The sequence below is a fragment of the Pteropus medius genome, unplaced genomic scaffold (genome assembly GCF_902729225.1).
Source record: "Pteropus medius unplaced genomic scaffold, Ma_sr-lr_union100, whole genome shotgun sequence".
Classification (NCBI taxonomy): domain Eukaryota; kingdom Metazoa; phylum Chordata; class Mammalia; order Chiroptera; family Pteropodidae; genus Pteropus; species Pteropus medius.
The window spans coordinates 20,996,741-21,068,829 of record NW_024342467.1 but is presented as its reverse complement, the minus strand read 5'-3'; the positions used below and the strand labels follow the sequence as shown (position 1 = coordinate 21,068,829).

Sequence of the window (72,089 nt, the reverse complement as noted above, 5' to 3'; positions counted from 1 at the left end):
AGTTTTTTGAGAGCATCATAGGGAAGGTTTCATCCCTGTTAACAGCCATCAGGATGAAGCCAACACAGAGATCAGATAGCTGCCTGACCTCTGCAGTCCTTGTTAGAGAAAAAGCTTTTTATTTTTCGAGTTTGTTTAACTCAGGGGTTTTCTGTTAGTTACAGATACTCTAACTGATACACCAGGTTGTTTGTTTTTTTCTTTAAAAATATACTAAAGAACAAAAAAAATATATTCACCGAGAGAAATTCAGACATTAGAGGTTGATGCAAAATGTGGTCTTCCCTGGCCTCCCGGTCTCACTCCTCAGAAATTACGTTATCGGCGTCTGTTAGCAGATGATGGTTGTCACTAAAATAGAAAATAATACATTTAAAATCTCTGGTCTTTATCAGCCTGAGACAGAATAAAGCAATTGCCTACCGTGAACGATAGAATACATTAACCTTTTCTTCCATCTTGCCTCCAACTCTTTTGTCTTTCCATTTCTAATGGGAGGTCCATTTCTCATAATAATCTTATAAATATAATTCTTTTATGAGTTGTGTATAGATTGGTCAAAAACATTTACAATGCAATTATATGAACAACTTCCTTATAAATTGAGTAATCAGATCCATGAAACAAAATCCATTTCCAAATGAGAAATTTCCAAGTGTCAAATTCTAACGTATGCTCTCAATTTCTTTCTAGCTTTCTTCATTCTTTCACGAGGGTGTATACTGAGCTGCTATCGTCTCATTTCCTATATTGTATCCTTTCTTGTACATTTTTATTTTAGACTAAAAAAAAAAAATCAGTATTTTTTTCATAAAGAACATGTAGGTGGTAATCATTGAGTTATTATGTTTTGTACACCTGAAACTTACTGGATTTCGTTAACCAATGTCAACATAATAATTTTTTTTTTTTAATTAAAAGTACATACTAAGAAAAAGAAAAAAAATGCCTTTGTTTTGGTCTCACCTTCTATTAATAAATAATTTATCTGGTTACAAAGTTCTAAGTTCAAAGGCATTTTTTCCCAGATCTTTGAAGACATTGCTCCATTCAACACCTGGTATTATTTTTCAGGTCTGTTAAACTAATTTTCGCTACTTTGTAGGAAAACTTCTTTTGACCCCACTTCCATCACCAATACCGCTCATTTCTCTGCAACTTTTCCCAACAAAACTCTATAAAGTTCAGCAGTCACCAACCTTTCCGGCACCAGGGACCAGTGCTGTGAGAATCTAATGCCTGATGATCTGAGGTGGAGCTGAGGCAGTGATGCTAGCGCTGGGGAGTGGCTGCAGACACAGATGTAGCTTCACTGGCTTGCCTGCCGCTCACGTCCTCCTGTGCAGCCCCGTTCCTAACAAGCCACTGGACAGGTGCTGGTCCACAGCCCAGGGGTTGGAGACCTCTGCTCTACATTGCTTTTCTAGTGTCCTCTATTCCTCCTCCGTTCCCTTCCTCCTTTTGGAATTTTTTTTTTTTTTGTGGTCGAGAGAAAAGAATCCTTGCTTTCTCCCACGAGAAGAGACCATCTTATCAGCGCTTCCCAGAAACTTCATTATAAACGTTTACATTAGGAATTATGACTATGCACAGAGTAAAAATAATTCTTGAGACTGTGATCAAGTATTTACTTATATTAGTATTTTGATGTTTCCATTTAACTCATCATTTTGCACATTTCACCAAGAAAAATGTTTATTCTATTCCTCACCGACTAAAAATACTTCAATTCACTACTCAACTGTGAGAACTGTTGATATCACCAGCTACTACTACTGGTCCAATTGGTAAAAGGATGAAACTGTAAAAATGATTTGCTCTATATCCTAATAGTCACATTCTGATTCTTCTGTCCTCAAATACTTTTAAAAATACAATTTAGTAACAATGATCAGTAATTTTTATTTTCTTGGAAGAATAAAGTTTCTCATTGTACTGTCGAAATTTCCTTGATGATGGCTTTTACAGGTATAAAAATCCTGAAAAAAACCCAGTACCATTTAAATAACTAGAGTAGTGATCAAAAGAAAAGCGTGTTGATGAAATGTGGGCTAGGCTAAATAAAATCATAATGGGTCTGGTCCCTCAGGAGAATCATTTTCAGGTGTTTATTGAAACAGATGATGGGAGGAGGACGCACAGAGGTGATAGCAACATTTTGTGTCCATGCTCATGTTCTAATGATTCACTGTGATTTTTTACTGTTTTATTTAGGCTAATATTTACCAAACTTTTACTTTTGCACACTTGGATATGGTTAAGGGTACTCAGTAAAAATGGTTCCATGGTCCAATAAATTTGGCAAACAATACATGGTATCTTCACTAGAGATTCATAATGTATTAGCTTACTGGAAGTTCAAAGCAGCCCACTAAGAGTATTCTGGGACCCAAATTTCCAATGTGTGTTGAGCGGGGCATTTCCTCCCTTCCCCGCCCCCCCCATCACTAAGTGATGTTTCAGATACCAGCTGTGTGACCTACAACTCAACTAAATTCTGACACTATCTACAGAGACAGAATCAGACCTCACAGGCTAAGGGCTCAGTCCTACAAGACGGCCCTTTGCTTCAGACGCCAACTGCAAGCCCAGGTTGTTACCTGTGTCCTGACCCACTGGCTACAGATTGGAGGTGCCCACAACCACCTCTTTAAAGAGCCAAAAGGGAATTTGTTTTTTAAAGTAGGGGTTCAAATTCATATTTGGAATGGGAAAACAAGGAAGATAAACAGGCCCTGGAGAAAAAGGGGTCAGATGCTAACAATATAAAAATAATCCTTAAAATTAATCCTGATTTTTTTGCCTCATTTGTTTTGAGAGGCTGCAGATAATCCTCAGATCAAAATTCCAGGTATGGTTATTTTCCTGTTTTCAAACAAAAGTAGTAGGTATAACTTTCAGGAAGTTAAGGTATGTAAATAGAAGAATTTTCTTCAGTTTTAAAATAAAGAGGATTATTAATAAATATAGCTTTATGCAAAGTCTCCGCTTTTTCCCAACCAGGTTAAGAGGAAAGAACCAATGGTAAAAATAATTGCTCTTAGCAAATACATCAAAATTATAATTATCAAAAATCTTCAAGCTACCAAAATTTGTGAGGGGAGGAGGAGAGAGCATAGAAATTAGCAAATGGCAATCCAACCAGGTCACATCAGGGTTTCCTGGTTAGTCAAAGTAACTTCTGGAACAGGGCTATGGTCAGCGTAAGCAGCCCCATTGCTTACAGTGACAAGCACACTTCTGGACTTGCGGAATAAACTTTTCACAATAAAATGACAACAGAGAACATCATGTTGTAAATATTATATTTCTCTCACTCACAATGTTGTATGAGACATTAACTACTTTAATAGGTATCCATAGGATTAATACTCGTATGGAGTATAACGTGGAAAAATGCGGAACTAAAGAAATAGGTCTATCTGAAAACAAAAGCACGTATTTCTTAGGATTTAAAAATATTGCACATAATAAGGTTGCGCAGAAATTACTGGCTGTTCTTACAAACAGAATGAGGTATTAGTCAATCTGTAGATAATGAGTGCAAAAAAGAGGAACCACACACACACAAAAGACATAAATCCATATTAAGCCCGAGAGAGCCAACAATTAAGAAAGAAAGAAATGTGAAGATATAGAAAGTAGCTATGATTCCAACATTACAAAATCATTAGCCAGGATCCAAACATGTAACAATCTCTTGACAATATTTCATAAATTTTCAACTTTCAGCTTAAATGACTATGAGCAATCACTTCCTTTACTGCAGAAAAGCATGGTTCTGTGGTAAATATCAAACCATGCCTTTCTGAAGCTTTCGGTGGAAATTAACCAAGGTACTGCTGCCATCCTTTACTGAATGACTCATTATTCAGTTTCACGTATACTTAGCAACCCAAGTCAGAGATGCTACAGAGCATGCAATTTTAATCAGAAAGGTTTCGTGGCAAAAATCGGTCAAGATCACACAATTTAAATCTACAATGACTTTTAAAGTTTAACCTTTAAATATGTATCAGGCAAATTTGATCTTTTCTTGGTAATAAAACTGTCCACATTAATAAGCTCAAGGGCAGATAGAGAAAAAAAAAACCAGGCAGGTTTTTTTTTTAAAGAACCTTTCTTAATCAGGGAAATTAATAATTAACTATTTCTCTACTAACTGAATGTTGCTTCGTTTGTCAAAAACAATTTAAATATATTTAATAGCTATATCAAGTTAAGTGAAATCATGCATTTGTCAAAAGAGTTCACAGAAAATTGTTTTGCATCAAAGATACTGAAGAACAGTCAACTAGCTGGGTTTAGTGAGAACAGAACGTGAACTACTGCCCCGAACAGTCGGTGTACGTAGTCACCATATTTCCTCTTCTCTGGGTGACAGTCCTGCAGTGCTTGCTAGATCCATGGAACCTATTTTCAGTCTGTACTGTGTGCCGACTGGTCGTGTCAAAACCACTAAAAGAAAACATTTTCTCCATATCTTCGAACATGTCATCAAACAGTCCACCTCCAAAAGAAAACTCTTGGAAATGATGCCTTTGTCTACTAGAGCCATCCTGGTGTGTCTGGAAGTGATTTTCAAAATGCTTCTTGGACCGAGTGTTTTGGTTTTGACCAAAGAAACCAAAGTCTTTGAATAAGTCATCAAAATTGAAGTTAAATGACTGCTCGAAAGAACTTCCACTGCCTCTTTGTCCTTTACCATTAGTGAAAGCACTGTGTCCAAGCGTGTCATACTCTTTTCGCCTATTAGCATCTGAGAGTGTTTCATATGCTGCAAGAAATAAAAATACTTCAGTAACTTAAGGTAATCAAAATCATATACATCCAAATCTCTTCAAATAAGTAAATTCGACTCTCTATTTAAGAGAAGGATTTCATATTATAAGTAAAACCCGAACGCTATACACATAAGAATAAAGTTAAAATAGAAGTTACAAAAGGCAGGGACTCTGTCTTGTTCACTACATAGTATCAGCAGTGAGCACAATGCCTGCCCCCTGTAAATATCCAATAAGTATTTGTGAAATGAATGCTACCATTACTACAAATAAACCTGTGGAAAATGATTAGTTATCCTTCGTATTATTTGTGTGAAACCATTACTTGTATTAAAGAATCTGATGTCAAATATAACTAATTAAGAGGAATTTAGATCTTTCATTTCCTTGCTAGTTGAAGTAAATGTTTAACTCCGACCCCCTACTCATTTAACTCCACCCACCAGTAATTACTGAAATGTCCAGGAGGTGCAACTTGTTTTAGAACTAGTCTTATGTCAAAATTTCTTTCATATTTTTCATTTTAAAGACACATGTGGCTTTGAATTGTAAATCAAGTGAAATAATAAACCAAGGTATTTCAGTCTGTTTAAAAATTTTACGCTTAGTATTTTTTATAATCTCCATACTTAGTTAAAACTATGTTTCATAAGTTAGTTTATAAGTTTTGAGTACTGAATATTCCTTCTGACATAGAAACAATAAGCAATTTTTATAATAATGAAAAAAATGAAATAATCAATTTTCAACATTTCTGGAACTGTATGCCAATAAAAAAATACTACCATTCATCCATCCAGGAATCAAAGTATCTATTAGAAAACAGTCTCAAGAATCTCACTATGTTAACAGGTAGATCCCACTCCCCCTCCCAGCTCCACAAAATCTTCAAATACACATACACTTCTTAGCTATCATTCTCCTTTACCAGTTAATACCTGTGCGACCTCAGAGATAGTCATCGACTTACCTTCTGCAATCTCTCTGAATTTTGTTTCAGCATCGGGGCTTTTATTTTTGTCAGGATGGTACTTCATGGCCAACTTGTGAAAGGCCTTCTTGATCTGGCGCTCTGATGCCGATTTTGGCACACCTAAGATATCATAGTAACTTTTGGAGGCCAAAATTAATTCTGTTATCATTAAAATGCAGATTGCAAAGATGAAAACTGACTGGGGAGTAGCCATTTCTAATAACCTAAAAGAGAAAAGAAAAAAAATTTATACATGGAACTAATCTTAAGACTTTTTAAAGAAATCCAATGAACTTTTAGGAGATATACTTAATATAGTATTAAAATGTTAAACATATAGTAGCTTGTATCTGTTCCCATGTTATTTCACTTACATAGGCTTTATTACCTCTAAATTGGTTATAACCTTCTTGAAAGCAAATATAATTCAACCAAATTGAGAAATATCTTTCTTGTCTTTGACTTTCCACTGATACTCTGGACATACAGAGTAGGCACAAAAACATTCAATAACTTTTTTTTTTTTACTAGTTAATGTTAAAGACTCATCCTATGTGAGCATTGTAAAAAGGGCAAAAAATCTAAATAATATTTTAAAGGGTCTCAATCGTCAAGAATTCATATTCAAAGGAGGCTAAAAATCTAAATAATATTTTAAAGGGTCTCAATCGTCAAGAATTCATATTCAAAGGGGGCTAAAAAAGTATTTTTTCACAGGAAAAAAAAAAGTACATTACCAAGGTGAAGAGCTCAGTAAGCTTAAATTAGGAATGATCTTCTCTCCCTAAAAAAGTACCAGCTTCGCTTTTATTTCCCCAAGGTGAAGCAAGGATTGTAAATATACACTCAGTATCACAATATTAACAATGCAGTAATAGAATGTAATCGTTTTTCACTGTAAGATCTCAAATATTTAACAAAAAGCATGTGTAAGTCTTCTTAAAACCTCATAATTAATCGAATAAGATTTCTGCTAAGGTTGGTAAAAAATGAACTTTCTATAGTTCGTACTTTCGACACGTTCTTATTTTCAAACCGAGAAGTAGCCATTAAAACATTTCTCTAACCTTTGATAAAATTAACTTCAAATTCTTGACGGCACAGATTTAACGATTTAGGATTCAAAAGAAATACTCTTGTTTTTTGAACGGTGTCACGGCAGTCCTCAATAACCTATGATGACATAACGAGGCTGACGAAAGACACTATGGTTTGTGGAAACTGCATGCCTCCCTCTCCTGTGGCCTTTTCTGAGCATAATTAGCAGGTAGGTTACTTCTTTCCAGAGAGTTACTCAGAGTCATGGGGACCAGGGATCAAATACAAACTCCTTGTGGAAAGAACACAAGCCCAGGGCACACTGTGGACGCCGCGGCCCCTGCAGGTCGCTCCCCAGTCGAAGGGCGAGTCTGCACCCGGAGGGGTTTAATAAACGTTATTCCAGTCTCGAGCTGAATATCTGATGCTTTTGAAGTGGACTGCCGTTTGCATTACACCGACTTCTCATTCCCAAGAGGGGCCCGCCGGACAGCAGCGCGGGCCCTACGCCCCACGCCGCGGGCCGCCTGGGCTGGACGGTCCCGCGGTCACCCAGAGGTGACCGACACACGCCCCGTCCGTCCCGGCGCCGCCTGGGGAGGAAGGGGGGTGCAGGGGGGCGGGCTGACCGCGGCCCCGCGACCCCCGCTCCGCCTTTCCCGGAGGCGCTGTCCGGCGCCTGAGAAGGCCAGCGGCTCAGCTCCGAACGCGAAACGCACGACTCGGGTTCGGCCATCGCCATCTCCTTCTCCCTACTCCCTTCCGCAAGAACGCCAGGCAGCCCCCAAGCTCTTACGGCGACCACGGGGAACAAGGAGGCCAAGTCAGCCCACGAAGGCCGACCGAGGCCCCAGGGTCGCTCTGAACCCCCCAGCCCGTAACCCCGGCCTAGTCCGCCACCCGCACCCTCCGGCCGCTGCTGACGCCCGGTCCTCACCCCGGCCCCCGCGGCCTCCAGGAGCCCGCGCTCGCCCCACTGCGGCTGGTACACGGACCTCACCCCACTCCTGCCGCCGCGGCCGCCGCGTCCCCGCTCAGCCGGCTCCCCACTGCCGAGCGGCCGCTGCAGGCGCCTCCGCCTCTGGAGACGACCTACACGAAACGCTCCCCTATTGGCTCTCGTCGCCCCACCTGACCCTGGCGCCCTACGCGCACGTGGAAAACTGTTGTGGCCGCTCAGCCAATGCGTCACTTCCGGTTCCACCTCCCGAAAGGGCGGTGCCGAAGCCCGCGGAAGCGGAAGTGAGTCGATGACGGCGGCGTCTTTCCGCGCGGCCCGTCCCGGCGCAGGCGCGGTGGCTCGGGCGGCCCGGAGTCGCGGCCCCGCTGCAGCGAGCATCCCTCTCCTGCGCCGTGAGTCGGCCGGGGCTTCCCCGGCCGAACCGGAGTGATGCCTCGCTACTGCGCAGCGATTTGCTGTAAGAACCGCCGAGGTCGGAACAATAAAGACCGAAAGCTGAGTTTTTACCCGTAAGTTGTAATGGGAGCAGAAGCGTCAGCTTTGCTTTTGGGCCCCGGTCCTATGCCCTTTAGGATCGGTTCTGCTTTAGAAATTCGTCCTCAGCAATCCGGGTCTGGTCTGTCACATCTCAGGACGGGGGCGTGAAGGTTCGAGTTCTGTTTACCTAGCAATGTCCTAACTATGCAAAGGACGCTGGGCCGGTCGCGAGACTTAGGGGTTTGTTTACTTAAAACAGTGAAGCTTGCGCGGCGCCCTGTGGTTTGCAGAGCGTTTCCCCACCTCACCTGACCTCATTTCATAGAATGAACACCACCGCTTAAGGCGCACATCAAACCTGCCAGGTGGAAAGCTGCACTCAAGTCAGTTTACGCCCATTGTGAGTTAGGTCGCACAGTTAACTCGATTCCATTTTTCTCATAAGGAAACCGAGACTTGAAGGTTTGGTGGCAGAGCCAGAATTAGAACCTGTCTCCCGCTCAGGGCTCAATATTTTCTCTTCGTTTGTACAGAGAACAGGATGTTATTCCGAACACTAATGCCACGAAATAGTTCCATGAAACCACAGAAGTACATACTCATATTTATTCAGAAGTTCAAAACGAGCAAGCAGTAGGGTGTAATAATTTAATAGAGTCCAGGCTCCAAAACCAGACTTAATAAGTTCACATCCTGGCTCCGCTACTTCGTAGCTGAATGACTTGAAAATTATTTAACTCTGTGCCTGTGATCTCTCATTTGTAAAGATATTGGAGATATTCATAGAACCTAATTCACATGTAGTCTGTAAGGACGTAGTTCCTTTTTTCTTGTATTTAAAAATAATTAATTTAGCTTTAACGTGTTAGTTTTTTACTTTCTTCGATTTTTCACCAGTTATTTTATGAACCCTATTCTACTCTAGACCTGAAGCTTTCTGTTCACTAAAGATTCTGCAGCTTTCCATTATCTTAACTAATGTGGGAGAGAACCCCTGCTAACTCCACTTAATTCACACATGGCAGTATTTTCAGGGTTCTTTCTCACCTGAAATCCTTCCACAAAATGCAGAGATACTTTTTTTAGGGAAAAAAATCCAGTCCAAGGGCATCTGATGGGAAAATGGCTCTGGCTCTAAGGTTTGTAGCAAAGGATTATGTTGAGCTTGATTTAGCCTGATGTTTCTCAGATATATTTGGCCTTGGACTTGGGGGGCATGACTCCATACTCACAATTCTTTAAATTAAACCTGTGTCCGCATAGTTACTGTTTTTAGGGAGGGAAAAAATAATGTCGAAAGAAGTTGATTATAAAGTTTTTTTCCCCTCAAAATGTGAATTTACTGAAAGCGGACTTTTTAAATGATTTTTTAAAATCATTTAACCGTTGAGAAAGCATGGTAGTCCAGTTACGAATAAGTATTCAAAAAATATTTTTTTCTTGTATTTGATAACAGCATGAAATTACATTAAAAAACACCACAAAAGGTATGAACTTTTCTGTGGCTAGAAGAATTCAGGTCCTCTGAAAAGAAAATTCTTTTTGCCTTAAAATTTGGGGGGTGGGGGGAGGAGGTAATGCCTATCATCCTTATAAGCTGGTATTGATATGTGCAAGGTTAAAAATTTTTCAAACCGTGTATGAATGTTATATTTATAGTAAGAACATCCAAAGGTAGATCATCTGATTTTTCGATGTTAGGAAATCAGGATTAGAAGTTATTTTCTTCAAAGTACCCAGACTCTTTTTTCCCTTAGCATCTTCAAAAGTTATCAATATTTAGGAAGGAAAAAGCATGGTAATACAAAGCATAAACTAAATGGTCGAGGTTGGGATGAATGTATAACTGCTGCTTTTTGTATGAGAAACCTTATGTTACTATTTTGCAAAAATAAGATTATGTAATATGTCTTCTACTGTAAAATCATTTTTTAAAAGAGTTACTATTAACTTGTTTAATGCAGTTTAACCCAAACCTGTTTAGACTAGTAGAAAAAAGTTAAATCTGTCGAATTTCTGCCATTGTCTAGCTTTGCCTATAAAATAGATTGCAGTGTGTTAGAGCCAACTCAAAAATCAAGGTTATTGTAAGTAGACAGATAAAAGAGCTGTCTTGACCTCCTCTGTCTTTTTGATTTGTTTCATATTATAAAATGTCTGAGTCTGTCTTTTTAAAGATGTTTGGCTCTTGTGTCAGTTTCTCTTTTCAAAACTTGAATTTATAGTTCGCAGCTCATTGATTTTAGATGTCTAGAAATACTGGATTAAGTTAACATATGGGTACAACTGAGGCCAATTCTGATAAAGAGAATGGAATCTTAGTAGTTTTATAAGATTTCATATTCATTTTATTGTCAGCTAAACCATTTGTTTGAATTAACTTCTTATTTTAAAAACGCTAACATAAATAAGAGCCTAAAAATACTCCTTTGAATTATAGACAAGAAATTGTTTGACTTGTACTATTAGAATGAATTATATTTCAATAAGACTTTGTAGTTTATACAGAGCTCTTTCGTAATCCTAGGCAAACTGCATCACAAAATAAAAGTAGAACACGATCCACAGAAAACATGAATAGATTTTTTTGTTGTCTTGGGACACATATATTTTACTTGAAGGGACTGAGTTCTGTTTTACCGGCCATTCTTCTCAGAGCTTTGGCCACATACTGTACATCTCAGTCCTCTTTACTGCAGAGGTGACACGGTGGTAGTTGTCATAAGATGCTCTTGCATGGCAGGATGGCCGCCTTTCTTTGACACATAGGTTACTTATATATGCAGTGCTGAAATTGTAAAAATATAGCAAATTTTTTTTTTTTTTAATTTCAGGTTTCCTCTACATGACAAAGAAAGACTTCAAAAATGGTTAAAGAATATGAAACGAGATTCATGGGTTCCCAGTAAATACCAGTTCTTGTGTAGTGACCATTTCACTCCTGACTCTCTTGACGTCAGATGGGGTATCCGATATTTGAAACAAACTGCGATTCCAACAATATTTTCTTTGCCTGAAGATGATCAGGTATTGGAGGCAGGGTGTAGGGGAGGGGGGATAATGCAGAGCAGGACGGTAGATTGCAGGGTGGCAGGTAATCAGGTGGAGGGGGTGAGAGGGAAAGACAGTTGCTGGGAAAATATACTTGAGAAAAAGGAAAACTAAATTATGCTTTTACTAAAAGTGTGATGATTTTTTAAAACTTGAAACCATTGTGAAGCATAGCTTAAGAGGAGCAAACAGTAACACATACGTAAATCATCATTATTATAAGTTAATGATCTAATATTTTTTTACTGCTCTTTTGATTGATCTGTAATGTTTCCATCATATATTGACTATACTCGATGCATTTTAAAAAACACTTTAAAGTCTATTTGAGTTATAATGTTCTTAGAACATTTTTTTTTAACTGAACAAATTGCTTGGCCAACATACTGCTCAAAGTTGTAATTAAGTATTCAGCACTGGCTAAGGGAATAAACCTAATAAGGCCATCTTTTTAGAATTTGAAAATATTATTTTCTAGGAAAAAAACCCTTCCAAAAAAAAATGGCAGAAGAAAAAATTAGACGATGAGAAAGAAATGCGCCTAAAAGCCAAGTCAGAAGAATCATTTGCATCAAATGAGCCAAAGAAAAATACAGTTAACACAGATGTCCTCCCTGAGCATGCAGAAGTACTTGGTTCATCTGCCTCGGTGACACCACCAGCTCCAAAAACAGGAAGTGTACACAGTAACGTATTAACTCTTAATCTAGTTAAACAAAATACTGGACAACCAGCATCTACCTTAGAAACATCAATTAACCAAGACATAAGTATAGGTGGTTTTCACACGACTTTTGAGAATCTAAATTCTACTACTATTACTTTGACAACTTCAAATTCAGAAGGTGTCCAGCAGTCTTTGGAAACCCAAGAAGTGCTTGAAATAACTACCAGTCATCTTGCTAATCCGAACATTACAAATACTTCCATGGAAATTAAGTCAGCACAGGAAAGTCCATTCTTATTCAGCACCATTTCTCAAACAGTTGAAGAATTAAACACAAATAAAGAATCGGTTATTGCCATTTTTGTACCCGCAGAAAATTTCAAACCTACAGTTAATTCTTTTATGCCTCCCCAAAAAGAAACTCTGGAAATGGAGGGCATTGACACTGAAGACTCCTTGTATAAGGATGTGGACTATGAGACAGAGGTTTTGCAAATCGAACATTCGTACTGTAGAAAAGATATAAATAAGGAACATCTTTGGCAGAAAGTCTCTAAACTCCACTCAAAGATAACGCTTCTTGAGCTGCAAGAGCAGCAAACTCTAGGAAGATTGAAGTCTTTAGAAGCTCTCATAAGGCAGCTAAAACAGGAGAACTGGCTATCTGAAGAGAATGTAAAGGTTATAGAAAACCATTTCACAACATACGAAGTCACTCTGATTTAAAGAGGTCTTAAAGCTGTGACTTTTATATAAGCACTTTGCAGCCAAATGTAATTATACATAAATTGAACTTTTTCCTGTATAACGTTCTTGTCTTAAGCCAAGGAAGTTCTCTAACACTTATGAACTGCATCCTGTTCCTGTAATGCTCATTTTTGGGAAAAACTAGAATGTTGTTGGGCTTAGAGGAAAAGTTTCTTTACTCGATAATTTTCCAAATTAAAGTTAAAACATAGTAAATAAATAACCTGATTAAGTCATAAAATGAGAGAACACAGATAATGGTAAGAAGAGCCCGGAGTGGAAATCAGGCTCAGGAACAGGCCTGGTTCCACCGCTGGCCTGTGCCTTGGGCAAGTTATTTACCAAGATTGAGCCTCAGTCTCTGATCTGTAAAATAAGGACGTGTTCTAGATCTCTAATGTCTGTTTCCTTATTCCTTCCCTTTCTAGTCAGATAATTTTAACAGAACAACTCATAATCGATGCTTGAATAATACTAGATGTTGGCTAGAAATTGGTATTTTTGACTATTGGATTATCCTCAGTATTGAATTCGGTGTTGTTGAACAGCAATATATTTTGGCTGTAGTTATGCCTAATGACAAGAAAATACTGCTATTATAATTTTATTCCAGTTGAACTAAATAAGGAACCACGTATTAGCCCAGTTCTTAGAAGAGGTACTTTAAACTTAAAAGAATATGTATTTCAGTATCTCATGTGTGGACAACCATCATGATACATAGTCATTTAAACTTCTTAACATCCTGTATTTAAGATTAGAAACCAGAAATTTGATGAGGTTAATTTTTTAAATATATATTATATTTTAGAAATCATAGTTTATTATGTGTAGCTTTTTAAAATGTGTACTTGTCATTTTTAAATTCCAGAATGATAGAGTAATAATACTATACATTCCCACTTAACATTTTATTAAAATTTATAAGCAGGAAATTAGAGATATGTGGTGACGACCTTAGGGAGATAAGTAGGAAAGAGAAGTGATGGTGATGTAAATATAAAATACTGCTTATGTTCGTACAAATTTAAGAATAATACACAAGCAAAAACTTAGTGGTAACAACAGAAATATAAATGTGGTGATTCCTAAAAATTGGCAGTTAATATAATTAAATATTACGGTTTATGGTGTGGAGCAAGTTCCTATCAATCTGATTCTAGAAAGTAACAAACATGTTTTTGGGCCTGGAAAATAAGGAGGTCAATAAATATTAGTTGCCCGAACAGCAAGTAGTATACTAATTGTTTCGTAAAGGCATGGCGATGATTTAGGGGCATAATTTACTTTTTATTACATTTTTTCAAGCTAATAAAATTAATTGCCATATGAATATATATCAGCTAATTACAAAAAAGTTGATTAAAAGTGTCTGTTGGGTGATCATGGGGGAAAAAACATTTTGATACATTAGGTGTATATAATTAGTAGAGTTAACATGTTGGATATGCTGTTGTTGTGTTTGCTAATACTTCTTTAAGATACACAATATAGGTGAAGATGGCCTTTATAAGTCATTATGAAATGTTACAATTCAGTTTTTAACTTTATACCTTGTTATTTTCTGTTTGTCTAAAGTTATTTAACTGGCTTTATTTAAACTTAATAATAAATTATAAACATTTAAGGTTTTTTCCTGGCTTGTCTGTATTGCTTAGGATGTTCTCAACCTGTTAACCTCTAAGTATATTTGGGGTTTTCAGCCAGCGTTATTTTTTACGTGGATTATTATAGGAGCCTCTTGGCTGATCTTGTCTGTATTTCGGTCCTTTTTGTATCATCCAGGACTCTGCTGTCCGCTTTTACCTAAACTGTAGATCTAGCTGTGTCACACTCCCAGCATGTAACTTTCCTAGCTCGGAAGCTATGACGACTCTCTGATACTTACAGAATAAAGCCAGACTTGTTGCTACCATATATATATGATCCTCCGTGATTCTCTTCCTCCTGTGTTCTAAACCCACTGGGCTTCTTAGCATTTCCCAAACACGTCAGACAGATGTCTTATCTCCTCTGCTTATTTTATTGCCTATATTCAACCAGTCTGTCAAAATTATATTTTGACTCTGGTGCAGTTTCATTCGTTTCAGACAAAATTGTTTTCTCTCTGCTCCTGCAGGCCTTTGTTTTATAATGCTGTAACATCATTTAGCTTGTACTTGTTTATATCGTGACATCTATGGCTGTCTCTTTGACTAGACTGTAAGCTTTTTGAAAGCAGAATTTTTATTATTCCTATTTCTCTGACAATGTAATATTTACTCAATATTTAGATGCATGTTTTAAGTTTGCCTACTTAGACTTCTTGGTTTTAATAACTTAAAATCAAGAACTTTCTTAACAGAGTTGGTCCTTGATGCCATGAGAATGATCAGGAAATTACTTGGGTCTTACAATCTTTTAAGATCTATGTTTCCAGTGGACAGTACAATTTGCCGGTTAGCTGCGTTGCCATCTATTAATTGAATTTTTGTTGTAGAAGGCTGTGCCCACCCCAGACTATTCCTTACTTTCTTCCCTTGATAATTAGAAAAGAAAATAAGTCCAAGAAAACTGCATATCATTATTTTGCCTGTGTGTCGGAGAGGTAGGTAAGTCAGATTTAGAAAGGTGTGATCAATACGTGGCATTGATCTAAACATCAAACAGAACTTTTCTGCATGTTTTTCGCTCTAAAATAAAAATCAGCCATGTATTAAATTGGAATATTGAGATGCAGATGACTTTTTCTATTTCTAAATTGAGCAGTTCTGCCAACTAATTACACTTTTGCTTTTTAGATTATGCTCTTATGTAATATTTTTGTGTGGGGGGGTGGCTGGGTAAAAACCCTCATTCACAATTTTTTGGGGGAAAAGCTATAGAGAAAAAGAGGAGGGGGAAATGTATGTAGATAAAGAGAAATTCCTTCAAGGAAGTGTCTTTGTTTCATTTTTCACCTTGACCTCCCATTTAACCCTCTGGCGGTCAATGCGTAGACCTTTGTCCTTATCAGCGATTGCATCTCCTTGAAAATGTCAACTCCGAGCACCTCATCTTCAGCAGTGAGTGGAACAGCTCACACTGCAACCAACAACCACGTTTTCACAGTCTCATCTCTGCAGTAGGTTATATTGTCCAAACATGGCTACAAAATGCACCTCAGCCCATATTCTCTGCTGTAGTGTGACCTTATCATTCCCTTGGCAAGAGGTGGAGTTCCTTTCTACGTTTTTGAATCTGGCGGGTTATGTGCCTGTTCTGAATGCAGCGAAAGTGGCTCTGCCCGTTCCAGACTCGGCCCGTAACTGGCCTGGCAGTTTCCACTTCCTCTTTGGAACAGTCGGTCCCTCTTAAGATGTCAGATGCCGTCTGAGATGTGATTATGCTGTGACCATGCTGGAGAAGAGACATCAGACATATGCATGAAGGAGCCAAGCCAACTAGCAGCCCCATCATCACAGAACCCCAAAAGATGCCATAATTGAAGTCCACAGATACCTCTGGAATTGGAGCAGGGGATCTGAAGACATACTAAAAAAAGGAATTGATTTAAGTTTATTAAGAATCAGTAGCCATCCCATACAACTTGGCAAGTGTCCCTTTCCTAACCTGGCAAAAGATTGGATATTCATTCTCTAGAGAGGACAGAGTGTCTCTAGAGAAGATTAAAAAAATGAACACGAACACCACACTAAAAAGCGGTATTAAGTGAAAGTTTAAAAACTGAGTAGTGACTCCAAGCCCCAACCCACCCCAGCATGTATCACATACTCAGTTCCCAGAACTCCGGCAGCCAACCTTAGACCCTCCAGTATTGTCTTGGAATATGACAAGATCAGGAAAAAAGAATAGGAAGATCTCACACTGGGAGTTCCAACTGGGCTCGGCTAAGACACTGCAGCAGTGATTCTCAACCCTCACTGTGTGTCGAAATCACCTGGGAAGCTTTAAAATTTTTCATTACCTTAATTTTCCAGATTCTCACAGAGAGCAAAAATAGAAAAGTATCGCTCCATGATGAAGCTTATGGACAAGGCTCGTCCCTGAGTACAGAGCTTCTCATCAACTTTTAAATGTCCTGCTGACTGACAGTCAATAGACAATTGAGGAGAGCACTTAATATTAAAGATAGTGACCAAGATACATAGTGGAAAACAGCAATTTGGAGAAAACAGATTAGGTAGAAGAAAAGTTAGAGGAAAGAACCCAACTATAATTAATGTTCTTACTTAGGCGAGACTTACATTCCTGAAAACAAAAACAATACCTTTTTAGAAGTTAAGGAAACAGCTCTAGTAATTTAAAGTGCGATATTAGAAATAAGTTGAGAAGATTAAATCTCCCAAAAAGTAGAGCCAAAAGACCAAGGGATAAGAAGAGATGAAAATAAAACGAGTCCAGTGTTAGGTGCTAAATTGTGTCTTCCAAACCCACATCCACGTGTTGGAGCTCTGACCTCGTACTAGGACTGTGTTTGGAGACAGAGCCTTAGAAAAGGTGATTAAGTTGAGATGAGGCTATTAGGATGGGCCCTCGTTCAGTCTGACTGGTGTCATTAGAAGAAATTTCAACACGCAGAGATGTCAGGGATGCCAGGGCATGGAGGAAAGACTGAGGACACAGTGAAGAAGGCGGCCTTCTGCAAACCCGGAGGAGAGGCCTCGGGAGAATCCAAACCTGCCAGCATCTTGACCGTGGACTTCGAGCCTCTAGAACGGTGAGAAAATAAATTTCTGTCGTTGAAGCCACCAGAAGCCTGTGGTTTTTCATTATGTCAGTCCTAGCAAACTAATATATCCAGGAGGTTCAGTAGGCAAGTAGACATTTTAGAGACTTGGAACAGGGAAAAAAAATGGGGGGTGGGGGCAAACAAAGGAAATAAAAGAAACAGTGCAAGAAAATTTTCTAGAATTGAATATATATTTCCAGATAGAAAGACCTATTGTGTGCTGAAAACAATGGATGAAAAAGGGTACATGCCAAGGCACATTATTTTTAAAAATCAGAACTTCAGACAGAAACAGAGGATATCTTACAGACTTTTAGTAAGAAAAAAATGGTCAAGGATAGAACAGCTTCAGCCTTCTGAATGGCTACACTGGAAGCAAGATGATGAGAGCAATGACCTGAAAATTCTGAGGGAAAAAGATTTCCAAGGCAGAATTCTACATCCAAAGTCTCAGAATCTTGTCTCCTCTCCATCCTCTCTGAGGATGCTATTGGAAATGTAACCTAGGGAAATAAGGCCATAAAAGAAAATCAAGAAAATGGTTTATCTCCTAGAATTATTCCAAGATGATGATTTATCATTTAATTGACCTAGAGATTAGAAACAGAAAGAAGAAAATCCAAACCAAGAAAGAGGCAGTAAGAATCCCCAGTTGGTGATTAAGGGAGATCCTAACTCAGCAGCTGGACCACAGGCCCAGAGAGCCACCAGCCAGAACTGGGGCAGGTCGGAGGGCTCAGGGATGGTGTTCAAGAAGATGGAAATAGAGTAACCAATATGTTCAACACCTTCAGAGGAAACATACATGGAGTAGAATTCAGGGTCGAATTAATAAATACAGAGAAAACTAGAAACAAATTGGGCAAATATTGACACAAGATGTGTAAGGAAAGGTCAAGCTGTCATGTACATAATCGCATTTACATGGTCAAAGTAATTTAAATAAAAGATAAACACGTGTTGGAGAGATTGGGGGTTGTGAGAGGGGGATGTGTGTGTCCCGATGCAGGTGCGTGTGTGTCCCGATGCACGTGCGCATGTGTCTGTGCTGAGGCCAGGAGCAAGGGGTGGGATTATGAGGTGATTAAATCCTCATTGACCATAGCGAGATATCAGAAGATAATGCCTAAATGCGAAAACTTTAAAAATAGCTCATCAAGCATGGTCTTTTGAGATATATAGGATACACATAAAAAAAATCTGTGTAGCCATCGAGAGAGGTTGACGGGGGGCAGGAAATGGAGGAGGACTGCGTGGTGCGACCAGGCCTACAGGTTGCCAACTTCTTGAGGATGTGTGGGGACTATGGGCTCGTTCCCACTCGTCCTTCAGGACTGGCCTGTTGGGTATTTTCTCTCGAAGGATTTCACTTCCCCTCCCGTATGCCCTCATTTAGCCTATCAGCTGCTTTACCCCTACAGTAATCCCCGCCATCCAGTATCATTGCTGCTGCCTTTCATGCCCCCAGTGTAAGTTTTCATACCTCAAAGTGTAAGCTTTTCACCAGCTCTTCAGCTTCACCGCCCAGCACGATCCCTCGTGCAGAGGGCTAGCCCCACGAATATTCGTCAGGTGAACCGCTGGACACCTGCTAAACCCCCTATCAGGAACTGTTTTGTTGTGTCTCATGCCGGTTCCACAGTGAGACAGCAGGTGAATTACCTATTTGCAGCTCCATGAGTGCATTCTTGTCCTGTAACTCAGGTAGGCCCTGTGAAATGATGAACTTGACTCGTAGTGTAAATAATGCTACTTTAAATCTCATGGCATGCTATAAAGGGTACCTAGTGCAAGTGAAGTGCATCCTTCTAGATTAGGGATTGCAACTTGGAATCTGGACTTCGAGAGGCCTTCAGGGGGGGTCCCTGGAGCGCCTAAAACTTAATGTGAAATTTCGTGTGTATAGGCATTTTTTTTAATGGAAAGTCAACTCATACTTTCTATTAGAATAGAGTTAAATGACTTCAGAAAATTTCAACGCAACTGCTAAGGCAATAATATTTTACATTTTACGTTGTGCCATTCTTTTGAGAATCATAAATCTCTTTATTTTATTCTCTAAAAACCCTGAAACATAGAGATGGGAAAGCTACTGTTCTAGATTCAAATACACACAAAAAAGCCACTAATTCAGCCATGTGCTTTTGATTAATTGGGAGTAGAACGCTAGGATTAAAAGAAAAATTGTACCATATCCAAAAGTGTGTTGAGTAAATTCTCCAGAATTCTTACAAGTTTTAGACTACTGTTATTTCATATTTTCTGGGAAATAAATTTTAATGTCAACCTGTAAATTACTATTTAGAGTATTAAATAAGTAAATTCAGAGTTTAAATAAGTATTGTTTTTTATTATTGGAAAAATGCTATTTAAGATCAGTTCACTTGTTTCTTGGTTACTGAAATATGATCTAAAATGCAAAGTAATACAGCAGGACCCAATTTCAGAGTGAGCCTATTGTTTTTGTGCATGGTTCAGGTTTTCCATTCATAAAAATGCATAGTGTTTAAATTTGCACAATGGACTATAATATCAATAAATGTGAAGTGAGGTTACTTTTATTGAGCTTGCAAACTTGCTTAGTCTAAATGAGGATGGATTCATTGGCATGGGACTAGAATGTGTGTGAGCCACGGATGTAAAAAGTTAATCAGTTCGACGTTGTGTCATTACAATATGAGAAGGTGTTTCTGAGGGAGCGAGGAGGGAATGGCAAAGGACATCATTCAGATTTTTCGAACAATCCCCAGAAAGTCATTAAATAAGAAAGCATTCATCTCTTCTCTTTGGAACATTAAGTAATATGTTTAAAGAGATATTTGTTTTGCCGTATTGAAATTTGGTGCTTTGATGGTCTGACACATCCTTTAGGATATCAACTTTCAGTCCGCCTGTTTCATGTCATTAATCTGTGAAATGATAAAATGCAAAGGGAAAGACCACAGGAGGGGCACAGAGGTAGGACTTAGAAGACTGGAAAATCCGGCTCGCCGTAGGAAGATAATCTAGTCTCCTTTCTCAGTAGACAGAAGCACATTTCTGGGTACCATCACAGAAGTACATTTCAGAAGAGCCTTTTAATGAGAAAAAAGGCCCAGAAAGCAGTCCAAGCCACACCAAGGTAAGCTGCTCCTCCCCTGGCAACAGCAAAACACTGAGGGTGAAGAGACACCACTATTAAGAATGGAGTGGAGCATCTGGCTGTAACAAATGATGTTTGCCTCGGCAGAGATGGCTTCCGGGTTTAGATAAAACGCTCCCACAAACCTCTCCTCTTTCTGTCAATCTGGACAGAAATAAAATTAGAACTTCATAGGTTGGGGGCGTAGGTCCTGAAGAACCAGTTCAAATGTCACCTTTTCTAAGTGATCACACGCACGCGCGCGCACACACACACACACACACACACATTGTTTACTCCTCTGTCTTCACAAACTCTACTCATCATTATAACTAGATCATTCCTTGTTGTAATTACCTCATTCTATATCAGTCTCTGATTAGACTGCAAGTTCCTAAGATACAGAAATCAAAACTTATTCATCTTTGACACTGTGTTGGGGGGTCGAAAATTCCTCTGCTCCCTTAGATTCAGTGTCTGGGTCTATGTAACAAATTGACAAAAGACAGATTAGTGGGAAAACCACTTTATTAACCCATTAACACGTGCCTGGCACATACATGTAGGAACTCGGTGGTCAGAACTTGGGGCTTGTATGTCATCTTCACGAAGAAAAGTGATGACACAGAGGAAAGGGGTTTAGGTCCCTAAGCGTGGCAAACTGGGGGAGAGTAAATAGATGGGTAAACGAAGGGGTGCTGTTTCCCAGGTGCTGTTCTAGTAGGGCTTCTCGTGGAGGTCACCCCGAGCTGACAGTGTAGGGTCATCTCTGGTCCTTAAGTGTCTTCCTGCCCTTCCTGGTAGCGGAGGGAGGCAGGGCAGAGAGGTTGTTCATGTCTGCTTCCTCTCAGTTGTTTCTGGCTCAAAACAATCCCGTGTCAAAGTGGCGTGTTTTGGCATGGCATACTCTGAACCTCTTAGCACCTAGTAGGCTCTCAATTACTTGTGGAAAAACATGGTAATACTATGCTGTCTTGTAGTTGTATTTGAATGACGGGTGGTTGGTAAAGCACACTGCATATGCTTAGATCTAGTTACTTTTAAGTACCAAGAACACTAAGTTAATAGGAATTTTAAATCGTTCGGTTTCTAAGCTTATTGCTCACTCTGCGTGGGCTCTTTCACCCTAATGTATGTGTCAAATTTACCTGCTAACAGCAAATAGAGAAGAGGCCATAGAAATTAGAATGTCAGAGATGAGAATTTTGGAAAGGAAAAGATTTAAACAAGCATATAAAAAGATAGTTAAAAATATGGATATCGTCACTCTTTTCAATTTGAGGCCCCCCTCAGAAGGTCAGAGATTTTCACTCCAAGACTTCTATTTTCAATTGCAATATGTAGAATGATTAAATAAATAAAACTCAAAAATCTAAAAATCCAGTAGTACTAAAGGGCGACTTATTGGACATTCCTAAATCTTCTCTGTGTTCGATTTATCTAAATTCTAAATTGAAATTTTTTAGGTCGAGCTTTTGATTCTTTTCTAGATAATTATCTTCTTGCATGATTTGTCTTGAATTTTATTTTATGAAATGTAAACTCTTATCTACATTATTCTATAACTTCACAGATATATTATTCTTAGAAGTGTTTGTAACTATTTCAGTTAGTCATGGTTTTCACGATTGAACTGAGAGCAAATTAAATATACTTTGTTATTGATGAAGAACCTGCCATTCAAGCTTATTGCCGTGGAATGTTTGCTGCTAACTCCCTCAACACATATTTGCATTTTATGATTGTTTTGGGAACTCTACTGATAGATTGGGACGGGAAAAGTCACCTTCACTCCCCTTTAACACAATATGGATTTTCTTAGTGTTACATCTTAACGTGAATAATGCCATGCTTTCTTTACTGATCTTGCCAAATGTCATATCAGTTCATTTTTTTAAGTCAACTGTTTTGTCGTTCTTTGCAGTGTGTCTCTTTTTTTTTTTTAAATGTAGCATCAAATTCCACACAAACTATGGAAATTTGTATTTCTCTAAGTAAAACAAAATGAAACAAAATATAATTTGGAATTCTTTTCCCCATACACGTGTCCGGCAAGCTCGTTTGGATTCTCTCTTCCTCCTACACTTGTTTTACTGCATTTCCAAGTGGGACTTAAAAGAGAACCTATGAAAAATTGGTTTCACATCCCTTTTGGGTTTTGTTTCTTTTGGTTTTGGTTTTACATATTCTATGTCAGCATCTTTCTTTGTTTAGAAAATCGTTGATAGTTTTGACCGTGGATAATCTCTTTTTATTCCTTAAGCGTTTGGTAGACTTCAGCAGAATCACATGGCCTGGCGTTTTCTTAGTGCAGAAGTTTCTGAGAAGAACTTCAGTTTTTTAAACAAGAAGGCTATTCAGATTTTCTTTTTGATCTCATGTTAGTTTTGGTAAGTTGTGTTTTTTCAAAGGCTTTGTTTCATCCGAGTTGTCAAATTTATTGACGTACAGTTGTACACCAATAGGTTTTTATTATTTTCGATGTCTGTAGGATCTGTAATGGGATCGGTCCCCTATTTTATGCCCATTATTGATCCACCCTCGAGTTAAGATCCATCCTTAACCTCCTTGACATGTGGGAAAATAAGGCCCCAGTGGTGACTTGTGTAACTTTCTGGCTCACGACAAGTTATAACTTGCTGTTAACCTCTGATTTACAGTGCACTGTGTTTCCCACATGTATGTTTACCTGAAATATCTCACAAAATTTTATTTGACAAATGAGCAAAACTAACACTGGGATGAAAAATAGTACCGAGGGTGATCCACGTCACATAGGACTGGATACCCTTGGCTGGAACAATTCAGTACAGCTGTCAAAAATATTTGATGATATTTCAGACATAGAATTGAAAAATTAAAGATCACAACTGCTACAAATTCCAGTAATTTAAATACTTCTTTTCACTAAGTAATCATCTGGTGATGGACTGCTTGGCACAGGTCCACAGTCGTCATCGTTTGAGTACCATCACGACGGTAAATGGCTGCCATCAGTTTCTTCCCTCCCTGTACAAGCATTCTATCAAGAAATAATAGGTAGAGCCTATCTCTTTCCTCCCTTTGAATCTGGGCTGGCTTTAGTAACTTGCTTAATGAATAAAATGTGATAAAAATGATGTTCTGGGACTTCCAGAGCTATATCGTAAAAAGTTTTGCAGCTTCTGCCTGGATCTCTGGCAATACTCAGTCTCAGGGAAGCAAGTGGCCCTGTGGAATGTCATACCACCCTGTCCTCACCATGACTACAGGTCATGGGAGGGTGCTCCGGGCAGTAGTTGGAGCTGAGCACTCTAGTCACACCCACCAAGGCACAGGACCTGAAATGAAAGCGTCTGGGACCCTCTAGATCAGCTGAATGCCACTACGTGACTTCAGTCAGTACCAGATGGAACAGAAAGAGCCAAACCATGCCCAAATACCTGACCAATGAAACTGAAATATAATGAAATGCTTACTGTTTTAAACCACTACGTTTGGGGATTGTACACAGAAGACCACCATAACAAAGACTGTTAGGTAAACGGAGTCAACAGCCCTCCCATCTGGCCTGTGAGGACGGCTGTGATGTTCCAGGCTAGCTGAGAGAGACCCTGGAAAAATACCACACCAGATCTGCCATGCAAGGTAGTAGATCCTAGGCAGCCTTGTCCTCCACAATGCGAGGATGGGAACACAATTTCTAAAAATTTTAAGGTTCTTGCCAACACAGCTATTTCAGTGAAAGATTATTGACTATTCTGGCCTTCGGCCAATGAAAACTTGTACTCATGTTCATGATACTATAATGAACGGGACTTTCTGATTGGGTGTCATCCTGAAGGGTAAAGAAAAACATCATCCTGTGTAAGTAAGTATCGGAGTTGTGATGTGAGTGAGGGTTGAGCTGTGAGGTTTGGGCTGGTTAACATACTGCGCTCAGCTTTCAGAATGCTCTGAAGTAAACCTCTGTGATCAAAGGAATCTGTGGGAGGGGCTTTGCTTCCTGAGAGAACTGTCTCTTACTGGAGTGTTAAAAGGCTTTATGTTGGGAGCACATGAAGCCTCCTGCAACGTAAAAGTTACTCTGTGCTCTGCAGCTGCTTTAGCTAAGGTGATCATAAGTATTACAACGAGAAGGTATAACTAAAGATGACTGCTAAATTTAATCAAATCTCTAGTGCTTATAAAACAACATCCTGGATCATAAATTACTTGTAGTAAAACCCTAATACCTAATTTGGCATGGGGAGAACTTAATTGAAAAGTGCATATAAAGTAGTTGAAAAAAGTCTATTGCGAGTTTTTAATCTTCTTTTTTATGCTTTAATGAAGAATAATTGTATAGCCACAGAAAACACAGTCAATATCTAAAGTCATCGATTCCTTCTCCGCTCCAGTAAGAATCATTCTCATTAAGGAAGAACAACAGAAATGCGGAGAAATAGTTGCTGTTAAAAAATCATCTCCTTGAGGCATATTTAAACCATTATAAGCCTCAAATGAATGCCATGCTTCTATAAAGCTAGCTCATTTTATTTCGTTTTAAACTGGTACTATCAAAACTGTTCAGGTCACCGAAGAAAATAAAGGAGTTGAGCTGCACACGTGCCCAGTAGAAGGAAACTTACTCGAATGACTTAATCATTCAGCCTTGTTTTTAGCTCAGAAAAGCACTTTTTAAAGTATCTTTCCATTGCCTTAACAAAGTCATTAACTTCAGGACCAACTTTTTAAATAAAATGCCTTGTAAACACCAACTCATATCCATCCTAAGCTCAATGACTACATAAGTTCATAATAATCACCACTGTAGAAGGTATTCATTTCTCAGGACACCCAGAAGCCTATGTCAGTAGTAGAGTGGCTTGTATTTGGCAAACATTGTTGGGAAATGAGTAGAAAAGCCATCATATCATTTGAGGCTAGTAAAATATAGAGAGATTTTACTCACAGAGCAGACCAAATTGTTTCATGGCTTATGATTACATTGTAAATGCAGTAAAACCACTGTAAAATAAAGTCTGTTGTTTCTGGTTATTTTGTATGTATCAAAAGATACATTGTGGGTTATTCTTATGCATTGTGGAAGCTCTTGCTCCTTCCTACACCCTGGGGGATTCATTCATTCATTCATTCTTTTATCAACAGATATTTAGTGAGCATGTATTGCTAAGAACTGTTCTTTCTATATTCTGGGTATGGAACATTAAACAAACCAGGAAAACAAATTCTGCCCTCTTGAGGCTTATATTTAATTTAAAGAGAAAAATTTGACTTTAAAATTTCTAATAAATATATTATATAATGGCAGAGCATAAGAAATAGTGTGAAGAAAATTAAGCAAGGCATGGAGTGGCGTGTAATAGGAGTACGTTTTTGATGGGATGCTCTGCGAAGGTCCCTCTGAGGAGGTGACATGTTGGTAGAGATGAATTGTAAATGAAGCGGGTGTGGGGTGGGGGGAACCATGGGGATATCTGGGGAGAGAAGTTCTAGGCAGGAGCAGCAAGTGTAAAATCCTGAGGCTGGAATTCGATGGGTAGGTTTAGGGAAAACTAAGAAGGCCTGCGAGGTTAGAGAAAGTGACCTAGAGAAGAATGGTCACAGTGGCATTCGAGAGATGGCCAGCGGCTTTGGATTTTATCGTGTGGTAACAAACCATTAAAGAGTTTTGAGCAGACAAATAAGGGTCCTTTTAGCTGCTGCACAAATGACAGTGGGGTGGAGGGCAGGTGAGAAAGCCTTGACAGCAACCAGGAACAGCCAGGCTGTGGCAGGTGGAGAGAGTGTCTTGGATTAGGCGGAGTGCTGGACCTTTCCTTCTCCACTGTTTTGTGCCCAGGAGGCTGTTTTCAGTCAGCCATGGGGGACCCTGGCAGAACTAGAGGGCAGGAGGGGTGTGAGTCGGTCACTGGAATTGGTGCGTTCCTCTCCTGGAGCTCCTCCCAGGTGGCCCTCTCCAAGCACCTGTTTTCTGAAGGTTCTGGAACATCTCCCACCAATCATCCCTTCAACCTGTGATGATAAAGGAGCTCATTGTTTCTAATGTTAAGATTTGACATGATTCCTTGCTGAGTTTCCTAAACTCTGCTCACACCTTTAAACATTCCCTTCAATGCACCCCCCTCGGATCACCTAGTTCTAATGAGCCACCTGTTTCTTGCTGGGTCTCGAATGGCACAGGATGGTAATGGAATGCAAGAAGCAGTTGGATGTATTTTGACAAGACCTGCTGAAAGCCTAGGCGTGTACATACAGCATGAGATACCGAGAAGGGATGCAACTTGCTTTTTTCCCTCAGTAATATGGAGGACTTCTTCCAAGTCAAAACATATACCTCTTTATTTTCAGTGAATTCATAGAACTACAAAAGACGGATATACCATAGCTTATTCATTAATCATCCCACTCAAAGACATTTAGGTTTTTTTCTGACTTTTTACTAATATAATGAGGCAGTGTACACCCTTGAATATATATCTTCATGCATGCGTAGATTTCTTCAGGACAGATACATAGAAGTGAATTACTATACCAAGGTGTAAGTACCTGTAATATTTCCAGATTGCTCTCCAAGATGCAGTGCTAATATACCCTTCCAACGATAGTGCCTTTCACCATAACCATCAAGAGACATCATCAAGCTTTTAAAAAATATAATAGACAATTAGTTGCTTATATTTACATGTTACAATGCAATGAGTATTTTTTTCAATTATAGTTGGCATACGATAATATACCAGTTTCAGTTGTATAGCACGGTGATCTGAGACCCACACACCTCGCAGAGTGATCACCCCACTACATCTAGTCCCCCTCTTGCCACTTACATACTTATTACAACATCATCAACCATCTTCCCCAGGATACACTCTACATCTCCATGTCTATTCTGTAACTGTCCATTCGTAAGTCTTAATCCCTTTGTCTTTTTTCCCCACAACTCCCCTCCCATCTAGTATCTCTCAAAATACTTTCTGTATTTGAGTTTATTTCCACATTTGTTGTCGTTGCTGATTTTGTCCTTTATTTGCTTTTTCTTGAATGCTGCTGATATTGAGCATCTTTCCATGATACTTGGTAAATGTTTGATGAGGAATAGGATTACACGTGTATACAAAATAGTTCCCCACAAAATAATTACAAAGAGAAAAAAAAGAATTTTAAAGTGGTGAAATCTGTCAGTGACCAAAGTGCATGTCATCAGTAATGGGACAAGTCAAACTTATGGACCACCTCATGGCAATGAAGTGTAATGAGATATTAGTACCAGAGGCACATCATCCGAATCTGAATCATGAGGCAAACCCAAACCAAGGGATGAACTGCAGGAAACAAGTCTGTGTCAAGTTCATGGGAGACAAGGAGGGATCAAAGAATCGTTTCAGAATGAAGGACACAGCAGAAACACGGCAGCGAAACGAGGCCCGTGGTTTAGAGGGTCGTTGTGAGTCAATGTTAACTCCCTGATGTGGAAGGCCGTATAGTGATTTGTGGCAGAAATGGTGCCCGTTTGTAGAGAATTCACACTAAAATATTAGGACATCATGGGGCGTAAGGTCAACCACTTACCCTGAAATGATTCAGGGAAAACAAGTTATTTGCATGCTACTTGTAATTTTTATGAAAACTTGAGATTATTAAAACAACAACGACCATCGTTTTTCACATTAGTGAACCCAATGCATAATCCCCAAGAACACGTCTTTCTCCTTGGCACCCAGTAGGCACCGCATACTTATCCTTGGGGCAGAGAGGGTAAATCTTAACTTGCTTTCCCGTCCCTCATTTTTTTGCTGATATAGATTTCAACAGTCATAAATTAGATACCATTACACTATCTACAAGTCAGAAGGATGAAGGTGAGGGCTAATCAAGGCTGTCACTGAAGGGGGAAGACTGTAAGGTACCGGTCTGCTAGTTACACACTCCGGGCTTTTCAGGATTTTGAATGTGGGAAAGTTCCTGAAACTCTGTCTTAAAGGCGTTCAAAAGTTTGCTAATTAGCAGCATTAAAAAAAAAATCGTCTAATATCAATTTGCAAGAAGCTGTTTAATTTGGGCTCAAAAATTAATTGGCAGCAAAATATTACTGAAATAAAGCACAGAAATCTCTAAATATGAGCTAAGCCAAAAAGCACTTGCTCTCAGAATTATTTTTGCTCACATAGCTAAAGAGATGTATTTTAATATCTTTTCTGTTGACTTGCACAGGAAAACAGAGTTGCTATGAAATTTTTCTTTTAAGAAAGAAACAATTTAGTGCAGAGTTCTGAAAACCGTAAAAGATTATTATTCTTATTGCATCCTTTTTTTTTTTTTTTAAATAAGCTTAAAACTTAAGTTTGGAAAAGCAGATACAATTTGTTACTTTGAGCTGCCATCTAGTGTTAAAATAAAGAACACATTTGCTTTTTTCTTTTTGTAAACTTGCATCGATAGTATTTTCAGTATGACAGAATTTAGAGGTTTACACTACAGTTAAAGGATTTTTTAAATAAAACAAATCTATTAAATATATGTATATATTTATATAGTGAAATAGTTACTACTATGAAACTAAGCAACATTATCCCCTCACATAGCCACCATTTTTTGCGTGTACCTGAAGTCTACTTCCTTAGCCTATTTCCAGTGTTTGGTACAGTAATAAGTATAGTCATCGTGCCTGTAAATTAGATCTCTAAACTTATTCATCCGACACAGCTACAACTTTGTGCCCTGTGGCCAACATCTCCCCTCTTCCCGCACCAGCCCAGCTCTTGGTAACCACTGTTCTAGTCTCTGCTTCTCTAACTTTGATTTAAGATTCCACGTAGCATTTTTTCACTGCGAGGTAATATCTCATGGTGGTTTCGGTTTGTATTTCCCTGGTTATTAGTGGTGTTGAGTATCTTTTCATATACCTGTTGGCTATTCATTTGTCTTCGTTGGAAAAATGTCTACTCAGTTCCTACCCAGTATTATTGAATTAGATTGGTGTGAGGTTTTGTTTTGTTTTGTTTTGTTTTGGGTGGTTTTGTTTGCTTTTGCTGTTGAGTGAGTTCTTTATATATTTTGGATATTAACCGTTTATCAGATATATGATTTGCAAATATTTTCTCCCATCTGGTAGGATGCCCTTTCAGTTTGGTGGTGGCTTCCATTGCTGTACAGACGCTTTTTAGTCTCACTTATTTTTGCTTATGTTGCCTCTGCTTTTGTTATCAGATCCCAAAAATCATCGCTAAGACCAGTATCAAGGACTTTACTCCATATTTTTCTTCCAGGAGTTTTGTAGTTTCGGTCTTAAATTTAAGTCTAATTCGTTTTTAGTTGATTGTGCATATGGTATAAGATGCGGCTCCCGTTCCGTTTTTTTGCTTATGGCTGTCCAGTTTTCCCAACACCATTACAGAGGAAACTATCCTTTCTCCATTATATATTCCTAGCTCCTTTGTCATAAAATAATTGACCTCATTATGCATTAATTTATTTCTGGATTCTCTGCTCTGTTCCATTGATCTATGTGTCTGTTTTATACCGATATTATTGTTGTTTTATTACTACAGCATTGTAAAATATTTTGAAATTAGGAAGTGTGGTGCTTCTAACTTGGTTCTTCTATCTCAAGATTGCTTTGGGGTCTTTTTAGTTTTATACAAATTTGAGGGATAATTTTTCTATTTCTGTGAAAAATGCCTTTGGAATTTTGATAGGGCTATCACTGAATCACTAGATTACTTTTGATAATATGGATATTTTAATTAATATTAATTCTTCCAATCCATTAGCATGGGATATCTTTTCATTTATTTGTATCTTCTTCAGTTTCTTTCATCAGTGTCTTATAGTTCTTATTGAACAGATCTTTCACCTCTTGGTTAAATGTAAGTATTTTATTCTTTTTGATGCAATTATAAATGGGTCGTTTTCTTAATTTCTCTTTCTGATAGTTCATTGCTAGCATATAGAAATGCAACTGATTTTGTATATTGATTTTGTAACTTATAGTTTTATTTACTTCACTTATTCTAACAGGTTTTTGGCGGAGTCTTCGGGGTTTTCTATAATACTATGTCATCTACAAATAGAAACGATTTTACTTCTTTCCGTATTGGATGCTTTTTATTTCTTTTCCTTGCCTAATCGCTCTGACCAGAACTTCCAATACTATGTTAAATAAAATTGGCAAGAGTGGGCATACTTGTCTTGTTCTCGATCTTTGACGAAAAGCTGTTAGCTTTTCAATAAACCATTCATTGTTAATGACATAAAATACTAGGACAAACTTCAAATAAAACAGACAATGGTCTGCAGCATCTTTTCGTCTGCTGTTCAAAACTGTTTTCCTTGTATGCTGCCTTCATTGCCCTGTCCGCTTTCCGAGAGCTCAGCATCTTCCTGCTGTCCCCTGCTTGCCCTGAGCTGCTGACCAAAGCTATCCCAAGACTGTCCTGTTCTCAGCTAGTGGTCCTCAGACCTAGTCTTGTCTTCTATCCCTAACAGCTCTTGCTGATTCTCCAGATTCCTCTCAACCTGAAGGCTCAGATCTGGTTCCCAAGTCCATCCTCCCTGAACCATAAAGCTATTAGGAATTTCAGCGTCTGTCCCTACCTTCCCACCATCCTAACCATCACCACTAATCCCACCCAAAACGTGATGGCTGGCGGCACCATAGGGCATTTACAGCATGTCCCATGTTGCAGGCTCCGCCAGGTGCATTTTGAGATTGGGCCCAGCTCCTAGCTGCTGGATGTTCCAGATGACCCGTGTACCCCTTCAGGTAATAGAACTTGCTCGTTTTTCTGAGCTCTGTTTTGGCAAATGCCTCGTATGCTGGTTCTGTCACAGAAATGGGGCTCAGCCACGCCAGGAACAAAGTTCTTCTCAAGGTCCCTGGCTGATGCCTGGTTTCTAATATCTGTGGATGCCTTCTGCATCCTGAGCTTTCTCAACATTAGCCAAGCAAATCCACCATCACTGTGCCCCTTACTGTAGAATTTTCATTGCCAGCTACTTCTAAGGTACTAGTCAGTCCCTATCACAAGGAGAATTTCCCTGTTCCTACCAGAACCAGTAAGTATGAGAGTCCTTGGTCTATGTCTCATCTTATTAGAAGTTAATTGGGCAAAATCTATCCAATCTAAGAAATGGCAGCTTCACACAAGTTCACCTCACCGACCTCACACTGAAGAGCTGATGACTTGAGAATGGGTTGGCCTCCTGCCCGCCTTCGGAAGAACTGCCGGCATAACCTAGGAATGCAGTTTCAATGGCAGCGTCATTGAGGAGGATTTGGGGATTTTCACACAACGCTCATCTCAGTTACAAGTGAAATAATCCCTTTCTCCCTAATTTATATAAGGTCAAGGAGGAAAGCTGGGACACTCAATGGCCCTTCCGCAGGAAAACTGAGAAATGAACAAAAGCTGAGCACAGTTCCCTTTAACAAGTGCCGGAAACAATCTTTCTGCCGGACCTCAAAAATTGCCATTATCCTTGGGTTCCAAAGCTGGTAGATATTGACCATCAGACAATCTGAGAGTCATGTAACTCAGGGAAATACCTTTGTCTTATCAGAAAGGAAGTACACATATATATTTTCTTTGCGTTTTCCGAAAAGTTGCATTTTCTTTTTAATAATGACAGAAACAAAATAAGGCATTTAGAATTGAATCAAGCTGAGGTTAAGTACTCCCGAAATATAGAAATGGTTTTTTTTTGTTTGTAACTGGAAATTTCCCTTTTAAACTGACCCTGCCTGTAGTAGCTCAGTGTTCTCCACCCTTGTGGCTCCAATGCCTTACTTTTTATTGTAAATACTTGGTAATACTTCTACCAATCTAAAATAAGTTACACAGATAATATAATCCTCCTAAACTATTATATATATAATGCTCCAAGTGTAAATGCATGAGTAATGAAAGGGAAAGTTATCTATAATAAAATTATATGTTTTCAATGTGTAAATACACAGACATTATCAAAGGAGACAATATGAGGCAGTCTGACTTTGGTGTCTATATCTAATATCTTCCTGAATACGACAACTACAAATATTATTTACAGGTGTATTATGTTATATTTTAATGTCACAGACACTGTTGCTATCGATAATGTGATTTTTTTTAAAGGAATGAACAACTCCTGGTAAAGTTCTGAAGAAAACAGTAAAATCTTTTCTCACTATCCGTGGTAGCTATATTTCTGGAAAAAAAATCAGACAATTAAAAACATACCAAGAAAATACTATGGGTTTATGAAAACTGAAGAAAACCTAACTGCTCTGATCATTATGAGCATATGTTTTACTTTGTCTGTCGTGCAGACATTTGTGGGCAGGGCAAGTTGTCCAGTCTTTGGCCCCAACCACCGAATGCTGGTGATGCTCTCTTACTATGGTGGTACCCAAAATGGCCTGTGCGGCCAGTATCGCCCCAGCTCCTGCATGAGATTCATCTTCGTAGCAATATGAGAGACAAAGTACAGGCAGATTGAAAATTTTAGTTTATTCTGTAAATATTGATGAACAAGGTATTTTATGTTATGGGATATTGCATTTCTCTGTTTTTGGTAATAGTTCTTACAGGTCCACAGAAATAGGCTTTTCATTATGATACATAATAATATAGAGAAAGTATAATTACCTGACATCAACATACTTAAAATCTGGAAGACATTATAATATAATCTACAAGCTAACATATTATGATGGTAAGACATAGATATATAAGAAGAGATTGATGCGGTTATAAATTTTAAGATTTTAAAATATTTTACTGTTATTATTGTCTTACAAATTTTATGGGTGTTACAAATTTTCTTAAAGTACTTATGGATCTTAGAGATTTTCTTACCAATGTTATAGGTCGAAGTGGGGGGAAAAACTAAGAAAAATGGGAAAAGAAAACAAATAAGAAATAAAAAAAAATATAGCTTAAAAAAGAAGAAAGGACACATAAAAGAAAATGTAAAACAGGAAAGCATTTGGGAACATGTTTGTTCCTAGTTATACAGTATGTTGCTGCTTTTGCTTCCTCAAAATTAATTTCTATGACTCAGTAATTCTAGTGATCATGGAAACTCACAGGGATATTTCTTACTAATTTGATGAATTTGTGGATCCATATGGTATATAAACAAATTAAGAAAAATTTGAAAATCCTGAACATTTACCTTTCTGGAAAAAAAAGTTAATTTATTCAATTCTTCTATTCCTATCATGAATTTCTTCAAGTTTTCTGAAGCATGAGATATGAAACTGGATCAGTTCCTCAGAAAGTTTTGAGATTATGAAACTTTGAGGGAAATAAAAATACGGGCAGAAGGGGAAAAACACACACACAAGCCTATTTATCCATTTAGCAGCCTAATCTCATAATTTAATGATTTTTCTACATATTTCTCAAAAGTTCTGTTTTAAAGATACCATTTTCATTTATTTAAAGACACATAACTTTAAGAGTTGAAGGGAACTTTAAGGATTACAGTATCACTTTATGTCTTTAAGGAACATCTCAATTAACTGTGAACCTGAACCTCTAGAAATTCTTCAGAAATAGAAAAGGAAAAAAATTTTAATCACTCCCCTTGGGAACTTACTTGAATGCCTAGAAGCGTATTGGTCAGGAATAGTCTCTCTTACACCCTAACCATTATTTAGATAATGTTCAGTAAATTTTAAAGTGATTTTGGAGATATTGAGGGAGTTGATCCAAGTCCTTAAACTTGACCTTTCAAAGGATAAATCTAGATAACCTCATTGTAACGGAAGGCCAGGAGGAGTTCCGTTTCTCCTGGTTCTAGATAAGTGACTTCCTATCGAAGTTATGATCACCTAGAAAAGCTTCTTACTGCCTTCCCCCTTACTGTTTTTTGTCAGAGTGTGAGTTGCAATGGCATCCTATCTGGTTAGCAAAATAGAGTTTGTGGCTTTGGAATTGGGGCCAGAATTAATTTTACCTAAGGTTTTACGTGGAATGAAAAGAGCTACGGGGCTGAGCACGGTTGAAAGCCTAAGAAAAGACCATATTTTCAAACTGAGGAAACTAAAATAAGCTCGTAAAATTCAGAAACCATGAGACCCATGGTACTTGGATGGGCCAAGCAGACATTTTGTATCGGAAGATAATGTAGTATTGCAACTCCAGGTGGATTGAGCATCACCAGTTTTTGTGTGGGTGCTCTTTAGACATAGTAGGGATTAAATAAGGACTGGAATGCTCTGGCATTTTGTAGTCCTTTTGTTTGGCTGCATCAGGGTGTGGTTTTAATCCAGTAACGAAGTAGCATTCCTACCTCCCTGGACCCATTTTCACTCCCAGTATAAAAGAAGTAAGTCTGAAGACTCTATTTTGTGACTAACGGCACAGAAGACAAGTCCATAGGTCAATTATCTTTTGTTTAAACCAATGGCTCCCCCCAAGAACAAAGAGCAGCAAATCAAAGCAGCTAATCGCTGTTACACTCAAGAAGATTTCATTATAAAATGCAACGTTACAGTCACTTGAGTGTGCCACGGTGTACAAGTAGTAGATCCTAAAGCACTGATAGGGAAGGAAGCAGATAACAATGACCCCTATAAAAAACAGGTTTTTCAGCTGGGCCCAGAACTCTTGGTGGGACAGCAAGGAGTGGCGTAGCTTCCTCACCATCTTCATGATGATGAAGATCTGGAAGACCAGGAGGATCACCGCAATGGCTATGACAGTGCTGACAATCAAGTAGTTGATGACTCGCACAGAGGGGTAGACGAGCTCTCTGTGGAACTTGAAGCAGTGTTGCTCTTCATATATCGCGGAGCTTCCGTACTGAGAGACGATCAGGGGCACCACGATGACGACCACCAGCAGCCACATGCCCGTGCTGGCGGCCACAGCATGCAGCTTTCTGTAGAATTCCACTTTGTCCTTGCGCTTAAAGAAAATGAGGTACCTGATGACCAGGATCACCAAGTAGAACAGGAACGTGAGGTACATGTGGATGTGCAGCATGGCGCTCACGAATTTACAGAAGGACAACCCAAATGTCCAGGTGTGCCGGATGAGGTAGGTCAAGCGAAAAGGCACTGTCAGCAGGAAAACACTGTGGACCACGACGAGGTTAATGACTGCCGTGGTGGTCACAGACCGGGTGTTCATCTTCACCAGCAGGAACAAAATGGAGATGACGCCCACCAGCCCTCCAGCAAGCACTGCGCAGTAGAGCCTGGTTAAATGGGGTGTCAGTCCAGGGTTGCAGGACGAAGAATTGTGGGCAGCCATACTTCAGAAGTCGCCTGGAAGAGACAAAGCACCAGTGGAGCTGACAAACTGCCAGAGCTTTGTTCTTATCTCCCCAGCACTGGCAGTGTGACTTTGTCATTTATATTTACGTGACATAAACTTTGTGTGCCTTAAGAATGAAAACTATGTTGTATGCACGTCTGTATGCTCTAGACTTTAAACACAGTAATTCATTGATTCTTAACCTTCACTTGGTTAAAGATCTCATCGAAAGACATGTACATATGGACATAGTCAAGACAGTTCTCATAAAACTGGATCGCAGACCATTTGATGTGGAAACATGGATATTAGTACTGCAGCTACCACTGGGAAAAAATCCTAAGGTGGATGGAAAGTTGAATGAGTCCATTAAGAACACAAAATACTTTTTTCTTTTAAGTAGGATGTCAGTTCTCCAAAGCCTTCAACTTATCAGCAAATGATCCAAGAATATTTATACTTAATTCATTTAGGATACTGATTAGTTTGGGGAAAAAAAAAAATTGTCTAAGTCAAGACAGCAGAAAGCGAGCGGAGGGCATATCTGAATTTCTCATCCTAGTTAGAATCATCGCCCTGCAGTGAGGCCTTCCTTAAGTTCTTCTCAGCATCTCTACTGAAAACACAGCATGTCTCTCCATTCCGCCATCCCCCAGCCTCAGATTCGTAAAGGAACCATCCTTTCCCCAAACAGCCTTGGCCCTTTCTAATTCACTATCGACGTTCTAATTTATTATTTACTAAATGAAAGACTTAGTCATCTTTTAATTAAGTCACTTTACTTTCTTATTGAAATTCCTTCAATGGTTTCCCATTTCTTTTCAGATAAAAATCAAAATCCTTACATGTCTAGAATGTTCTGGGTTATAGCAAAATCTGATACCTTGAGACCAGATTCAGGAAATAATCTAGAGATGAAATGGACAGGATTCAATGGGGAAATGAAGGGAAAGGAAATGTCTCAGTTACTCCCAGATTCTGAATTAAACAATTGTGTGACTAGAAGTCTGTTTACCCACACTAGGGAGTCTGAGGGTCGGATTTAAGCAAGAAGAGTAACGAACTTACGCACTTAGAACCTGACCTTTTAACACATTTGCAGTTACTCTTATTCATTTCTTGATTGTCTCTCCATACCAGAATTACCCAGCAATGAAAATGAATCAACTGCTCATAACACACAATACCAAGGAATGGCAAAAGCATCGTACTAAATCACGATTCTCAGCAGGGCAATATCGCCCCCAAGGGGTCAAAAGTTTGTTCTTCAGGTGTGAAAAACCTTACTCCTCATGTATAAAACACAGATATACATATATTATGTAAACAGACATACAGCATATCTGGGGTGTTAAAATTTCATAAGAGGGGAGAGAGAATTAGGGGAAAAATCTCTAAAAGGCTCTTTAGGGGGACAATAATAATAAAAAAAGTTGAGAAACACTTTACTAAATAAAAGTACCAGCTAAAAGAAGACTACATGTTGTATGATTTCTTTTCTAGGAAATCAAAACTAATGTGACAGAAAGAAAATCAGTGAGGTCCAGGGCCAAGGTAGCAGGGAAGGGGTTCACTTCCAAGGGACGTGGGGAGACTTATGCGTGATGGAATGTTTTATATCGTGTTGGTTACAATTGTAGTTATCAAAGCTCATCAAATTGCTTAAAACTGGTGAATTTTCTTGCATATAACTTATGCCTCAATAGAACTAATTTAAAATGATGGTACATATGAGTAACAATAATAATAACCTGACCGCAGACAGCCTATGCTTTTGTGGCATGGAGTAGAATTTCTGTGTGACCCACTTAAAAGGTTGCCTCGTGTTATATTTGTTCTATGTGATGTGTAATCTCTGTACTTACCTTTTATTTTTCCCTGTAGAAAAGTAGCTCCATCAAGTAGACGTGAAATTATATTGTGTTCATTTCTGAATCAGGGCTGACTGTCTCGCCATAAGTACTGCTCATAGTTTCCTTAGGCTGTTGACCTGGAAGGACTGGCTTCTGAAAGAAGAAAGTAAAATCAATCACGTCTTACCTGTCTCAAGTCCTCCTTCTTTCTTATAAACTGTCATGATCTCTCTGTCATCTGTAAGAAGCCTATGTGAAGTCTCATCTTGTGCCAGGTATGACGTGTGATGCTTATGATACATATAGACTCATTTAACCCACACAGCAGGCCTCGTGTTGTGTATGTGTTACTATGCTGAATTTCAGATGAAGAAACTGAGCCCCACATAGGCTGAGTCATGGCGAAGTTCTCCAAAGTCACACACGCCCCCTCCGCCAACATACCCCCTCCTTATTGTACATCATGGGGAAGCAAGTTGTATGTCTCTTAAGCTCAGATTTCTAAATCTTAGTGTAAGAAAGAGAGGAGGCTGTGGAGAAAATGGGTTCTGCGCATGGCTGTATGCCAATATGTCTCGAAAGCTTCTCTTTCTTCTTTTTGGATTTCTCGCTTTGTTGTTTTCTTGATTTACAGTTGAGCCTATAAGTCAGTTAATTTGACATCCTTTCTAAGACTTTCTGGCCTGCCTCTGTGTACAGACTTTCCACTTGCGTGTGACCTAGTTTTCACTCGTCTGTTGCTCTAGTATAAAACTTGAGACAGAAGTGAAGCAGATGAAGGATGTCAGTGAGGAGAAAGAGTGGATCATTTGGCGAGACAATAGGGAAATGTGTAGTTGCTCCAGGACATCTACTGGGCGGGGACCCAGGGCTGCTCATCCGATTTCAGGAAGCTATGTTAGAGTCCGGGTCTTATTAACCCCATGTGGTGTTGTGTATTTTTCCCTGACTACGTGGATGATGGTTTTGTAGCAACCAAGCCTGGTTTCCAGACCGTCCAAGACATTCTCTAAGTGATGAGGTTTTAACCCATTTCCCATTTAGGAAAAAAAAGTGCTCACTGCCAATGTGAAGTTTACATCAACACACTCTGAAGCTGAAGCAAATCTGACTGGCTTTCAATGTGAACATACAATACAAAAACTGTTCTCGGAATTATTTCTAAACAGAATTTGTCTCTAATCCTAATGTAACAGAAATGTATGCATAAATCAGATTCATCAAATGAATCTTCGGCTAACAACCGTTCGAGAACGTTGTTAACATCGCGTGTGGGAATGCTACGTTTTCTAGGATTTGACATTTCCAGCGATCGAGAATGAGTATATTTTGTAAATGGAAATACCACTGCTAAAACCAGAATGCTACAAACAGAATGATGTCCTTTGTTTCCAAAGATTATCGATATACTAGAGCGATGTGAAAATAACAATACACGCGAGCTATTTCGTGGCAGACTTTGGGGGTGAGGTGAGGACTGGGATCCGCGAGTCATCTCGGGGTAAACGCTGCAGCCACGATTGCCACTGGCGAGTATTCTCGGGGCAAACGGGAAACAGGTTAATAAACACCTTCTGCTTACGTCAGCTAAAGTGGGCTCCGTTGTCTGTAGGTAACAACCCTGATATACTTGCTGAATTCCGATTTCTCCTGCAGAAGTCACCGGGGAATCGTGTGCTCCTCCAGGAAGCCTTTCCTGATTTCTGCTCTCAGTTGGGGTGGTATGTGCTGCTGTCTTTGGCCTCACGGGACACACCGTGCGTGCCTCTGTGGTGGCATTTATCACACAGACCATAGTTCTCGGTCACACTTCTGCCATCCAGACAAGAATGACCAGGGAAGAATTACACTTTCCCCTGTATTCACAGAACCTAATGCAGTTGTTTAAATTAACACAAATATTGTTCTCAAAAACGAACATACATATAGCAGAGTGCTCAGCTATCAGAATACAGCTCGTTGAATTTTAAAAGAGTAAACATACTCTCATCAAAAGTAATCACCATCCTGACAGCTTCCATTATGGTATAGGTCTGTCTGCTTTGATTTTATATAAATTCAGTCTCTCTTTTTTTTTTGCATGTGTCTAGCTTTGTTCACTCAGCACTGTGCTTTGAGTCATTCATGTGTATAGTTTTAGTTCGTTCCTTCTTATTGTGGTATATTATGTCATTATATGAATATATCACAATTTATTCATTCTATCCTTGATGGACAATAGTATTATTGTTTCCAGCTATAGTATTAGTTCAGTTATAAGTCTACTGTAAATAATGCTACTCTGAACATTTTTATAAATATCTTTTGTAAAACTAAGTATGCGTTTCTGTTGGGAATTTGCCTAAGTGCGGAACTGACAGATTGTAGGGTATGTGTATGTTCGGTTTTAGTAAAAACTGCAAACGGTTTTCAGTATAAATTCCCACTAACAGTTGATGTTTCGGTTGCTCCACGACCTCAAGGACACTCAGAATTTTCTGCCTTTTCCATTTTTGCCGTTGTAAATATATTTGTATCCCATTACCATTTTACTCTGTGTTTCCCTATGAGTAATAAGACGAGCACATTCTCATATATTTATTGGACACTTGAATGTCCTGGTTTTGTGAAGTGCCTGTTGAAATCTTTTGCCATATTTCTATTTGGTTGTCTGCCTTTTTCTTATTGATTTCTTATTATGGAGCCTAGATATTATTACTTTGTCGAATATATGTATTGCAGATATCTCTTTCCATTTTACTTTCCAGTACTTGATTAGTGTCTTTTGATAAACAGAACTTATCATTTTTAGTATTACCAAATTATCAAATTTTCCACCAGAGTCAGCAGTTTCATATTCTTTTAATGCATCTGTCTACCCAAGGGCAATAAAAAAGATAGTATGCTATTTTCTTTTGTTTAACTTTCTTTAAAACTTTATTTTTAGAATTCATTTTTAGAATCGTGTATAATCCATTTAGAATTGGCTTTTTAATATAATGTAAGATGGGAGGCCATGACTAATTTTCTACATATGGATAGCCAGTTGACCCAGAATCAATCGTTGGAAAGATCATCTTTACTCCCACTAAACTGCGGTGTCACCTTTGCCATAAATCAGGTGCCCTCGTATAAATCAATTTAGTTCATTTTTAGGGCTCCAGTCTGTACCACTGGATTATTGATCTCTATGTGTGCAAATATACACTAAGTCACTACTGCAGTATAATAAGTTTTCAATCAGATAATATAGCTTTTCCAGGTTTCTTTTCCAGATCATCTAACTGTATGTGACCCGCATTTCTATATAAATTTTACAAACTGCTTATAAAAACATCTGGGGTTTTTAATGTATTTACATTGAAATTACAGATTTTGATAGCTTTTCAATATTGTCTTCCAATTCCTGAACATAATTTTTTCCTCTGTTTTCTGAGATCCTCTTTAGTTTGTGTCAGTAATATTTTGTGGTTTTCTGTATAGAAGTTTTTTACATGCTTTTCTATTTTGATTGTGATAATCATTTGATTTTTCTTTCTTTTTTTTTCTTTTTGGTTACTGTAGTGAATTACAATCATTGATTTTTACACGTTTAAGGAAACAAATGCCACATTAAAAAGACATCGAACTCCTCAAGCAAAAGGACTAAAAGACTAATTCATGCTAAAAGGGCAAAGATGGAAAAGTAACTTTAAATGTAACTGATACTCTGAGAAGAGGATGATGTGAAAAAATTCAATTATAGTTGTTATTGAATAAACGGTGTACCAAACCAACACAATTAGTGAGCTTGATGAGAATGTTCTGGATGATTCTTACAGGCGGAACGAAAAATAAGGCCGAGAGAGAGAAGATTTAAGAGAAACACCGATAGTAAATCTCGAAGTTCCAGCATCATCTGGAGACAGCAGAATGGAATGGAATGGTCCAATAAATAATTGAAGAACATCCCCTACCCATTAAAAAGATAAAATATTTCTGTTGAAAGATCTCACTCAGTGCTGAGCTGAATTAATAGAAAAGACTCACATTGAGACACATCAAGATGGAATTTGAAATCACAAAGAACAAACTCATATATCCGCTTGGATATCTAATAAACATCTCAAATTTACTATATCCAGAGCTGAGCTCCTGTACTCCCCCTCCACCCCCCGGCCCCTCAGACATAGCCACACAGATGAGCTTTTCCTTGCAAAGCTCTCCTGTGTCAGGAAATTGTAACTCTGTTTTCCAGTTCCTTGAGTGAAAAACCTCAGCACCGTCCCTGATTCCTCTTTTTTCTCCCCAAATTCACCTCCACTCCTTAAGAAACTCCTATCCTCTCTCATTCAGAATAATCCACATACGATCCGTGAGCGAGATTTTTTTTTTTCTTTAAAGGACATTTCTGGGAAAAATTGGCGAAATATGAACAGAGTTTACAAATCAAGTAATATAATTGCATCAATGTTATTTTCCTAAGTTTGATCATTAGGTCCCGTAAGAGAATGGCCCCTTCTTAGGAAATATATACTGCTTTCAACCAAACGGGCATTCGAGCAGAAGAGAAGAAAGGCATTTGCTGATATGTGAACACACAGAAAGTTTACCTCCCTCAAATCCTCCCTAAATTAGTGTATATTCCAAAAATATAGTAGTGAATCAATGTATAAGTGAAACATAATTAAATCTAAAATGTTACTAACCACACAAAATTATAACACCCAATGATTTCAACATGGTGGGAATGGGTTAAATGAAAGGGAGAATTTGTATGTTAAGATTGTTGTCTTATTAGGAGGAAGTTAAAGATAGTACTTAACTGAAGAGAAGCCAAAAAATATGATTTCAAACTCTTGATGAAAATTGAAGAATAACTCACTTGGTGAATAGAACTTGGTGTGGCTTACAAATTATGAGAAGGAAAAGTGGGTTACTGCAAACCCAATAAATCCAAGCAAAGGAAGGAAGAAAAAGAAAATAGAACAAAACAAATAAGAAAACATGGTAAATAGACAAATTAAAAAAGAAACAGTAAGTCCGGACATATCTGAAATCATAAACTATTTATATTTTTTCCTCCACTTATAAAAAAGAGAAATTGTATATACTAAAAACCACTGAATATCCTGAAACCACTGAATTGTATACTTTAAAACGGCGAATTTTATGGTACATGGAGCCTATCCCAATAAAGACATTATTTAAAGAAAGGGAGAGAAAAAAAACGGTGTCTGGACAGAAGCGAGAGGACCATTAACAATAAAGAACCAAAACAGAATGGATGGCACGTTGGGGCCAGGGTAGTGAAGCGCAGCCCGCGGTCCCCTGGTTAGCCAGCGCAGTGGCCACAGAGCCAGTCACTGGGAGCTTTGGGTGACCTGACCACACTCGTGACAAAAGTCCTGGTCTCGCTGACCATATTCTTCATTGCTCTTTGCTTCCCACTCTGTCCCTGCATTCACTTCCTCCTGCCTCGTCGTGGGCCACTTCGGCTTCCTGATTCTTCAGTATGAGACAACAAGCCCTACCCCAGTCATTTTCTCCCGAGCCCTTGTCACTGTCACCTCACTTTTTCCTGTCATCCTACATACCCCATCTCACCTCCACAGATGAAGGCTTCATAAAAGCTGCAGGACTCACCACTGTGTCTTTAGGGATCAGAGGACAAAAATCACGAAATCAGCATTCGCGTGAAACCTGGAGATAAATCATCGATCCAACACACCATTGAAAGGGAAGAAGCCGCTGTGGCCCACACAGGGGTTTGCATGCCCCCGCGCAGTGCTCAGCAGCTGCGTCTCAGTTCCCCTGTGCCAGCCCAGAGCTGTGCCCTACTCGAGGAGCACTCCAGAGGCCAGAGAGGGCAAGGCCAGCTCCTCAGAGCAGAGCCATGCTCTCAGCCCACCCACCCAAATGACTCCTCTCCGAGGACACCAGTTAGGACCTAGGAGGAAGAGGGAGGACAGTGCAAGAAGGTGGTCGTTGGAAAAATGGGTTTTCTTGCCTCCGAGATTTCCTCAGGACAAATTACATTCTGTTTGTTGAAAACAAATAAGATCATTCACTTTGATCACTCTGGGAAAACTCAGCAACATTTTACCCAAAATATTGAGAGAAAAGACTCTGGAGTGACAGCTTCACATTCAGGATCACCTCAGGGCAGCCAAAAAAAGAAAAAAAAAAAAATCTGTCTGGAAATGTCAAAAGCAGTGGGGAAAACAACCAAACGGAAATGTCAACTCTAAAGAAATCCACCTGAGAGAAATCTGTGCCTAAGGAACATTTTAAAAAGCTCCCCTTCCTTTTTTCCTTTTTTTTGCGTTTGCACTCCCACAGTCATCCTCCTTCGCCTGTCCTTGCTCTGAAGTTTGAAAGGAAACTCCTGGGTCCTCAACTAAAATTGTAAAAAAAAAAAAAAAAAAGCAAAGCTTGCATAGATGGTTTCAAGTCTCACTAATCAAAAAATGAGTTCCAACCAACAGCAGCAGCATTTGGGGTGGGGTTTGGGCTGTTATTCTTGCAGTCATCTGGGGAGTTCGACCCTGCTCCTGACTTGACACTACTGGTCACTCCCTGGTGAGGGAAGGAAAAGCTGAAGTTAGTCCCCAGGAGGCTGAAACTCGGGGGCTTCGTCCGTTCAGAGTGAGAACCACGCCTCCTTGACACAGTTTCGCCACGTGCTGTCTCTAAAACAAGGAGCAGTCCGTGGACTCCGTCCGTTCCAGAGGAGAGCTTCGCGCAGATCTGCAGGTATTAAACTGCGCCGTGAGTTCTGATCCTCACATATGTCCCTCGTCTCCTCACTGGAAATCTTGCTTCAAAGAACTATCTTGTTACCCGTGGATTGTGCTTTGCTCTCAGGAAATGTTAAGTCTGTGGGATTGTGTTCCTGGAATTGAGTGCCCAATGCTGCAGTTGCTTCTTGCCACCCTCACCACATGATGTGGCCGATATAATCCTCTCAACCCCAAAAGACAGAGAAGAACTTGTCAGGGAACCGGTAAGCGAGGAGGGCTTCAGAGAGACAAAACTTGGGATCCAGCAGTGCTGGTAACTCTCAGCTCTGAGCATCCTTAGAGCCCAACGAAGAACTAAAACGGAATAAAGCAAGGAGAGGTTTTACTAAAGAAGGCTGTTTTTCGCCTCATTTCACACGGTTCATGCTGAGGGTGTGTCATCAAGATTGTCACAAGCAGAGTCTCTTCCTTTCTGCACCACCGTGACCATTTCTCTTGTTTGTCCAAATGTTCATCTTTTACATTATCTTCTTTTTAACATAATATCTACCAAGATTTTATTTCCTTTTTTTCTCAGCTATTCTGATTTTTCTTTTTAATTACAAAGTAGAGATAACTAAATTAAACAAACTAAAGAAAAATGAGAAGATGAACAGAGTTTTTTCACTCAAATATTTTAGTGTATTTTCTGCAAGTATTTTTCTATGCATCTTTGTTAGTGAGATAGATAGTTATAATCACGTTGTACCTCAATTTTCAACTCATGTTTTTTACTAGTAATATATTGAAATACTTGTCTAAAAGCTTCTGTACTTTTCAGTGACTACATAACATCCAATCAGGTAGATGTCTTCAATGTTATTCAACCAAATTTTCAGTGATGGGGTATTTCTAACTTACTATTGTTATAAATAGCTCTCTGATAAATGTTTTTGTGAATTAAGCATTTTACATATTTTGGATTATTTTCTGAAGGTGATATCCAAGAAAAGATTGTTCAGATGACATGAAATATATGTGGATCTAGCATTTCAGTGCCAAATTGCTTTACATTGATAGATACAAAATATTCATTTCAAGTACAAATTTTATTCCTGCTTTTTAATTTAAGTCTTCCTATGAAGTAGTTTGGTTTTTTTTTTTAATTATTTTATCCAAATGACTCCAATCAGCCAGCAGTCTTTACTCACTGTCTTTGTAGGCAGAATTCTGAAATGAGCGAAACAAGGGGCTATGGGTGAAATACCATCCCCAAGAGACTTCCCCTTTAAACCTACACCAAACTAAGCCAACTACAGCAAACTAAGCCAGCAATGAAAGAAAACTCCTTCAGAAGTCCTGTAGCTATTCTCCTATTCAAACTATGCCTCTTCTTTGCGTATGAATAGAGTTCTAGAAACATCACTGACTTCTGTCTTGGAATCCAATGTAATCTGCCAACGAGTCAAGAAGCCACAGCCAACAGATCACCTGGATAGGACTAGGAACGGAAAATGACTTTAGAGAATGCTGAGCCTCTTTATTCAGGCAAAGATGGCATTTCATTTGAGAATTAGCCAATATCTGTGGCTGAAAAGCACCATACCTCCAAGGTGAACATGAAATGTTAGCTTATTTGGAGCAGTAAGCCCGTCCCCACGTCAAAGCTACTGAGAAGTTAGCTGGGCAGATCAGTTGAGGCCCACCCCGCTTCCGTCCTCAGTCCCAGGTGCCTCTGGGCTTATGCTTTGTCACCAACAGTGAGCATGTCTATTCCAGCATGATTTGTTGGTGACAGTAGCTGCCCTGTCCTGAGGGCTTCCTCCGTTCCTGGAACTGTGATGGAAATTTCATGTACATTACTCATAATCCTCCCAAGAAGTGTAGGATGTTTAGGATCTCAAATACCAGATGAAGAAATCGAGGCTCAGGAAAGTTAAGCAACATCCCCGGGTTCGCTCAGCTAACAGGTCAGTCAGCACGGAGGCCCAGATATTGGGTTCCGCTTCCCAGGGTTGCCCCGATGCAGAAGTCCTCCTGTGAAATAAAGGGGATGAGATTCTGTCCCTCTGCATCCTCGCTCTCCTGTGAGCTGAGATCCGGCCAGACAGCTGCTCTGTTTCTCCGTTGTGCTTATTTCTATCTCTAGGACCAGTTGTGAGAGTATTTAAAGGCAATTAATTTGAATACTAGCTAGAGACTTGGAGAGGTAACTAAAATAGGCCCGCTCAACAGTGTCTCGAACCTGTAAATGTTTGAGAAACGATTCATCAGGTCGCAATACGTTAGCAAACAAAACTGCATTAAAATTTAATTACCAAAATTCAATTTGTCCTAAAGATGGAGTCCTGAACCCTTTTCTTAATTCCTTTTTGCTTTTTGAACCGTAAGTCCTTAACTCCCCCTGCTTTTTTTTTTTCTTTTGGGCATTGGAAATCACGCTGAGAGATCGAGTGTCACGGTGGCCCCTGACCTGCTGCTCCACCCCAGCTAGATGGCCGCTAGAGAGGACCATGTCTAGCTGTCGGTGGGCACGGGGCAAGCGCCTGCTGCCCTGTGCCCAGGGACCCCTGGAGAGCAGCTGGGGTGCAGCCCGCCCCGAGGGGTGCCAGGCGTGCGTCACACCGCGCCTTTCCCCTGACTGCTTTTCTCCTGGTCCCCGCTTCGTTCCCTGGCCCCCTCTAGGTCGTGGGCCTCCCTGAAACCCATCCATCTCCCCTTACTCTGGCACCCCTGTCTTTACTTCACACCTGCATATTAATTTGCTTGTAGCTGTCTGGTCATTGACCCTCCCAGGACCAGCCAGCCCCTGGGGTATTGATTCCAGCCTGGCTCTGATTGTCTTTAGGGCCAATGTCCTCTGTTATTTCTACCAGCCCCTGTTTCTGTGAAGAAGCAGCCCTGGGAAACAGGGGCTGGTAGAAATAACAGAGGTTCTCCAGTGTGGGAGGGGCTGCCACCAACTTCCCTAGCTTCGCACATAATTCTCGGCCCCTTTGTTCTTGCCTTGCTCCCCAGCTGCCTCTGAACTATCCATTCTCATCATGGCCAAGGTGAACTCTAAGATTAGATAATTGAGTCCTTCTTACAACAGTGACTCGTGACTAGTAGATATGTATGGCGAAGGATAAGTTTCAATGTTTTTGAAGAGAGCAACTAAGTTGCCGGGAACGTTTTGGTCCTCTTTATAGGAAGCTGACGACAAGTCCGTCTGTTGTTAAACATAGGACAAATCCACGTTAGAAGTTAGAATGTATAGAAGAAGCTACTATTAATGCTGGATGAAGGAAAAGGCACCAGATAGCCAAGCATGGATCACATGCTTGTAGATCATTGTGCAAAAAAAAACTCATCACTGAATCTGATGGTCAAGTAAGATGACTGATTCTAAGATTCTAAGATTTAGCGAAGACCTGGCTTTTGCAGTCTTATCTTAGTCCATCTCTTAGCTCATCTAGACTTCTAAGCTCAGACACCGGAATTGCCTTGTGATGGTTCCAGTTACTGAGCAGTCACAGGCATTTCTTTCTGGTCTTCTGGTTGACCATTGGCTTTTTAAAACCAATGAATGCCAATATCAGTAGCTTCTCTGGATTCTGGCCACAGAATTGACCTCAGCCCCAAACGGCCTTAAAATAGATTACTCAAAATGTACTTGGATCTTAAAGTTCCAAGACTAGACAAGCCGGGGGAAGGATTAACTAGAGATCTCAAACCTGTCAGTTAGCTTAGCTTAAATATGTTTTTCCTGGATGATGTTTGCTTCATCTCAAATGACATGCTAGTATTGCTGTTAATATTCTATATCCGTTTATTTATAGTTATAACTGCTAGACAGTGAGAGTAGAATTCTTCGCCTTTCCCACATTTTCTGAGGAGGTGGCATAATGGGGTCGAATGGTGGCCAGCCCCGATGAGATATGCCCAAGTCTTAATCCCAGCAACCCATGAACATGACCTTATTTGGAAAAAGAACTTTTGTAGATGTAATTAATTTCTGGATCTCAAGATGAGATCATTCTAGATTACACAAGTGGGCCCTAAATTCAATGACAAATGTCCTTTCAAAAGGCATACGGAGGAGAGACACAGAGAGAAGAGGAGAAAGCCATGTGAAGACAGAGGCAGCCATCAGAGTTAAGCAGCCATAAGCCAAGGAGCCTGGAGCCACGAAGAACCTGGAAGAGGCAGGGAGGTTTCTCCTTAGAACCTTCAGAGAGAGCCCAGCCCTGCTGGCACCTTGATTTTGGCCTTCTAGGCTCCAGAACCGTGAGAGAATAAACGTTCTTTTAAGCCACCTGGTTTGTGGCAATTTGTTACGGCAGTGCTGGGAAACAAACACAGGTGACTATAATTTTGGTATTTGCATCATCACCAGGAGAAGAAAGGCTGGATTGTGGCAGAAACCTCTGGGGCCGTAATGACAGAAACACCAAGATTCGCATGGACATTTTTAAATACACATTGGCTGTGCACCATACCTCAGCCTTCCCAGATTATAGGAGAAAGTTAAGGTCATCTGATGAAATTTACAAGTAGTGAAGGTCACTGCTCTGCATGCCTCTAGAACGTCCCATCACGACATGTATCAGGAAAGCCTAAAATGGAAGACTCTTATGAATCGGAGCTCTTCTCGAGATACTGTGTCTTCAAATTCCACGCTGCTGGAGGGCCTTTGAAACTTAACAAAATCTGAGGTTCTATGAGCCAGAGAGCGTCGTATTCGCTGTGACCCTTGTGATCTCAGAAGAGCCAAGCCTTACATGGATGAGGCTCTAGTACCAGTTCACCTGCCCATTTCTGCTCAGGGGAATGTTTCCTGTGCCTACCAGTGGCTTTTTCAAGAATTTCTATGAATGGGTGTCACTCCATTTGTCTCAAATCAGGATCACTAGCAGAAATGGTTTTCTAAACCACAATTTCTCTAAAGCGTCTGCACTATCCTGAATCACCATTCACTTTCTTCATAGCATTTAATACAACGTCTAACTGTAAATATGTTTGTTAACTTGTATGTTGATTGACCATTTTTCTCACTAGACAAGAATCTCCATGAGGGCAGTAACGTGACCATGACTATTTAGTCCATCATTAGCATGATGCTGGGGACATAGTAACCACTAAATGTTTTCGTTGAATATTTGTTGAATTTAAGGCTCTTCCACCCACCCCGCCGCCCGCCCACTTTATTTTCTTGGTTAAATTTAAAGTATTTGCAGTATTATGTGGTTTAATTGCGGTGGCGGAAGACCGGTGAGTCATGTTGATGACCAATTGTGGTTTCTTTTTTTTTTTTTTTAATTAAAATTGTTGAGGTGACACTGGTTAATAAAATCATATAGGTTTCAAGTGTACAGTTCAATATATATGTTATGTCTATATCACATTGCATGTTCACCATCTAAAGTTAAATTTCCTTCTGTCACAATATATTTGACCCCCTTTACCCCTCCCTCTTCCCCGCTCTTCCCTTTACCTCTGGTAACCACTAACCTACTGTCTGTGTCCATGAGTCTCTACTTGTTTGTCATGTCTCTTTGTTGCTTTCAGTTTTATATCCTGCATATGAGTGAAATCATATGGTTCTCGACTTTGACTTGCTTAGCACGATAATCTCAAGGTCTTCCATGTTGTCACAAACTTACATCTGCATAATATTCCATTGTTTGTATGTGCCACATCTTCTTTATCCAGTCATCTGTCGAAGGGCACGTGGGTTGTTCCCATGTCCTGGCCTCTGTAAATGATGCTGCTGTGAACATCGGGGTGCATGTATCTCTGCTGATAAGTGTTTTCAAGATTTTTGGGTAAATACCCAGAAGAAGAATTGCTGGATCATATGGTAATTCTATTCTTAATTTTTCGAGAAACCTCTATACTGGTTTCCACAGTGGCTGGACCAATTTGCAGTCCCACCAGCAGTGTATGAGGGTTCCTTTTCTCCACAGCCTCCTCAACACTTATTATTACTTGTCCTGTTGATGATGCCATTCTAGTAGGTGTAGAGTGGTGTCTCATTGTGGTTCTGATTTCCATTTCTCTAATAACTAGTGAAGTTGAGCATCTTTTCATGTGTCCATGAACCATTTGTATATCTCCATGGGAGAAGTGTCTGTTTAGGTCCTTTACCCATTTTTCAATACGACAATTTGTTTTTTTTTATTGTTGAGTTTTATGAGTTCTTTGTATATTTTAGATATTGGGTCCTTATCGGAGACGTCATTTGCAAATATCTTCTCGCATTTGGATGGTTGCCTCTTTGTCTTGCCGATGGTTTCTTTTGCTATGTAGAAACTTTTTAGTTCGATATAGTCCCATTCATTTAATTTTGCTTTTACTTCCCTTGCTTTTGAGGTCAACTTCATGAAATCCTCTCTAAGTCCAAGGTCCATCAGTTAGATACCTGTGTTTTCTTCTATGTAATTTGTTTCAAGTCTTACAGTCAGATCTTTGCTCCATTTGAGTTAATTTTGGTATGTGGTGACAGCAGTCTGATTTTAGTCTTTTGCACGTGGCTTTCCAATTTTCCCAGCACCATTTTTCAAAAAGGCTTTTCTTTCTCCATTGTAGGTTTTTGGCTCCTCTGTCGAAAATTATTTGCCCTTGTATACGGGGGTTATTTCTGGATTTTCAGTTCTGTTCCATTGGTCTATTTTTAATTTTTTTCTACCAGTACTATACTGTTTTGATTACTGTCACTTTGTAGTATAATTTGAAGTCACACAGAGTGATACTTCCAGCCTTCTTTTTTCTCAGGATGGCTTTGGCTATTCAGGGTCTTTTGTGCTTCCACATATATCTGATGATTTTTTTGTTCTGTTTCTTTAAGAAATGCCATTGGAATTCTGATAAGGATTGCATTAAATCTATATAATGCTTGGTAAGAATTCAAGGCTTCTGATCTCTTTTATTAGGTATAAACTTTCTAATGATAGAACTTTCCATGTAATAGATCTATTTCATCCCAGAAAGAAGAGAGAATACATTGCAGAGCTGTGGGACCAGGGCCCCGTTTCCTGGCATGATTACCTTTTAATAATTATATTCCATTTAAGATGCTTATGTTTTCCCAAGAGATATGTAAAGATTGTATAATAATGAATGAGGGACACAAAGTAGAAGGAGACGCAGTCCTGTGCTCAGGTAGCTTCTAACTGGGGAGGCAGAAGCACGTGAAGGAAATATATGAAGGTAAAATGACATCGTGCTTTGAGAGTGGACTTACGGGAGGACAAGCTAAACGGGGAGAAGGAGGAACCCAGGAAGACTGCACAGGAGAAACTGCTTTTGAAGTGGAACTAAAGGATGGAAGGATTCGGCAGGCAGAAAGAGGTCAGGGGAAAGAAGGAGGAGACAGGAAGTGTCAAGGGATGGCTCAGTATGAGCCACGAAGGACAGACACCAAACTTTGGAAGCTCGCTCATGGATGATACTTCTCTGTTACAGCCTGAACGTGTCAATCAGCCAATATGTAACTTCCGTGTATGTAGACTTTGGTTATCTGGTCCTAGTTGTTCAGAGATCTCTTCAATCTATGTAACTTTGGCGGGTGGGGAGGTGATGGTAAGAGATATATTTGAATTTCTCTTTTATTGGTTCTATTTTAGACCGTATGCTTTAGACTAAAGGAAAGAAGCATAGCTTTTCCCTTTTGTAGATTTGAAAGCAGCTTCTTGTTCTTCTCACAAGGCCTCAATACACATTTTCTGGGCCACATTTCCTGCTGAGGTTTTTCTGTATTTAAGAAATGATATGAATTTTAACCTTAGTTGGAGACACACGTAATTGGAAAGGCTCATTTGTAATCAGACATACCCCTGGTTTGGATATGGCCTTGCTCCTTTTCAATCTTTTCCCTTGTGGAAAATTGAAACTCATTGGCTAGGGAACCTTTCACATATCGTTCTGGTTGCCTGATACAGAGCTGGGCCCTAACAGATGCTCATCACACTCGTGGCCCTGAGGGAGGCACTTTATCCATCTCCAATCTGTAAGAGGAAATCCCTCACTTCACTATTTAGATACAGAGAGTTTGAGTTGAAAATCTAGCTACAAGTCTATACATTTATGGCCTATTTTATAACAAAAGAGATGCAGGTAAATAAGAGTTGAAACTTCATTAAGAAATAGAAATTCGTAAGAAGGGAACCATGTAAACTGAAAGAGAAAATATGATTTGCGATGCACTAGTTTCATGAGTAACATAATTAACTCAGCAGAGAATACAGAAGTTGTCACTTTCAGCCAAGAAAAAAATACTTTCATCCCTGCTAATTTATTTTAAACCATCCTTATAGAAAGAACTGATCCCAAATAAAACAGCGAAATAGGGTAATTTTTGTTCTTTAGAGCACTTGATTTTTTGTGAATGCCCCGGATATTACTTTTTATTCACATCTCTCTGTCTATCCTATTCCTTAACACAGCTTACTTTTCCTATGTCCTATTTTCTCTCAACAATATACCAAACATGGCCGAAAAAAAATTCTAACCAGGCGTTCATGCTCTAAGTCATCTTTTACCTCCTCCAAGAAGTTTCCATTATTCCTCCCCAAAAGTAATTATCTTTCCCAGCCTAATGATGGTTCGCATTATTTATTATAACATTTCACATCATTTCTAGGTTCGATTATAGTTATTAATTTAGGTCCTTACTCTCCATGATATAATATAGACACCCAGGAAGGAAACTATGTCTAATTCTTTTGTTTCTCCCACAGTTCTTAGCTAAACTGCTGTCTACATGATTTCCTGAAAGCATGTCCTAGGAGGAAGACAAAAGGCTCGCGGAGTGAAACTAAACCACCCAGTAGAGCCCAGCTTCACATCAGACACCGGGCTTGGAAGCGAGCCTAACCGAGATGTGCAGGGCCATCCAGCTGAGCCTAGACCAGGTGGCCGACCTCAACCAGTCGCAGGTCTGTGGGGATGAACGACTGCTGTTCTATGCTGTCGAGTCTTGGGCTGACTGATTACACAGCACTTTGCTGGCAGTAACTGCCTACAGTGTTCTTAACCGGCGCCCTGTTCTTTAAAATACCGTCCCCGTCGGCTCATGCCTTGCCACCAAAAAACCAACCACTCTTTGCCATTTTTCAAGGATCAGCTTTGCTTTTAAAAGAAATGGCTTTTACTGCATGACCCGATACATCATCCGCAGAAGCAGAGAAAGGTCGTGTGCCTAGTGAATGGCAGTCTAGCGTCTGTGGTCCAGACGGAAGCAATGTCGCGAGGGAAACCGATCAGCCTGTCACCTGTTTGCCTTTGCTTCTTTCATGCTCTTCAGCACCTGTCTCACCCAGATGGCACACAGGTGCGCACCCCGAGCTCCTGAAGCACCAGTAGGAACCGTTGGGTCTTTCTCCCTCACTGGCGTGTGTGCTTATTATGGCCGGCCCAGGGAATGTGGAAGTGAATAAGTCACTGTTGTCGAGAGGACCACAGGTGGGTGTTCTGTCTCCCTGGGACCTGCCCTTTGGGTTTTCAGATGTTACTGCCGAGCAAGTAGGAGACGAGATGAAGAACAAAGCTCAAGGGAGCGCTACGAAGTCACTGGGTACTTTTGAGTCCCGGAGTCGGCTCCCGGGTGGAGACTCCTGGGTAGTTACACAGCGAAGGTGTCTGTCCCACCTGTTTGGGTGCCTGTCACTTATTTTTACCAGACACAGAGGACCAGGGCTTCTAAACATGACATTCCGCTGCGCTTACTCCAACCCTGAGGCTGTTACTCAGGTTGACCAGTGTGTCCCTTCACCTGGGGGAGAAAACTTGCCCCTGAAGTTCCTGTTTGCCAGGTCGCGGCCGGTTCAAGACTGTGCAAATGCACCTGGGAAGGGTCGAGGGCCAGCGAGGGATGCAAGCAGAAGCTGGAGGGTTTCAGAGAAATTGCCTGCAGGTGGGGGACTGACACAGTTTTCTGGTGCTGTCACAGGTAGAATATATTTTTTAAGACCTGATTTTTAAAAGGAGGAATTAGCCTGAAGGAATTAATCTGTGATGAGAACTTGCAGACACCATGCATTTCAGGTAGGCAGCCAGTCTTCTGCACAGAACACACTAGGCAGGTGACCGCCTAGCCGTCCCACAGGTTACCTGCTCCAGACTGCATGACTTGATCTTTCCAGCATCTGCTCCCAGGGGCTCAGAGTGAGTTCATCTGCACCTCAGCAGGGCTGTGGCCAAGAAGATGCTCACTATCGTTGTTTATCATGAAAGGTTTAGCTTGGTGCTCCTCAGGGTCAGTCAGCACTGGCGGTGTCAACATCAGCGGGCCCCACCTGACCCACGGAACCAGAATGTCTGGGGCAACGCTCTGTGGTGTGTCAGCAAGTCCTCCGGATGATGCTTGGCCACATTAAAACTTGAGACCTACTGCGTTAGAGCACCCTGAGCAAGTCACCTCTCTGTCTTTGGTGTGTCTGTCCACAAAATGAAGGTCTCAGTAGACCCTTGATACTCTGTCATTCTGTTACTTTATTCCAAATAGCTTCAGTGTCTCTACCTGCTTTTTTTCTCATTTTGATTCATGGGTGTTGCAGAGTATAAGGGAAGATGTTGAGAGCCAGGTCATGTGGTGAGCCACCCCCACCCTCACCCCAAAGAACCTAGCCCACCATTACCTATAATACGCACATTGAGTCTTTGATGTAGCAGGCGTGGAAGTCTGAAACTCAGGAGGAAAAGAAAATCCTCTTATGTACATAAGTAAATAGCCAATTAAAATAGTGTAAGCAGAACAAAAGTACCTTCCTGTTAGATCCTAGCTCTGTCAAGAAATAGTGACTGTCCTGGTACCCATGGGCATCCCTCACACCTGGACTGTGAGCCTCAGTTTCCCACTGAAAGAAGCCGGAGCCGCCTGCCTGCTGGAGGAAAGCAAGGGGGAGGAGAAGATTCTCCATTTTAAAAGCAAAGGAACAAAAGCTATGCACAGACCCCGTTTGGACCCCACTCAAGAAACCAACTAAGAAAAATATATAAAGCAACCAGAAAATATGAACAGTAACTGGCCATGTGATGATATTAAAGAATTATTTGGAGCAAGATACTAGTATTACACTCACTGGTTTTTTTTTTAGAGATACATATCCAAATATTTATGGATAAACCGATATTACATCTGGGGTTTTCTTTAAAATGATTCAGTCGTGGGGGTTTGGGGAGGTGGAATAAATCGAAGCAGAGCAGCCATGAGTCAGGTTGCTGGGCGTAAGCGTGGGTAACGGGCACGTGTGTTCATTGCTCCCTATCGTGCTGTGTGTTTCGAATTTTTAATTATGACACTTTTAATTAATAGTGTGGAAGGAAGGAGGGCAGAAAACATTTTCCAAAGAAAAACAAGCAATGGTGAAAGACACAAAGCTTCCGTGTTCTGTTATGAAGAGTGAACACAATTCCATTCAGTGCCTCTGAAGGAGATGTTCGGGGTGGAGGAGCCTCCAAATCACCAGTACACGGTCTGTCTGCTCAGAACTCATCCTTGTTTTACCCTCTGCAGAGAGAGCTTCGTGAACAGAGAATCCAGGCTGGGAAACAATGCCCAGAGTGCTTAGTGCATGCATTCCGGGCACACAACAGACATTGAAAGACTGTTCATTCATAAAAGCAATCCTCCAGGTGGAAGGAGAGGCAGGCTGACAAACAGCAGCCATGCTTGAGTCCCCACCGTTGAGCTCCCTGCTCCTGCATCAGCACCACAGCCTCTCTCGTCCTTAAGTACTCGTCGTGCCCTCTGGTCTAATCTCTGCCCTTCACAAGAAATGTCCAGGTCAAGACTGCCCTTTACTTTCTTCATCCATGACTTCGATGGGTTGTGTTGGCAAGGAAAAGTGACCTTGATATCAGAGGTTTTCTGAAATTTAAAATAATGATAAGGTCTTTTTTTTTTATCTATAAAACTAAGGAATTGTGACAGTCTTCAGGGCCGGCAAAGATGAGGTGACCTTGCTCATCGGAGTTCAAATTGGGACCACATTTCTAGAAATCGACTGGGCAACGTATGGCAAGTTCAATTGTAATCATGCTCTTTGAGGCAGTAATTTCTAAGAATTATTGAGAGCAATACCGGCAATGTGCACAACATGTACACACGAGATGCAAAAAGATGTGTTAAGGAAAAGTTAATTACGCTACACCTGTGTGATCTGCTATGCTACTAAAATGATGCTTAGGAAGAAATATGAAGTAAAATAGAATTACTGTGATAAATATAGAAGATGAGACTGTTTATATACTGTGATCTCTATAATATGAATATATGTATTTATTAAAAGTGACTATGTCAAATATCTAAGAGTAGTTGCTTGGGCAGTTAGATCATGAATATTCTTTCTTTCTATATACTTTTAACACATTTTCCAAATTTCCTGCAATAAGAAGAGTACTATTTTCCTAGTCACAAAATATTTTTAAACCATTAGTTTTTCTATTTCTCCACCATGCGAAAGGGCCCTATATTTCTTAATTGCCTGATGATAATGACTTCAGTGACAGAAACAAAACAATAGACTTGGCTATACTCAGAATAGGTGTTGTGGCTTATATGTCTATATATAGTTTTCCTCGGCTCAGTTAAAAATATAGTTAATGACACTTCCATCTCAAGGTCGTTTGGAAGGTAAAGGAGATGCTACATGTGATGGAATCTGTAAGCCTTTAAGTTCACGGTTCCTTTTTATGTGAAATGTCTGAAATCAAAGGCTTGGGGGAGAGAGCATATCTGAGCTCACACTGCAATCCATGAAGTGTGGTAAAGGTGGTGGCCTTCTCGCCTAATGAAGCCAACGGTGATGCGAGGAATGGACCCATCCAGGTGGGGTGAACACCCTCAGCTTGCCTCCCTGCTCCCTGTCACCATTTCCTGAAGCAATCCGCCTTTCCCCAGGACACATGCCTTTCCCGCAAGCACCGTGTTCCTCTCAGGACATTATTCCTTTTCTCAGGTCCTGCGAGGTCAGCTTTAGCTTTCACTCCTCCCTGCCAATGGCACCTCCCTTTGTCACCACCCGTCAGTGCTCCCATTAAACTGTGGAGGAAGGAATGAGTATTCTTCATACAAAAGTAAAGTCAGGGAGAACGACTCTGCCTAATTGGAACACAGACTGTTTGGAACTAGCTTTTTTTTTTTTGCCAAGTAATTTGTCAAGAGGCAGTTGGAAAGAAATGCTGACAGAACCGGAGACTAAATTCAGAGCTCAGTTCAATGACTGAATTAGTTTTTTACCTAGATTCAACCATTTTCCCTCATCATGCTTCAGTATGGCCACTTATAAAATGATACCCTTAAGTCTGCTGGGTCGGTTTAAATGAGCCAACTTCCAGGTCCAGCACGTCAGAGAGGTCATCTATTCCCTAAGAGGTCACACATGCACAATGTTCTTTGCAATTTAGAAAATTTCTTTCATATCCAGACACTTCCAGTATCATTGAATTCACACTCTTCTTCTACGAGTCCGTGATACTGTTAGACAAAAATAATTGCTGGAAAGTTCTTTATTATATTGTACAGAAGTCGGCCTCCCAGTGACAACCCCACCGCAGTGATGGTCCTGTTCTTGGGAGCTTAACGATGTAAATGTTCTTTTCTTCATCAGCTGAATATTTCTATCTGCTCGCTTTTCTCTCAACTCCTGTACCCTGCTATCTTTTCTTATTCAGGCAGGTTACTAAGTTTCCAGCAGAGGATAGGACCAGAGCTTTGGCGCTGGCATTCTGCCTTTAGCATTTACTGGCTGGGCCGTCGTGGGCAAGTTCCTCAAGCATATCTCCACTCTTCGTTTTCCTTGCCTGTAAACTGGATGACTATAATGTTCCATATTTCATAAAGTGGTGGTACTAAGTGTTCTGCTTGCATACAGGTGATCGACATGAAACACATCGTAGGACTTGTGTAGGGCTTGCCTTCATATATGTTCAGCATTGGCGAGGGCGATGAAGATGGTATGGTGTCCAGTACCTTCCTCATGCAGCCAGACTCTTTGGACACTCTCGTCTGCCCATGTCCTTAAAACCCTGATGCCAGAACTAAGGCATGAACAAGTTACAATCGGGAAACCTCAGAACGCAGTGGGGCGCTTGCCACTTGGTCTGGATATTAGCTATTTGGAACTGAGCAAGTCATTTGATGTCTCTAAGCTGTTTCCTCAGCTATAAAATGGGATGATAAGATTATCTGCTTTGCGAGGTTACGGAAATTTTAGTAACTGATACTACAGCATGGTAGTAAATAGTGCAGCTCGTGGTTCTCAGCGCTATATTCAGAAGCGCTTCGGGTCATCTGGGCAAGCAGCAAACATCCATATCGTCAGGACAGGCGGAGTCTGGGAGTTTGGAGGTGTGGCTGTCGCCTCCGGGGTATTGTCTTCCCCCCGGGCACAGAAGCTGGAGGTCCCCGCCACTGAGCAAGCTCACGCATATCTCTCCACATCTCAGGCCGGCTCTGCCACCCGACTCTGCTAACAGGAAGAAGGTACAGAAAAGAAGAAGAAGGGAGAGTTGGGGGAGCGTAGGAGAGGAAGAGGAAGAGGGAGAGGCGTGGGAGAGGCTGAGCAGCAGGGAACCCCCGGGTGTTGGTCGCTCAGGGAGAGGCATCGGAAGGAGGAGGAGATGGGTTCTAACCCGCGTTACGGGGTGCGGGCGGGGGCAGGCAGTCCCTCCCCACAATACGTAGCAAACCCATGTGGCTCAACTACAGGCGTCCCTGTGGTCTTTGGCTGAAAGTCACCAACAGACGGGATGGAGAGACAAGAATAGTTTCAGCTTTTCTTTGTGGGTTTTATAAAAACTAAAAAAATGTACAGTGGTGGTAGGAGGGAAGACGTGTAATAATTGTTGAAGAATACCATGTCCCGGGCATTTTTCATATGTTATTTCTTTTGATCGTCACGATTCTCATTTGAGTTAAACATTGTGATCTCCCTTTTGCTGATGCAATAAGCTGAGGCTTGTCGGAGTGGACCAAGGTCCGCACATGGCAGATATGTCTGTCTCTTAAAAGTATACAGCAGATGAGAGTATCACCATTTTTTTTTTTAATAGACAAAGCCTAGCTAATAAGGAATAAAACCTACATGTCACCTGGCAATAGCCTCTCTTCTGTGTCTTGCACGGTTCTGGACACCGGGGCCAGAATGCATACATTGTCTCTCCGAATATCTTAGAAATTTCTCTATTCTTCCTCTCACTTAGACTTAAGCTCTCACAGCAGCTGTTAGTTATGTCCTTGCTATTAGCACTTAAAATATCGGTTAGGGATATAGGAAGAGAAAAACCAGCCACCTAAGCACAAGCCTTCAGAACCACCCAGGGAGACTGGTCCAACCGTTAGTGCCCAGAGCCACATTTCATACCACTGGACCAGAATCTATGGAGGACCTTGAAACTGGTGCTCTCAACAAGACCCACATGGAGAACCACTGCCTCAGTGAGGCTGAGTGTCAGACTTCTCCCCGTTCATCCAAACTTTGTCCACACATCAAGTCCCAGTTAAGAGTCTCAACCTTTTGACCTCTCCATCTTTGCCGACCCTTTTCCTCACTAAACTACCCAATGAAGAACATTGGACATTGAACTTTCACGTTCTCCAATTAAATATTTTAGAAAAAGTTAAAAGTGAAATAAAGATTATTATACCTACTTCCTCCTTATAAGTCATAAAGTGTTTGACAAAAATAGATTCTCACAATGACTTTTGATTTTTCAGTTTTATTTACATGAATAAATTGTGTCTTCCCAACTATATTTTTGTCTCGGGAAAGAGTGGAACAGGTATAATAATCTCTATTTTACTATTGACAACTAAGAGAACTGAAAACATTTATGTCAAACTTGCTTCATGGGAAGAGATCAAAAACAGGTAAATTCAGCAATTCTGCTCTTAGTAGAGACGTGTAGGATAAATTAGGTACAAATGATATATGGAGTGAGCGAGCAAGCGAGAGAATCAATAAATATGACGAAGTGGTTTTTTTTAACTTCTGCATACCATATCCAGACCCCAACAAATCTTCTCAAGGTTGGACCTTTGGATAGAATTAAGTCTGTGCTAGATATGGTCGCCGCTTTGCAAAGAAATTACAACCTAGGGGAAAGGTAAGACCGCACTAAAATAATCTTAGGCAGTGACTGATGTGTTACGTGAGTGCCATTGTACCAGGTGTGAAATAACAAGTTATATATATGTACATATGTATTTATAAGATATATATGTATATATATCTGCCCCCAGTCCCTCCTAAAATCCTTATAATTTCCTAAGTGATAAGAATTTTAGGAGCATCTCTTTGTCTACTATTTCATCATTGACCCATCCCTGATACAGGGCACCTAACTTCCTAAGAGACATGGACACTAGGAGCATCTTTGTCCTAATGAGGGACTCTGGGTGAGCTCCTGGGTGGCTCCTGGTCAGAGGCTGTTAGCAGCTTGGCATTTTCAGCCCACCCCCATCCTCCGAATGGGAATGGATCATGCTTATGTGATGAAGCCTCCATAAAGTCCCAAGGGCAGGGATTTCAGAGCACTTCCAGGCTGGCAAACATATCCACACTGGAAGGGCGACGCTCCTAAACCGCATAGAAGCGGTTTAGCTTTCCTGCACCGGAGACCCTTCCGGACCGTGCCCTAGTATCTCTTGATCTAACTGGTCATCGGTATTATCTGTCAAATCTTTTAATCAGTTGGTAAATGAAAGTGTTTCCCTGAGTTCTGTGAGCCACTCTAGCAAATTAATCAAACCTGAGGAGAGGGTCACTTTGTACAGAATGGGTAAAATGGCACAGAAGTTGTGGGTAACCCGAGGACCTACTACTTGCTATTTGGCATCTGAAATATGGGGAGGGGGTCAGTCTTGTAGGACTGAGCCCTTATGCTGTGGGATCTGACACTATCTCCAGGTAGATGGCATCAGAGTTGAGTTAAATTGTCGGACACCCAGCTGATGTGGAGAATTGCTTGGTGTGGGGGGAAGAAACCACCACACATTTGGTGACCAGAAGTGTCAGAAGTCACGTGTCCTGTGTGAGTAGTAAACGAGACAAGAGGGGAAGACTGGGTTGTTTTTCTAATGCACCAGGTAACAGGTCCAGAACAATTCCATCTGCTGGTACCAAGGAAGACCGTAAGATGTGGTCTCTGTGCTGGGTCTGACGACTGGGAATCCCACAGAGGAAAACGAGGCACTGGCGTTTTGGGCATGGACCCCAATATTCCAAAGAAGGTAATGTGCGATGCGCCAAATGAGCTGCCCTAATAACTTATGCAGGGGAAACAGGTCGGTGAATGGTGGGAGAAAATTCATGAAAGGCATATAGCCAGGTATTCTCAGATGAGACCCCAGTATTTCCAACCCATAGAGAGCTGGACACCAAAATAGACAGTGAGTTTATTTATTTTTTTATGTGACTCTACGTATAGATGCGAGAACTTATCTTTACGCAAAAGAACATTTACTATGGTTCTATTTATAGGAGGGACCTAGAATAGTCAAATTCAAAGAGACAGCAGAATGGTGCTCTCCGTGGGCGGTGGCAGGGAAATGGGGAAGTGTCGTGTGATGGCTACGGAGTTTCAGTTTGGGATGACGAAAAAGTTCTAGAGGTCGACGGTGGTGACGGTTGCACAAAGGTGTGAGTGCACTTCATGCCGCTGGACCGTACACTTAAAAATGGTCCAAACGGCCAATTTTATGTTCTGTATACTTTACCAAAATTAAAAATTAAAAAAAAAAAATGGAAAAGGTCTGTCTTTAGGGCAGACCTTCTCTTTAGTCAAGAAAGGAGAATTTTGGTGAGGCTTTTGGTGGCATGAATGGGAGGTAGGTGCCACTGTGAGTGTTGAAGATGCTCGACCAACCACATTTCTCATCCGTGGGTCTTGCTCTCAGAGATGATTAGGAGATGACTTAGTTTTGGCATCCTCTACCTGGGGATGGGAACCCCCAGGACGATGCCCCACACAGATGGACTTTCGCTTTGCGTTTTGCCCTCCATAACACTAATTTGTTAAGTTGTCATAAAGCCTTCAGTATACAGTTCACGGGCCAGCAAACTCCAGCCCACAAGCCGATGCTTGTTTTGTAAGTGAGGTTTTATCTGATCACAGCTACCCCTGTTTATTTATTTATTGTCAGTGGCTGCTTCCACCTCGCCACTGTAGAGCTGAGTAGCTGTGCAGAGATTGTACAGCCCACAAAACCTGTGATATTTATTATCTGGTCCAAGAGTCTGTCCAAAATAATTTGTCACAAATTCAAGCCAGCTGTGTTTGAGAGGGAGTCAAAGGGGTCTTGTCTACCTTTTGGAGTCAAGCCAAGCATAGAGGTACAGAGGCGGTCTGCAGATAGACCTCAGGGTGACAGTCAAAGTCGGGGGCACCACTCTCTTGGATGTGTAGGACACGTGAACCCTGTCCAGGGAGTCTCAGAAATCCCTCGGGAGGGGACCACACTTCCTGCCATCACTTAAGCAAGACCTTGGACCATGAACATAACTGGCTTGTATATTCAGGGTTTTATTTATGAAGGCTTCGATCTTTGGACTATATCTAGGACTCATCTCAATCCCTAAGGTGACCAAGGAATGTGATCTCATGATGACCTGTAACCAGTTGGACCATCGGTGCTATTTAGTGCACAGTGATAGGGCCCAGGCACGTTCTATAGTTACATCCCTAAGTGAATAGTATGTTGCTATTTCTGAGGTGGAGAGGGAGTGATGGGGGTGGGGAGAAGGGGGATGTACTCTTTTGAATAAGAATGTTTCAGGCATAACACCAGATACATAGAGAGCTGTGCACATGACTTCTCACTTAAATATCTTAAATTTTTTAAATCCTAAGACTTAAATTTCCCCAGAGAAGTGAATGAACCATAAATCAGCCATTGTAGACAGAGTTTCTCTTTCAGAAAATGAAATTACTTCTAGAGAGGGAAGAGAGGTACCTTTGGATCACAAGTTCATTCCTACCCCATGCAGCTGTGAGGAATCCCAGCGGATGGTGCTCAGATCTTGGCAACATCAACTGGCTGGGCAATGGACGTCACACCGAACCTCTTTATCAGGGAGCAGAATGGTAGCCCAAATTCTAGTAGATCTGACTTTTGGATTGTCCAGGAAAACCTGCCATTTCTGCGTAATGCTCCAGCTGTACAACTTCCTACCTGGGCTCAGAGCAGGAAGCACCCACCTGCTCAGAGTGCTGCTGTTCCTTAAGGAAACCTCACTCTCCAGCCGCCCCATCCCGGAAACTAGGTTACTGGGCATTCTGTAAGAAGTGTTCCTCTCTCTCATGTAGATTAAATTCAACAAATTTCACTCTTTTTTGAAAAAATGACTTAATCCCCAGGAACTGTAATCTTTAGTTGACGAAGTATTTTGAAATCAGTTATGTCCAAAGTTGAAAAGGGAAGTGATCTTTGGGCTTAGCAACTACTGTTTGTAGAATATTTTGGCTTCTAAACCCTTAGTACCTAACACACATAATCTCAGTGATGGTGTCTCTTCAGCTTTTCATTCATTCATTCATTCGTTCATTCATTCCAAAGATATTGAATACTTAATATGTGACAAATACCGTTCCAGAATACGAAGATGAAAAAGGCATAGTTCTTACCCTTAAGGAGATTGTATTTTTGGGAAAGAGACTTCCTAAATTAAGTTTATGATTGTCATGAATAATACCTTTGTCATCAAAAAGAAGATGAGACAATAAGAATATTTGATGACTATTTTGACATACTAGAACAGAAGACACTTTGCAAAGTAATATTTCAGAAACGTTTGACAAATACAGGAAGGATATCATGGATTTGCACATATTCTAATTGTCTTTATTTTTGACATAATTTTAGACATAATATGCTACCATCTTTTAGAGTGCTAGCACAGTGTCTTACACATAGTAGACACCCAATAAGCATTTTACAGGTTCATCGAATTTTAGATTTGGAAAGAATTTTTACCTTATTGGGTTTGGACCACTTTGAAAATCTGATGAAATCAGCGGACCTTTTTTTTCCCATCAGAAAAGCACATATTTACATAGACAGATTTTTTGTACAATTTTAGAGGATTGATAGATCACCCCAAGTATCATCCATGAAATCTTTCAAGGTCACATGATCTAGTCCACATCTTCCATTTTATAATTGTTGAAAATCATTGGCTAGAATGGGGTTTGGGAAATTATGGCCCTGAGGCCAAACCTGGATCCTGTCTCATTTTCACAGCACAGCCTCTGAGCTAAGGAGGACTTTTGCCTTTTGAAATGGTTACATTTCAAATGGTTATATCTCTTCATATTATCTTCAATTTTGGCTCTTGGCCTGTAAAAGCTAAACTATCTGCTAATGTAGTCCTTTATAGAAATAATGTACCAACCTCTGGCCTAGAATAATTAGAAATACTGTCCTAATCACTCAGCCAATTACTAGGAAGCAGGACTGGAATTCATATCACCTCATTCCTCATCCATTGGTCTTCTTATTACTCCTAATTGATCAATTAAAATACTCATTGACTGATTGATTTAAACCCAGTAAAAAAATAGAACAGCAAGTTTTAAATCTGGAGTACTTAATAAATAATTTCTTGGATAAGTAAGGGTGCAGTTGGGTAGGAAGTTGAAATCCAGAGAACTAAGTGACCTTTCCAAAATCATATTACAAACTTTTCAAAGAAGCAAGACTAAGCTCTCATCTCATGCCGTGCGTGATTGACTTTTTTCAATCTTTTATTACATTCCATTCCGCCTATTTGAAATGTGATAGTTCCCGTAAGAAGGAAATAATGGTATAGAAGAAACTTAACGTAAAATTTTTTGAACAGATGTTGTCCTTACTTTTTAGTTATGTGACTTTTAAAGTTATTTTTAGATCCCTCCTATTAAAACAGAATGAAAAGAAGTGCTATAACCATTATTAAATGTATTATTTTGAATATACTTCTTTTAGAGATATCAAAGTGCCTGACTGCTGTTGATTAGAGCTGGTTTCAAACTATATATGACAATATTACAGTAATACAGCTTAAAGATTTCCATAATGGAAATAAAAAAATAAAACCTCTTAAAAGATAAGCATTTGAACAATATGTAAATGCAACATCTAGTGACCTCTATAATGTTTGCAGCCAGAGTCCTTTTTTTTTTTTTTTTTTGACAGTTTCTGAAACCATTCTGCCCATATTTAACCACTAACGAAAACTGGGTGTCACCTTCACAGTAGTGCGTACTACACAGGAAGGAGCGAACGATGCTTTCTGTAAAGGAGAGTAAATAAGCCTGTTGTTTTAGAGCAAGACTGAAGATTCTGAGTTAGAACTCTGTTGGCCAGTTGGACATGTTCTCTCTATGCATAACTTTCAATCACGTGATCCCCCCTCACCCCAAGTCTTATGCACTTACCTGAAAAAGCCAGATTTCTCAGCGGGAGGCACAGAGATGGGCCACCTGTCCGACTTCCAAATAGGATTCTCCTCTAGTAGCAAGGCTGCCCGGGCGCTGCCAGAGTCTGCATGCACCCACGGGGGCCGGGCCAATGCACCAAGTGAAGGAAGCGAGTGTTCTAAGTTCCGTAGCGTGTGAGCATCAGCGGCAACCACAAACCTCAAAGCCATTTCAAACTCAGGCCCTGAAAAACCAAACCCTTAAAGATGAACACTCCAAATTGCAAAATTACAGGAAGGCCAACTGTCAAGAAATATTAATAAAATGTTATGAGAGTCCAGCTTTTAAAATTTCATTCAAACTGAATTTTGGCAGAGGATGGAGAAAAAAGACAATGATATCATTAAAGACAAAAGGGGAGATAAACTATGTTTTGTATTTAGGGTAAAAAAAAATATATATATATATACACACACACACACACACATATATGCATATATATGTATATATATAATATTTCCTTTCAAAAAATTCACAGAGTTTTTCTATACCCCCATTGGGGACTTAGGACTCCTATTCTGTCATCGATACATGATATTGACCACAATATAACATGATGATCAGCTTAGCTGATTAGAGTTAAGAGAGAGGATATTTAAACCGAGTCTATTAGGGTGTCAGAGGAGGGGCGTGCATTCGTCCACAGCCTCACTTTTTAGACCCTTAACGCTTTCTCCAAAAGAAGGTGTACAGACAGTCATAGAGATAAGCTGCAAGTATCTAAAGAAAAGTAAGTTCCTCAAACTGCTCTAATTTGCCTGCTATTTTATGCAACACTGTAAATTAACATTTTTTAAATCTTATAATTATCTTCTAAAGTGTGTAACAATGTTGTATAGGGACCAGTGAGTTTACAATGACAGTTTATTAAATATTGACATGGTAGCAGGTATAAGTCAAGGATGCCTCTGTCACTACTTCTGTTAACATTATATTCTAGTGTAGGATTTATCCTAGCTCAGTGCAATGACAAGTAATGACACTTTTTTTTTGATTGAGGCAAGACAATCAAAAAAAAGTGTCATTACTAGAAGGAAGAAATAAAACTGTCTTTCTTGCAAGCAATGTGATTTTATACATAAAAATTCCAGAGGTCTCAGACACACTAATGGACTAAATATGTTAATTTAGCAAAGCCATTAGTTACATGTTAATTTGCAAAAGTCAATTACATGTCATACTTGCAACACAGTTTTTCAAATAATACCATTTAAATTAGAATCAAAGAGCTTTAAAGTAAATCTAGCAGAAGATGAGCAAGTCTTCTATGTAGGACAATATAAAATACTGAGAGAAATTAAAGAAGGCCCCAATAAATGGGAAACTGCATTGCTTTCAGATAAAAAATAGTCAATATTGTGAAACTATCACTTCTCCTCTAAAAATACCTATACTCAACACATTTCCAATCCGAATCTGAACAAGTGTTTTTTGTGGAAATTGACAAGCTGATTCGAATATTTACATGGTAATGCAAGGGTCTAAAATGTCAAAGACAATAAAAAAGAAATATATTTGAAAGATATAAATTATCAGATATAAAGATTTATTTTGAATCTAAAATAATTCAAACAATATGATATGGGCACAATAATATACAAATAATACAGTATAGAGCCCACAATCTAATCCACACATACATGGACATTTAACTTACTTACAAAAGGTGGCAGTAGAGAATAATGGGAAATAATGATTTTTTTTTTCAATAAGTAGACTGTGATAATTGGACAAAGGAAGAAGAAAGGAATCTTGACTCCTTTTCTCATATTATGCATAAAAATAAGTTCCAGATAGTGGGTGAGAAGTAAGATAATAAGATTTCTAGAAGATAACAAAGATGCATCTTTTTACGACCTTGGGGTATAAAAAGATTTTTTAAGGATGCAAAAACCGCTAAGCATTAAAATAGATACTGATAAGTTGAGCTACATTAAAATTAGATTTTGCGCCCCCGAAAGATATTATCTAAAGAGTAAAAAGGCAAACCATGGGGTGGAAGCAGATTTCTTTAGTCATATAACTGACAAAGGACTCATATCAAATTATATCAATAAGAAAAAGAGCGAATATAATAAAGTTAATATACACAAAATACTAACTGAATAGGCAATTTTGAAAAGATTCCCCAATAAACACATGAAACGTTCACCCTTATTAGCAATCTGGGAACTGCGAATAAAAACTGCAATGGAATACCACTCACTGCACACCAGATCGCTGGAATTTGAGACTTGTAATAGCAAGTGTTACAGAGGATGCGGGGTAAATAGGATTTTCATACGCTGCTGGAGGGAACGGAAAAATGGCAGAACTGCAGCGTGACCTCGGAAGCTGAACATACACTTATCTCGGGAAGCAGCAATCACATTCCTAGATACATGCCCGGCAGGAACGGCATGGGTACGTGTACTCGAAAAGTTCCAGAATGCTCGTAACAGCGGTCTGTATAACAGCCCAAGGATGGCAACATCCCAGATGTCAATCAACAGGAAAATGTATTACCCAAAGAAAGGTGGGACGTTTAGAAGTGCTCTTACCATGCAAATGAATAAAGCAACGCTATATGCGAAAACATGGATGAATTTTGCAAACACGGTATTAATAAAGAGAAGGGAGATAGCGAAGAAGCCGCTGTGCAATTACATGTACACAAAGTTTAGATATTGGCAAAACTGACATGTGATGTTCTAAGTCAGGTAGTCGTTACCACTGGGGACAAGTGAGAAGTGACTGAAAGAAAGGAGACGTCTGTGCCCTGTCTTCCCGGGCTAGTCATTCACTCAGATGTGCTTACTCTGTTGCAGTTTATTTGGTGGTACCTTATAATCTGTGCACTTTCATGTCAATACATTACACCGAAACAATAAATGCTTGTTTTTTTTTAAATGACCCACACTGGAAATGCATTAATTGTTTTCACAGTTCTAATATTTCAGAATAAGTGTTCAGCCAACAGTCTCTTTTCCCGCTTGAGGCTTTAGATGGAATGTTCTTTTCCAGATTACTTGTGTGCTACTGCTCATCTTCCTGTTAGATGCTGACACATCCTCTTCCTCACTTTGAAATGCATTTGACCGGTGCTTCATCCCCACTGAAGTAAGTTCCAGAACAATTAGCTCCAAAGCCATATTTAGAGCTCATTTGGAACAAATTTGCATATGGCATTTGTGAGCTTCCAGCTCTTACCTGTTAAATCAATATGCAAGTAAACTCTGTTTGAACTCTGCTGCACATCTTCAAAATCACCATAACCACGTAAAAGGAATGGTTTTCAATATTGGGATTTCATATAAAAATGAGGCTGGTGATGCTAACATGTCAAAAATTTAAAGCACAGGGGAGAGATCCATCAGTGCAGAATCTCAGTGTTTGAAGATACGCAGATACTGGAAACGCCTCTCTAAGTAATCATCCAGTCTCTACTTGCTCATCTTCCGACAGCTGTGACATCTAATGTTGTTCATTACCCACAAGCTGAAACATCTCCCTGTCATCTACCCACACCTTCAGTTCTCCCCTTACAGCCACAGAGAAAAAGCTTAATCCCTTTTCGACACATCAGCCCTGCGAGGACTGGACGACGTGTGCCTGCCAGGTCTGTCTTTCCTCCTCCATGCCTGCAGCCGTGGTCTGTTGAGACAGCACTCAAGCCGTGCGGCTTTGAGTTCCTCCACCCTCCTGGCCACTCTGCTTTCAGTACCCTCCAGTTTACTCGACTTCCTCTTTTGTAAGGGTTTATCCAGACGGGCACCAAATGCCTTCGGTGTGCTCTGACTTGGGAAGCACTGTCTCCTTGTTACGTGGTGCTGTCTTTAGAAGCTGCCCATACATCTTCCATCACCCCGTGCTTTGGGACCCAAGAGAAGACCTTTGCATTGATCTTTACTAAACTTTATTTTGCTCCAGGCTTTTTCAGAACTTTTTGGATCCTAATTCTGACCACTACATCCTCATTCAAGATGTCTAGCAGAATAGAGTGAAGTTCAGGGCCTCTATTGCCACCCGAAAATTTCCAGTTGGCCACCAGTCCATTCATAAGTGTCATTCAGCTAGAGTCATTCTCTAGACATCATACGGCCTGTGCTTCCAGAATGTCAGGACAGCCGGTGGCGACCTTGCCAAATGCCTGGGTGAAAACCACATAACCTGTGTCTCATGAATATTGCTCAGCTTCGTTCTGGTAACCTACCTGAGCCATCTCTATCATGACTTAGCCCTCCAGCCACAGTGACTCTGCACTCACCACAGAACATAAAGATCTGGAAGTTCACCTACATTCAAGTTCCTCCCTTTCGGCTAATAAATTAGGTGTCTTTAGAAGTCCATAGAGACTCTGTTAGCCTCATTTTGCTAATTAAGACAATGGGGTACTTGCTGGCGCCTCAATGGTAGAATTTTTTGTTTTAATTTGTTTGTGTTCCGATCTGTGGGACCTTTGTCTGAAATAGCACTTTCCCTTTTAGTTATCCTGTGAATTTCAAACTCCACGTACAGACTGTTCTGAAACAGAGACCATCAGACTTCCCCACCAGTGCAGAGGCCCAAGATTGTTACCTTTTAATGCATTCAGACACTCTATTTAGTTAGATGTATAAAGAAAACATCTTTGTCACCTGTAAGGAAATATCTCAAGGCATGGCGATGAAGATGATGATGACAATGATGATGAGGACAATGGGGATGTCCTGATACACAACCTGAGGCTTCCGCCCTGAAGTCTACACCCGTGACACTGCTGTTGTTAGGATAGCCGATGTCACTCATCTGGCTTTTCAGAGTGTGAGGAGTTCTATGTACATGCATATCCGGATATTATAAAGTATTTTAGGGCAGTGACCACTGAATTTTATGGGGGAACATAAATATACCCCAAATCTATGCTTTCTCTCAACAGAGGACTAGATTCGAGGCCTATGTAATTCTCAGGAGACAAGTGTCGTGGTGCCATTTTTAAAGCAGACCTTGTTTTTTATAGCGCAGGCAGTAGGCTCTGCGCTATAGGATGCCACACACCTACAAATAGAGATGACATCTAGGAGTATTTTGACTTGGGCAGGAAGTTTTAGAACATGAGAAAAGAATTCCAGTTTCCAGTGTATTTATTGACCAATGAGTTTGAAACACACGTCCACACACCCCAGGTAGATCTACTAACTGAATCACAAGACCGAAACATTTATGGCAGGCTAAGCGTCAGACATCCCAACCCTGTTTACAGAAATAGTCTTGGGCGTTTTCTCTTGACCTTAACCTTAACTTCTTGCCTCACTTTCCACTTCTGTATCCACACAGCTCTTGACTGTTTGGCTTTGTCGGTCTTTAGTGGCCCTGTGCTTTCTCCTTATAGCTGAAGGTCGATTTGGCTTCTTGAGTTTTGCAGGCTGCCTCCTCACCTGATCAAACCCACACCGGGAACTCATCATTAGTGATGGTTTCCTTGGTGACCTAACACTCCCTCCTCAAAGGAGAAGTTCAGAGAGTTTCCCCTGGGAACGGTCAGTTCTTGCCAGAGAAATTTAAGTGACAGTTACAGTGTGCCTTTAGTAGCCCCCAAAGTTTCATTCTCATTAAAAAAAAAAATCATCCCATGGTTTCCTGTTTACTTAACTCCTTTATAGCAATCTTCTATTTGGTTTCTGCATCTTTAGAGTGCATCGTTTTGGAAGATAAGTTTATTAGGTTTTTCCATGAATGATTATCATATTTAACAGCACAGCCCCGTAAGCCATACAGTGAGTCCACTTTCGCTAGGGAAGTCATGATCTGTTTGGGCATCCTCGCTCATGGGCCTCATGGCACCAGCCGACGCTCCGCTAGGCACTGTCTCTGCCTCTGAGTTCCTTCACCTCGGTGCTCAAGTCTTCCTGTTTATGCACTACTCTCTTTTGCTTCCATTCCCAGCGTATACACCAAAACCGTAACTTATATACCACAATATACTCATTCCTTTAATTCAATATTCCATGCACACTGAACAGAAGATGAGGTCCATGAAATTAGGGACTATGATTTATCTACAACTGACTGACTGACACTTAGGCATAGCACAAAACACATCGTGTATACTCAATAAATGTTTGCTTCATGGATGAGTAGATGGATGGATGGATGGATGGATGAATAGATGCTTAGTATGTATGTTCCAGGCAAAGAACTTTGTATAAAATAAATAAGTTTTAGGGATATAATATATAGCATGGTGTAAATAGTTAATACTTTATGCATATTTGAAAGTTGCTAGGAGAGTAATTCTTAAAAGATTTCATCACAAGAAAAAAGACTCATTATTATGTGTGGTGATATATGTTAACTAGACTAACTGTGGTGATCATTTCACAGTACATGCAAATAT

General features: G+C 40.1%; 3 protein-coding genes across 3 annotated transcripts; 1 reads left to right on the top strand and 2 right to left on the bottom strand.

Moving 5' to 3' along the window:
- Window positions 1-3,288: 3,288 nt before the first annotated feature.
- On the bottom strand, window positions 3,289-8,242 carry DNAJB9 (DnaJ heat shock protein family (Hsp40) member B9). Its single transcript, XM_039862770.1, has 3 exons — window positions 7,791-8,242; window positions 5,755-5,981; window positions 3,289-4,777 (listed from the first exon to the last, which is right to left on the bottom strand). The coding sequence occupies exons 1-3, from the start codon at window positions 8,132-8,134 to the stop codon at window positions 4,326-4,328; spliced, it is 1,023 nt and encodes a 340-aa protein (XP_039718704.1). The 5' UTR covers window positions 8,135-8,242; the 3' UTR covers window positions 3,289-4,325.
- On the top strand, window positions 8,126-14,615 carry THAP5 (THAP domain containing 5). Its single transcript, XM_039862769.1, has 3 exons — window positions 8,126-8,265; window positions 11,068-11,260; window positions 11,763-14,615. Exons 1-3 carry the CDS (start codon window positions 8,186-8,188, stop codon window positions 12,675-12,677), a joined length of 1,188 nt encoding a protein of 395 aa, XP_039718703.1. The 5' UTR covers window positions 8,126-8,185; the 3' UTR covers window positions 12,678-14,615.
- An 18,009-nt stretch (window positions 14,616-32,624) lies between these two features.
- On the bottom strand, window positions 32,625-65,834 carry GPR141 (G protein-coupled receptor 141). The gene is made up of 3 exons (XM_039862768.1): window positions 65,693-65,834; window positions 37,626-37,766; window positions 32,625-35,771 (listed from the first exon to the last, which is right to left on the bottom strand). The coding sequence occupies exon 3, from the start codon at window positions 35,755-35,757 to the stop codon at window positions 34,855-34,857; it is 903 nt and encodes a 300-aa protein (XP_039718702.1). The 5' UTR covers window positions 35,758-35,771; window positions 37,626-37,766; window positions 65,693-65,834; the 3' UTR covers window positions 32,625-34,854.
- Window positions 65,835-72,089: the final 6,255 nt, after the last annotated feature.

What these genes read in the sequence shown, in the direction of transcription:
- DNAJB9 (XM_039862770.1), bottom strand. Translation starts at nt 8,134, where the DNA reads ATGCTCGCTGCAGCGGGGCCGCGACTCCGGGCCGCCCGAGCCACCGCG. An exon ending in GGCGGCAGGAGTGGGGTGAG is followed by an intron (nt 5,982 to 7,790) that starts GTCCGTGTACCA and finishes TTTCTCTTTTAG; the next exon opens with GTTATTAGAAATGGCTACTC. An exon ending in ATTCAGAGAGATTGCAGAAG is followed by an intron (nt 4,778 to 5,754) that starts GTAAGTCGATGA and finishes TATTTCTTGCAG; the next exon opens with CATATGAAACACTCTCAGAT.
- THAP5 (XM_039862769.1), top strand. Translation starts at nt 8,186, where the DNA reads ATGCCTCGCTACTGCGCAGCGATTTGCTGTAAGAACCGCCGAGGTCGG. An exon ending in CGAAAGCTGAGTTTTTACCC is followed by an intron (nt 8,266 to 11,067) that starts GTAAGTTGTAAT and finishes TTTTAATTTCAG; the next exon opens with GTTTCCTCTACATGACAAAG. An exon ending in CTTTGCCTGAAGATGATCAG is followed by an intron (nt 11,261 to 11,762) that starts GTATTGGAGGCA and finishes ATTATTTTCTAG; the next exon opens with GAAAAAAACCCTTCCAAAAA.
- GPR141 (XM_039862768.1), bottom strand. Translation starts at nt 35,757, where the DNA reads ATGGCTGCCCACAATTCTTCGTCCTGCAACCCTGGACTGACACCCCAT.